Below are 72,089 nucleotides of genomic sequence, written 5' to 3'. Positions count from 1 at the left end.
CACACTTAAGGTTCGGTGACGCTAGGGTTATAGAGATATTAGTATGCGGTAACCCGAAAGTTGTTTGGAGTCCCGGATGAGATCCCGGACGTCAGGAGGAGTTCCGGAATGGTCCGGAGGTAAAGAATTATATATAGGAAGTGCTATTTCGGCCATCGGGACAAGTTTCGGGGTCACCGGTATTGTACCGGGACCACCGGAAGGGTCCCGGGGGTCCACCGGGTGGGGCCACCTGCCCCGGAGGGCCACATGGGCTGTAGGGGGTGCGCCTTGGCCTACATGGGCCAAGGGCACCAGCCCCTAGAGGCCCATGCGCCAAAGGGACAAGAGGAGGGGAGAGTCCTAAAGGGGGAAGGCACCTCCGAGGTGCCTTGGGGAGGATGGACTCCTCCCCCCTTGGCCGCACCCTTCCTTGGAGGAAAGGGCAAGGCTGCGCCCTCCCCCTCTCCCTTGGCCCTATATATAGTGGGGGGAAGGGAGGGCAACCATACCTAAGCCCTGGCGCCTCCCTCTCCCTCCCATGACACATCTCCCTCCTCCCGCAACGCTTGGCGAAGCCCTGTTGGAATCCCGCTACTTCCACCACCACGCCGTCGTGCTGCTGGATCTCCATCAACCTCTCCTTCCCCCTTGCTGGATCAAGAAGGAGGAGACGTCGCTGCTCCGTACGTGTGTTGAACGCGGAGGTGCCGTCCGTTCGGCGCTAGGATCATCGGTGATTTGGATCACGACGAGTAAGACTCCATCAACCCCGTTCTCTTGAACGCTTCCGCGCGCGATCTACAAGGGTATGTAGATCCACTCCTCCCTCGTTGCTAGATGACTCCATAGATAGATCTTGGTGACACGTAGGAAAATTATGAATTTATGCTACGTTCCCCAACAGTGGCATCATGAGCTAGGTCTATTGCGTAGATTATATGCACGAGTAGAACACAAAGTAGTTGTGGGCATTGATTTTGTTCAATATGCTTACCGTTATTAGTCCAATCTTGTTTCGACGGTATTGTGGGATGAAGCGGCCCGGACCGACCTTACACGTACTCTTACGTGAGACCGGTTCCACCGACTGGCATGCACTAGTTGCATAAGGTGGCTGGCGGGTGTCTGTCTCTCCCACTTTAGTCGGATCGGATTCGATGAAAAGGGTCCTTATGAAGGGTAAATAGCAATTGGCATATCACGTTGTGGTCTTTGCGTAGGTAAGAAACGTTCTTGCTAGAAACCCATAGCAGCCACGTAAAACATGCAAACAACAATTAGAGGACATCTAACTTGTTTTTGCAGGGTATGCTATGTGATGTGATATGGCCAAAGGATGTGATGAATGATATATGTGATGTATGAGATTGATCATGTTCTTGTAATAGGAATCACGACTTGCATGTCGATGAGTATGACAACCGGCAGGAGCCATAGGAGTTGTCTTAATTTATTTATGACCTGGGTGTCAATATAAACATCATGTAATTACTTTACTTTATTGCTAACCGTTAGCCATAGTAGTAGAAGTAATAGTTGGCGAGACAACTTCATGAAGACACGATGATGGAGATCATGATGATGGAGATCATGGTGTCATGCCGGTGACAAGATGATCATGGAGCCCCAAGATGGAGATCAAAGGAGCTATATGATATTGGCCATATCATGTCACTATTATTTGATTGCATGTGATGTTTATCATGTTTATGCATCTTATTTGCTTAGAACGACGGTAGTAAATAAGATGATCCCTCATAATAATTTCAAGAAAGTGTTCCCCCTAACTGTGCACCGTTGCAACAGTTCGTTCGTTTCTAAGCACCACGTGATGATCGGGTGTGATAGATTTCAACGTCCACATACAACGGGTGTAAGACAGATTTACACATGCAAACACTTAGGTTGACTTGACGAGCCTAGCATGTACAGACATGGCCTCGGAACACAGAAGACTGAAAGGTCGAGCATGAGTCGTATAGAAGATACGATCAACATGAAGATGTTCACCGATGTTGACTAGTCCGTCTCACGTGATGATCGGATACGGCCTAGTTGACTCGGATCATGTAATCACTTAGATGACTAGAGGGATGTCTATCTGAGTGGGAGTTCATAAGATGAACTTAATTATCCTAAACATAGTCAAAAGGTCTTCGCAAATTATGTCGTAGCTCGCGCTTTAGTTCTACTGTTTAGATATGTTCCTAGAGAAAATTTAGTTGAAAGTTGATAGTAGTAATTATGCGGACTAGGTCCGTAAACTGAGATTTGTCCTCATTGCTTCATAGAAGGCTTATGTCCTTAATGCACCACTCAGTGTGCTGAACCTCGAACGTTGTCTATGGATGTTGCGAACATCTGACATACACATTTTGATAACTACGTGATAGTTCAGTTAAACGGCTTAGAGTTGAGGCACCAAAGACGTTTTGAAACGTCGCGAAACATATGAGATGTTTTGAGGGCTGAAATTGGGATTTCAGGATCGTGCCCACGTCAAGAGGTATAAGACCTCCGACGATTTTCTTAGCCTACAAACTAAGGGAGAAAAGCTCAATTGTTGAGCTTGTGCTCAGATTGTCTGAGTACAACAATCATTTAAATCGAGTGGGAGTTGATCTTCCAGATGAGACAGTGATGTTTCTCCGAAGTCATTACCACCAAGCTGCTAGAGCTTCGTGATGAACTATAATATATCGGGGACATATATGATGATCCTTGAGATATTCGCGATGTTTGACACCACAAAAGTAGAAATCAAGAAGGAGCATCAATTGTTGATGGTTGGTGAAACCACTAGTTTCAAGAAGGGCAAGGGCAAGAAGGGGTACTTCATGAAACGGCAATTCAGCTGCTGCTCCAGTGAAGAAACCCAAGGTTGAACCCAAACCCGAGACTAGGTGCTTCTGTAATAAGGGGAATAGCCACTCGAGCAGAATTACCCTAGATACTTGGTAGATGAGGAGGCTGGCAAGGTAGATAGAAGTATATTGGTTATACATTGTGTTAATGTGTACTTTACTAAGTACTCCTAGTAGCACCAGGGTATTAGATACCGATTCGGTTGCTAAGTGTTAGTAACTCGAAATAAAAGCTACGGAATAAACGGAGACTAGCTAAAGGTGAGCTGACGATATGTGTTGGAAGTGTTTCCAAGCTTGATGTGATCAAGCATCGCATACTCCCTCTACCATCGAGATTGGTGTTTGCATTGAGCATAGACAAGATTGGATTATGTCTATCTCAATACGGTTATTCATTTAAGGAGAATAATGGTTACTCTGTTTATTTGAATAATACCTTCAATGGTCTTGCACCTAAAATGAATGGTTTATTGAATCTCGATCGTAGTGATACACATGTTCATGCCAAAAGATATAAGATAGTAATGATAGTACCACCTACTTGTGGCACTGCCACGTAAGTCATATCGGTATAAAACGCATGAAGAAGCTCTATGTTGATGGATCTTTGGGCTCACTCGTTTTTGAAAAGTTTGAGACATGCGAACCATGTCTATTGGTGTATATGCATGAAGAAACTCCATGCAGATGGATCGTTTGGACTCACTTGATTTTGAATCACTTGAGATATGCAAATCTTACCACATGGGCAAGATGACTGAAGAGCCTCATTTTAGTAAGACGGAACAAGATAGCAACTCGTTGGAAGTAACACATTTTGATGTGTGCAGTCCAATGAGTGCTGAGGCGTGTAGTGGATATCGTTATGTTCTTACTTCACAGATGATTTGAGTAGATGTTGAGTACATTTACTTGATGAATCACGAGTCTGAATTATTGGAAGGTTCAAGTAATTTCAGGGTGAAGTTGAAAGATCGTCGTGACAAGAGGATAAAATATCTATGATATGATCATAGAGATGAATATCTGAATTACGAGTTTGGCACGAAATTAAGACATTGTGGAAATTGTTTCACAAATAATACAGCCTGGAACACCATAGTGTGATGGTGTGTCCGAACATCATAACTGCACCCTATTGGATATGATGCATACCATGATGTCTCTTATCAAATTACCACAATAGTTTATGGGTTAGGCATTAGAGACAACCACATTCACTTTAAGTAGGGCACCACGTAATTCCTATGAGATGACACCGTATGAACTATGGTTTAGAGAAACCTAAGCTGTCATTTCTTAAAAGTTTGGGGCTGCGACGCTTATGTGAAAAAGTTTCAGGCTGATAAGCTCGAACCCAAAGCAGATAAATGCATCTTCATAGGACACCCAAAACAGTTGGGTATACCTCCTATCTCAGATTCGAAAGCAATAAGGGATTGTTTCTAGAATCGGGTCCTTTCTCGAGGAAAGGTTTCTCTCGAAAGAATTGAGTGGGAGGATGGTGGAGACTTGATGAGGTTATTGAACCTTCACTTCAACTAGTGTGTAGCAGGGCACAGGAAGTTGTTCCTGTGGCACCTACACCAATTGAAGTGGAAACTTATGATATTGATCATGAGACTTCGGATCAAGTCACTCCCAAACCTCGTAGGATGACAAGGATGCGTACTACTTCAGAGTGGTACGTAATCTTGTCTTGGAAGTCATGTTGCTAGACAACAATGAGCCTACGAGCTATGGAGAAGCGATGGTGGGCCCGGATTCTGATAAATGGCTCGAGGCCATAAAATCCGAGAGAGGATCCATGTATGAAAACAAAGTGTAGAATTTGGTAGAACGGCTCGATGGTCGTAAGGCTATTGAGTACAGATGGATTTTAAAAGGAAGACAGACAATGATGGTAAGTATCACCATTAAGAAAGCTCGACTTGTCGTTAAGATGTTTTTCGACAAGTTCAAGGAGTTGACTACGATGAGACTTTCTCACTCGTAGCGATGCTAAGAGTCTGTTGGAATTATATTAGCGATTACTGCATTATTTATGAAATCTTGCAAATAGGATGCCAAAAATCATTGTTTCCTCGACGATTTTTGAGGAAAGGTTGTATGTGATACAACCGGACGGTTTTGTCAATCCTGAAAGATGCTAACAAGTATGCCAAGCTCCAGCAATCCTTCTAAGGACTGGAGTAAGCATCTCGGAGTTGGAATGTATGCTTTGATAAGATGATCAAAGTTTTGGGTGTATACAAAGTTTATGAGAAACATGTATTTCCAAAGAAGTGAGTGGGAGCACTATAGAATTTCTGATGAATATATGTTGTTGACATATTGTTGATCAGAAATGACGTAGAATTTCTGGAAAGCATATAGGGTTATTTGGAAAGTGTTTTTCAATGGAAAGCCTGGATTAAGCTACTTGAACATTGAGCATCAAGATCTATAAGGATAGATCAAAACGCTTAATGGTACTTTCAAATGAGCACATACCTTGACATGATCTTGAAGGTGTTCAAGATGGATCAGTCAAAGAAGGAGTTCTTGCCTGAGTTGTAAGGTATGAAGTTAAGACTTAAAGCTCGACCATGGCAGAATAGAGAGAAAGGACGAAGGTCGTCCCCTATGCTTTTGTCATAGGCTCTCTACAGTATGCTATGATGTGTACCGCACCTGATGTGTGCCTTGCCACATGTCTGGCTAGAGGGTACAAAGGTGATCTAGGAGTAGATCACCAGATAGCGGTCAAAATTATCCTTCGAGGAATAAGGATATGTTTCTCGGTTATGGAGGTGATAAAGAGTTCGACGTAAAGAGTTACGTCGATGCAAGCTTAACACCTATCCGGATAAGCTCTGAGTAGAGATACCGGATACGTATAATGGAGCAACAATTTGGAATAGCTCCAAGTAGAACAATTATTTGGAATAGCTCCAAATAGAACGTGGTAGCTGCATCTAGGAGATGACATAGAGATTTGTAAAGCACACACGGATCTGAAAGGTTCAGACCCCTTGACTATAACCTCTCTCACAAGCATAACATGATCAAACCCAGAACTCTTTGGGTGTTAGTCACATGGCGATGTGACCTGTGAGTGTTAATCGCATGACGATGTGAACTAGATTATTGACTCTAGTGCAAGTGGGAGACTGTTGGAAATATGCCCTAGAGGCAATAATAAATTGATTATTATTATATTTCCTTATTCATGATAATCATTTATTATCCATGCTAGAATTGTATTGATAGGAAACTCAGATACATGTGTGGATACATAGACAACACCATGTCCCTAGTAAGCCTCTAGTTGACTAGCTCGTTGATCAATAGATGGTTACGGTTTCCTGACCATGGACATTGGATGTCATTGATAATGGGGTCACATCATTAGGAGAATGATGTGATGGACAAGACCCAATCCTAAGCATAGCACTAGATCGTGTAGTTCGTATGCTAAAGCTTTTCTAATGTCAAGTATCATTTCCTTAGACCATGAGATTGTGCAACTCCCGGATACCGTAGGAGTGCTTTGGGTGTGCCAAATGTCACAACGTAACTGGGTGGCTATAAAGGTACACTACGGGTATCTCCGAAAGTGTCTGTTGGGTTGGCACGAATCAAGACTGGGATTTGTCACTCCGTGTGACGGAGAGGTATCTCTGGGCCCACTCGGTAGGACATCATCATAATGTGCACAATGTGATCAGGGAGTTGATCACGGGATGATGTGTTACGGAACGAGTAAAGAGACTTGCCGGTAACGAGATTGAATAAGGTATCGGGATACCGACGATCGAATCTCGGGCAAGTATCATACCACTAGACAAAGGAAATTGTATACGGGATTGATTAAGTCCTTGACATCGTGGTTCATCCGATGAGATCATCATGGAACATGTGGGAGCCAACATGGGTATCCAGATCCCGCTGTTGGTTATTGACCGGAGAGTCATTTCGGTCATGTCTGCATGTCTCCCGAACCCATAGGGTCTACACACTTAAGGTTCGGCGACGCTAGGGTTATAGAGATATTAGTATGCGGTAACCCGAAAGTTGTTCGGAGTCCCGGATGAGATCCCGGACGTCACGAGGAGTTCCGGAATGGTCCGGAGGTAAAGAATTATATATAGGAAGTGCTATTTCGGTCATCGGGACAAGTTTCGGAGTCACCGGTATTGTACCGGGACCACCGGAAGGGTCCCGGGGGTCCACCGGGTGGGGCCACCTTCCCCGGAGGGCCACATGGGCTGTAGGGGGTGCTCCTTGGACTACATGGGCCAGGGGCACCAGCCCCTAGAGGCCCATGCGCCAAAGGGACAAGAGGAGGGGACAGTCCTAAAGGGGGAAGGCACCTCCGAGGTGCCTTGGGGAGGATGGACTCCTCCCCCCCTTGGCCGCACCCTTCCTTGGAGGAAGGGGCAAGGCTGCGCCCTCCCCCTCTCCCTTGGCCCTATATATAGTGGGGGGAAGGGAGGGCAACCATACCTAAGCCCTGGCGCCTCCCTCTCCCTCCCATGACACATCTCCCTCCTCCCGCAGCGCTTGGCGAAGCCCTGTTGGAATCCCGCTACTTCCACCACCACGCCGTCGTGCTGCTGGATCTCCATCAACCTCTCCTTCCCCCTTGCTGGATCAAGAAGGAGGAGACGTCGCTGCTCCGTACGTGTGTTGAACGCGGAGGTGCCGTCCGTTCGGCGCTAGGATCATCGGTGATTTGGATCATGACGAGTACGACTCCATCAACCCCGTTCTCTTGAACGCTTCCGCACGCGATCTACAAGGGTATGTAGATCCACTCCTCCCTCGTTGCTAGATGACTCCATAGATAGATCTTGGTGACACGTAGGAAAATTATGAATTTATGCTACGTTCCCCAACAATTCTCTCTTTGCATATTTTTGAAAAATAATGCTCCCGGGTTTCAGAAAATGTTCATGAAATTTGGAAAGAAAAAAAATGAAAAAATAAAATAAAAAATTGAAAATTGAAAGATAAAGGAAAAAATAAAAATAAAAGAGGGAAAGCCCTGATTGAAAAAAAATAACAAGAAAAAGGAAAAAAAACCTGGTTTGGGAATGTTTTTGTACCTTTCCAAAACTGAATGAGCAAGTTGGGCCGGCCCACATGTACGGAGCGGGGGAGCCCAGGGGTACATGCACATTATAGCTGGCGAGGTCTGCTGGAGGGAAAATCCTATTGGACGCTCGCTGCGTCGACTTGTCGAGGCTTCGCACAGAGAGCTAGCGATAGCGATCAAGATGGGCCGGCCCAGTTAGGAGATAGCGCTGGCGCTGCAGCTTCCGGTTTTGGGAACCTTCTGGAGGGTTCCTGAACGATTTTGGGAACCTTCTAGAAGGTTCTTGAACCGGGTTTTCACTGGTTTTTTCTGTTTGCTTTTTCTTTGTTGTTTTTCCTGTTTTTTTTCTTTCTTCGTTTTTCTGTTTCTTTATTTCATTTTTCAATTCCTTTTTCTTCTCTTTTTGTTTTCTCTTTGTTCACATTTTCAAATTATGTTTGGGAGTTTCAAAAAATCTTCCCATTTCAAATTCGCACTACCAAATTTGTTCTCCATTTCAAAATTTGTTTTCAACATTCAAAATTTGTTCGTGCTTTAAAAAATTGTCCGCGCTTCTAAATTTGTTCTCCATTTCAAAATTTGTTCTCAACATTCAAAAAATTTTCATGCTTTAAAAAATTGTTCGCACTTCTAAATTTGTTCTCCATTTCAAAATTTGTTCTCAACATTCAAAAATTGTTCGTGCTTTAAAAAATTATCCGCGCTTCTAAATTTGTTCTCCATTTCAAAATTTGTTCTCAACATTCAAAAATTGTTCGTGCTTTAAAAAATTGTCCGCGCTTCTAAATTTGTTCTCCATTTCAAAATTTGTTCTCAACATTCAAAAATTGTTCGCGCTTCTAAATTTGTTCTCCATTTCAAAATTTGTTCTCAACATTCAAAAATTGTTCGTGCTTTCAAAAATTGTTCGAGCTTCCAAATTTGTTCTCCATTTCAAAATTTGTTCTCAACATTCAAAAATTGTTCGTGCTTTCAAAAATTGTTCGAGCTTCCAAATTTATTCTCCATTTCAAAATTTGTTCTCAACATTCAAAAATTGTTCGTGCTTTAAAAAATTGTTCGCATCGTTTCAGAAACTGTTCACCTTTTAATGTTTTATTCACAAAACAAAAAACATTTTGTTTCAAAAAAAGTTCCCATTTCCAAAATTTGTTCACAAATACAGAAACTGTTCACATGTTTAAATTTTGTTTGCAAATGCAAAAATGTATGGGAATTTCAAAAAAAATGTTCCAAATGTTGTTCACAAATTCAAAGCTGTTCAGGAATTTCAAAAATTCTTCATGTTATTCAAATTCATATTTAATTTTTTGTTCCATTTTTTAACTTTTTTGAGTGTCCCAAATAATGTTTTCGTTTCAAAAAGTATTTCCTTTAAAAAATAAACTTGTTCCCATACAATAAATGTAAAATGAAATTTCATGTTTTTTTATAATTAAAAACTAGTTGAATCAATAGGAACAGCACCTGGTTTCATAAAAATGGAACCTACAACCATTGTTTAGTAAATTCAAGGTTTTTGTCTTTCATGTTTCTTTGGGAAACAGTTGAAACTGTACCATTGTTTAGTTTATACAAGGAAAACAGAAGAAACAGTAGAAACAGAAGAAACAGTGGAAAACAGCAGGGACAACAATCAGTGGAACAGCTTCACGAAGCAGAATCAACGAAGCGGTAGAAATAGTTCAAAACCAGGGAAACGCGCGCCTCGCGGCCCACTAAGCCCGCCAGTCAGCTACTCCTGTGCGAAGCCGCACCTAGTTGACGCAGAATGCGTCACATAGGAGTTCCCCTGCTGGAGGGCATACAGAACCCTCCCGTCAGGGAAGCTAAGGATGGACCGTTGCGTCGCCTCGTCAGGCCGTAGCGAGCGTGGCACGCGATCCCTGCAACCGCCCTGAGGTCTTCCCCGCCGTCGCCCCGACCAGCCCGCCGTCGTTGCGTCGCCCCTTCGGGCCATAACGCTGCGGCCCGCGGTCCACCGCCGTCCACGCACGTTGACTTCCTGGTGATATGCGCCGCGCCGCCTCCCTTGGCGCGGGAACGTCACCGTCCGTGCCGGTCTTCGTCATGCTGTTGGGTTCATTATCGCCTACTTCAAGAACCGCCACCGTGCTCCTTCTCTAGCCGCCGCCGCCGCCGCTGCTCTTCTTCCGTGGCTCCGCGGTGACTACCTCGACACCGACGACCCCCGACTCGACACCGACCACGGCGTTCTTTGCACGGCTACCTCGACTACGGCTACACCACCTACGCTCTTGACTACCTCGACAAACGGCACAAAGGGCTACCGTCTTACTTGAGCAACCTCGTGGGTTCCCACTCCAGCCACGACTCCACGATGCGTCAACCATTACGACTGTGGGGGGTGTCTGTCGGCTTGCCTTCAGATTCTTCTCCAGTCTCACCGTCTGCGTCGCTACCGTTGTGACTGCGGGGGGATGTTGAGTATATTTATTATTAGGAAAGACGAGATAGACTAGGATTTGTTCTGGTTTGTCTTGTACTCCAAGTAGATCATTGTACTCCTATATATATGCCCACGAGGCTCAAGCAATACAACAACTATTCCACCAACACTAGTAGAAAACGGGCCTATTATCCCAGTTCGTAAGGGCCTTTTGTCCCGGTTCCAGAACCGGGACTAAAGGGTCGTTACTAATGCCCTGACCCTTTAGTCCCGGTTCTAACCAGAACCGGGATAGATGGGCCTCCACGTGGCCTGCGTGCTGAGCCCAGGCAGGAGGGCCTTTGGTCCCGGTTGGTGGCACCAACCGGGACCAATAGGCCTCCATGCGTCAGCATTTCTGTGGCTGGGGTTTTTTTTGAGAAGGGCTTGTTTAGGGGTTTTGGGGTTAATTTAGTTTGTTATTAGCTAGCTAATAAAGAGAAGTGTCCTCTCTTATATCTCGGTGCTTGGTTTATACCAACGCTATGCTATGCCTAAACATGGCTTAGATTGAAGTGAAGGTAACATATGTGGTGCATGTCGAAAGTAATACTAATTAATCCTAACTTGATCAAGTTTGGATTAGTACTACTTTCGACATGCACCACATGCATGTTGCCTTCACTTCAATCTAATACATGTTCATTTCACCCACTGATATATATATATATATAATAACTCTTCATGCTCACATCATGCATCATCATAATAATAAGTCCTACTAATCATCATGATAGAACTTCTACTCGTTATTATAATAACAAGTCATACGATCATCATCCTCATAGTCATCGAACCCAACCCTACTTAATTGTTCTTAACACATGATCATCAGTATTAGGTAGGACCTAAATACCCTCTTTAAGGTAAAATAGCATAAAACAGTATAGACCCTGACTCTCCATTATGTAGAATGGAGATCATCCTGTCTCCAATTCTTGCGCCCCGCTTCCTTTTGCGTCCAAGAACCTCTTTACGAGTGTCCATACATTTTTTCCATTCTCTGATTTGCATGTCTCCACTTCTTTTAGAAATCCGGTATGGACAGTTCAGATTCGTAGGATGACCTGGATATATGTTCAAAACATCATGGCGACCATGCTCATACATCAGATGAGGCACACAATCCTCTGGGATTATCTGTTGAAAAACATAGTAATAAATTCATAGTTAGCAATGAAGTACTAGTTTTATATAGAAGTATGCAAAAGATGCACGTATGTCGTAATAGTAAAAAATCTTACCAGGGTATCTCCATAGTAGTTACCGTAGTTCAACACGTGCACTAGTGGCACGTATTGACCATAATGTTGAGGAGTTCGATTGTAGATATTGTAATTCTCAAGATCATTACAAAATCCAACCAGATGAGTTTTCTCCTTGTAAGTTAACTCAGAGCCATCGGTGTAGTAAGTTCTATCTACCATCTTCTGCACATTCTTTGATACTTCAAAATAAGCTGTCAATGGAAATAAGCTGTCAACTATTTTGAAATGAACAATATAAATTAGTTAGTAATTAACTATGTTTGAGAAACTCTCATAGCGGTAGAACTGGAGGTGTATCAACAAGGACCCAAATGTCCATATTGTCTTGCTCGATTTCAGGATCACCAAGATCCATGGTGATAAGCATACCCTCATCAAAACCATACAATTTGCAAAATGCTTCCCAATTTTTGCAACCAAAATGGGTTACGCTCTCAACATTATACAACTTTACTTCAAAATCCACATCATGATGGGTCGTTAGGTGAATTTTCTTCGTTTCAAAATTTTCATGGTCTTCAAAATCCATCCTCTCCAAGACATAGCGTCTTGCATGGCATGATATAAACTATACTCGAATTGTAAAAGATAAAAATTACACGTTGAAATAGTTGAAGTCATGCTTAATTATGAAAAAAACACTTGTCGTCATTGCGTACCGTTTCAACTTCGAAGGTCTCCTCGAGCTTAATGCTGAAGCGCCGATCATCGTCCAGGTGAGGCCTGTCGCACTGACCTCGATCGTCGTGGCACCAGTCGCACTCCCCCGGGAGACTTCCGTCGTCCGATGATGGCATTTCCTATACGTTCATAATTCAGAGATTAAACATGTACAATTAAATATATATATATATATATATGTACTACAAAAACTAAATTAGATCATTATTATTCAACTAATCATATGCATATGCCTTGCATAGTGCTCTCCAATTTGAGCATTCAATAAGAAAAATCAAATCGCAAAATAAAGTAGTATTCAAATTAGGATGCATTCAATTATAAGAAAAACTACATCATCTCCATGTGTCCGTACATCGAATATTATCACCAATACACGTCGAATACTATCATACATATCGCCAGTACAGCTAGAACCGTAGCGCCCGACGGGTATCGGCGCGGGCGGTGGACACCCAAAGGGAAGGAACCATCACAGGATCATAGCTCCAGTGAGATCCCTGAAGAACCTGCCAGGTATTCTCGAACCTGCCCTCCAACGCAACCATGTAGCGACGGACGTGCTGGTCCTCCTCGCTGACACGGTGACATACCACCTCCGCGGTGTCCGGAAGCCTCGGCACCGTCACTGGCCCACGCGACCGCCACAAACAAGGATCGGGTCAACGACGGGCTGGCTCCTCACCAAGCTACGCCCCCCGGAAGGGTAGCGCCTCCCAGTACCACCCCGGCGGAGCCCAGTCCCGGACATGGCCCATCTGGTCAAGCAGGTGTCGTCCTTCGCCGACTCGACGACGAGGATGCGGGATAGGCATCGTCCACGTCGATGCGGGAATAATTACTTTAACTAAAAAAATAAACTAGTTCTATTAATTTTCTTGCTAAAAATAAACTACTTCTATAGTAAAATAAACCAGTTTTACTAATAAGCACTTACTATAAATAGAATAATGTAGTACTTACTAAAAATAAACAAGTTTACCTAGTTCTAACTAATTTCATTAAACACTTTCTAAGTAGTACTAATTACTAAAAGTTATCGGGGAGGGGGGTATATCGACAACGACATACCCGATAAAAAAATAAGAAGAGGAAGAAGAAGAAAAAAAGAGGAGAAGAAGAAAGGAATAGAGGAGAAGATCGAAGAAAAAAAAAGAAAAAAAGAGGAGAAGAAGAAGGAATAATAGAGGAGGAGAAGAAAAAGAAGGAGAGAAAATTCCTCCCCTCTTTTTTTTTCTTCTTTTTCATCTTCTTATTTATTTCTCCTGTTATTCCTCTCCTCTTCTTCTTATTCTTCTTCTTCTCCTCCTTCTTCCTCTTCTTATTTTCCTTTTTTCTCTCCTTCTTTTTCTTCTAAATATGAACATATACATAAATGACTTTGATCATACATAATTTTCAGATTCCTACACAATATGAACATATATGTAAATTGACAAAGAAAATTCTATGAACAAAAAAAATCATAAATATTCTATGAACAAAATTATAACAGAAAAAAATCATAAAAATTCTATGAACAAAATTACAACAGAAAAAAATCATAAAAATTCTATGAACAAAATTACAACAAAAAAATTCATAAAAATTCTATGAAAAAATTGACATATTCTTTGCATATATATGAACACACAAACTTTTGCATATGCAACAATAATATCACCAAAAAAATGTATGAAACAGAAAAAATTCTAACTTTTGCATCTAAACTATACATCTAAATTAACTACAACAACTCAATTAACTATACATCTAAACTACGCATCTAAATTAACTACAACAACTCAATTAACTATACATCCTAAATTACGCATCTAAATTAACTACACATCTAAATTAGGAAATTACGCAACGGGCCGGGGCGGCGATCGACGAGGAGGCCGGCAGGACACGGGGGCGACGGAGAGGGGCGCGGCGACGGCGACGGTGAGAGGCGCGGAGACGGCGACGGTGAGGGGGCGCGGCGCGACGGGCGATGAGGAGGCAGGGGGCGGCGACGCCGACGGTGAGGGGCACGGCATCGGCAGCGAGTAGGCAGGGGGGCACGGGGCGGCGACGGCGTCTGGGCCGCGCGGGACGGTGTCAGAGGCAGGGGCGACGGCGAGGCGCAGATCGAGGGGCAGCCTGGCAGCGTCGTTGGGCGAGGAAGACGAACTGAATGAAAAATTTCACAAGTGCTACTTATATAGACGAACGTTGGTTCCGGTTCCTGACAGAAACCGGGACGAATGCGACCTTTAGTCCCGGTTGGTGCCACCAACCGAGACCAAAGGCCACTTTTCGGCAGCCCAAATGGCGGGAAGCGGCGGCCTTTGGTCCCGGTTGGTGCCACCAGCCGGGACTAAAGGGGGGCATTGATCCCGGTTGGTGCCACGAACCGGGACCAATTCCCCCTTTAGTCCCGGTTGGTGCCACCAACCGGGACCAATGGCCTTGCGCTAGCGCGATGGTGGGAGTTTAGTCCCACCTCGCTAGTTGAGAGTGGCCAGCACCTGTTTATAAGCTCCGCTGACTCTTCCCTCTCGAACTCCTCTGAAATGCAGGCTTATGGGCCTAATTGGACACTGCAATGCCTGTGGGTCTACTGGGCCTGCTACGGGCCTGAATCCTGGCCCATGGTTGGGTTTCTAGTCATATTTAGGCCGTACTGGCCCAGCAGGTGGCATTTTTTTTTCTTTTTTTCTATTTATTTTTTCGTTTCTACATAGAACTAAATACTTATAGTTTTTTAGTGATTTCTTTTTTCTTTTAGGTCACAAAAATTATAAACTTTCTGTTAGTGCCATTAGCTTTAAAATTTGAATAGTTTAAATTTGAATTTTTTAAAATTTGTGTGAATCACTAGTTTACTAAATTTGTGTGGAAACACATTGTGTATTATATTTACTATGTACAATCTTTCTGCACAGAGATACCAAAAATTATAAACTTTCTGTTAGTGCCATTAGTTTTCAAATTAGAATAGTTAAAATTTGAATTCTTTGAAATTTGTGTGAATCTCAAGTTTGTGATTAACTTTACTAGTGCCATTAGTTTTCAAATTAGAATAGTTAAAATTTGAATTCTTTGAAATTTGTGTGAATCTCAAGTTTGTGATTAACTTTACTAGTGCCATTAGTTTTCAAATTAGAATAGTTAAAATTTGAATTATTTGAAATTTGTGTGAATCTCAAGTTTGTGATTAAAATTATTAAAAAAATGAACATAGATGCGCCTATAGAGAAAATTCAACCTAAATTCATAATCAATTTCCATGAATTTCAGAGAAATTCATTATGAATTTAGGTCAAATTTCCTGTATAGGGGCATCTATTTTCATTTTGAGAGGAGCTCAACAATGTATAGAGGGACGGGCTTATAAACCAATGTGGGCGCCCTTCGGTTGGCGAGGTGGGACTAAACTGTGAATCGCAACGAGGACCGACCATTTAGTCCCGGTTCATGGCATGAACCAGGACTAAAGGGGGGCCTTTGGTCCCGGTTCAGGCCACCAACCGGGGCCAATGGTGGTGGGCCAGGAGCCAGGCCCATTGGTCCCGGTTCGTCCCGCCAACCGGGACCAAAAGGTCCAGACGAACCGGGACCAATGGCCTACGTGGCCCGGCCGGCCCCCTGGGCTCACGAACCGGGTCCAATGCCCCCATTGGTCCCGGTTCTAGACTGAACCAGGACTAATGGGCTGACCCGGCCTGGACCATTGCCCCCTTTTCTACTAGTGCAATCTCCCTCTCTCTACATCTAACTCCACCGACACAGCGACCCACGAAATATTCTAGCCGTCCACGAGCATCTACACCGAGCAGTATGTCTGCACTGCGTCGACATGCCATCTACTCCTACATCAAGCCGAACGACCACGCCACCGATCAGCAACTACACCGACACCTTGTGACGCCCCGAGACCGTTGTGCCAGGTGTCGTCCAGTTATTCGCTATTGTTGCCTTGTCATTTTCTTGCGTGTTGCATCTTGTCATGTCATCATATGCATTGCATCATCATGTTTTCAAAACTTGCATCCGTCCCGGTCTCCTCGTTCCGTCCGTTGTCCGTTCTGAGCCCAGACACACTTGCACGCGCCCGCGACATGTCCGAAATATTATTTTATAAGTGGCCGTAAAATGTTCTCGGAATGGGTTGAAAGTTGGCATGCGGTGTTGTTTTGTTGTCAGTAGACCGCCTGCCAAGTTTCATCGCATTCGGAGTCCGTTTGATGCCCCAACGGATAACTATAGCGGCAGTATAGCCGGTCTAACGTCGGACGTTTTCGGTCTCCGAAAACTGTTGTCGGGCTTTCCCTCTCTTCTCTTCTCTCAGCTCGAGACCGTCTACACAACTCACTACCTACCGCCAGGTCCAACCTAACCCCTCTCGTCAGCCCGCAGCCCCCCTCGCGCGCGTCCGAAAGTTGTCCCGAACCGACCCGGGGAGTCATCACCGTTGTGTCCGGATCATCCCCAAACATCTACAAAACGTCACCGTTTTCTCATTTGGTCTCCCTAAGCTTTTATTTCGCGACCGTCCGTTTAAGATCGGAGGGACCAAATGCCCCTATCCGAAAATCCTTTTGCTATATATATCAGACCAGACCCTAAAACCTAGGGGAGCTGTCCCATCCATCAATCCCCATGCCGCCGCCACCTTCCTCGTTTTCCCCATCGATCCAATCCATCGATCCACTACCGATTCCCCATCCAACCACGTGCCCGAGCTTCCTCGCCTGAGTTCAGGGAGCATGAGCCCTCGTCAGCGCGCCGCCCGGCGAGCCTACCAGCCGGCGACTTCGACCTCGTCAGCCCCGTCGCCGCCGGCGACCTCATCCACCAGGGCATCGCCCTCATCCACCAGGCCAGCCCACCCGCTCTTTCTTCCTGTCCTCCTCTTCTTCTCGTCTCTCCCTTCTCTAACCTCTCCCTCCCTCTCTTGTGCCATAGGAGCAGCGCCATGGAGGACACGCGCCCGAGCTCCTTGAGCCTCGCTCGGAGCGGCCAAGCCACCGGAGCTCCGTTCCCTCTGCATCTGCTCCGTTCCCTGCCTCGACGACCTTCACCGCTATCGGATCCGGCGAGCTCCGCGTCTGAAGTTGCTTCTTGCGTCGAGCACCATGGATTTCCTCCGCCGCTCATCGCTGCCATGGGACACCAGCTCCCCTGACCGATCCCCGCCGCTGACCAAATCGAGCTGCCCCAGGGCCCTCCGTCTTCAGCTACGTTCGATCCGGAGGATCCCAGCCGGTGCTGCCCACGTTGAACCGTCCCTGCCCAGCACGCCTGCAGCCATTGCCGCGTCGTGCTCTGCATCGAGCTCCAGCGGGCGCCGCGACCCTGCCTCGCTCCCGTTGACCTTTCGTCTGGGTCGTTTCCATCCAGCCGGCCTGCGAGGCCTCTCCACCAGCTGGGCCGCGCCACGGTGAAGGCCAACCCCAGCGCTGCCTGGCCTCTTCACTAACTTGGGCCGAGGCCCATGGTGAGCTCCCAGTGCCCACCAGTTTCAGCCTGCGCCTTTTTTTTCGTTTTGGCAATTTTATCATTTATTCCTGAGACAACAGTTTTGTAGAAAAGTCCCTCTAGATCATGCATTTAATATCTCCACAGCCGTGCATCAGTTTAAAACAAACTTAATATGAAAGTTGCTTAGAATTTTGTCTAGTTTAATAATATGCAACTTTCATCCATGTTTGAAATGTCTAAAATGCAGTTTGATTAAATTTGCCCCTATGCCATGTTAAAATGATTTAATTCATAACTAAATAACCGTAACTCGGTTTGTAATAATCTTTATATGTAAATGGGGTAGAATTTTGCCTAGTTTATCATGGTGACCTTTATTTGCATGTTAAACAACTCTAAAATTGTGTTTAGGGCAGAACAGTACCAAATCTAAAATATGCTATGGGGATTTACCGGAATTGTTGTTCGTTGCTTCCGGCCTCATTTAAACTTGACTAGATAGGTAGTTTTACTTTGCTTCACCCTCTTGCCATGCTAACAACATTTAATCTTGTTGGGTACCTAAACGAGAGAGAACTAAATAAGTCATGTGGTGTTTTCCTCAATATGCAACTCGTTGCATATTGAGCTCCACTTAATTTGTAGGATTGCTTGTGCACTTTACCATGCCATGCTTCATTAAACCGGACATGCATCATACTTGGTTGTGCATCATGCCATGTTATGCTTGGTTGTTTACTATGTTGTGTGCTTCTTTCCGGTGTTGCTTCTTCGGGTTGGTTCCGATAACGTCGCGTTTGTGAGGATCCGTTCGACTACGTCCGTTTGTCTTCTTCATAGACTCGTTCTTCTTCCTTGCGGGATTTCAGGCAAGATGATCATACCCTCGAAATCACCACTATCTTTGCTATGCTAGTTTCGCTCGCTCTTTTGCTATGCCTATGCTGCGATACCTACCACTTGCTTATCATGCCTCCTACTTTGTTCAACCAAGCCTCTAACCCACCTTGTCCTAGCAAACAGTTGTTTGGCTATGTTACCGCTTTGCTCAGCCCCTCTTATAGCGTTGTTAGTTGCAGGTGAAGATTGAAGTTTGTTCCTTGTTGGAACATGTTTACTTGTTGGGATATCACTATATATCTTATTTAATTAATGCATCTATATACTTGGTAAAGGGTGGAAGGCTCGGCCTTATGCCTGGTGATTTGTTCCACTCTTGCCGCCCTAGTTTCCGTCATATCGGTGTTATGTTCCCGGATTTTGCGTTCCTTACGCGGTTGGGCTATAATGGGAACCCCTTGACAGTTTGCCTTAAGTGAAGCTCTTCCAGCAATGCCCAACATTGGTTTTACCATTCGCCACCTAGCCTCTTTTTCCCTTGGGTTTCGCGGACTCAAGGGTCATCATTATTTTACCCCCCCCCCCCGGGCCAGTGCTCCTCTGAGTGTTGGTCCAACCTGTCAGCTGCCGGTGACCACCAGGGGCAACTCTGGGCTGGCCTACCCGTACCTAGGACAATTTGAGTGTGCCCTGAGAAAGAGATATGTGCAGCTCCTATCGGGATTTGTCGGCACATTCGGGCGGTGTTGCTGGTTTAGTTTTACCCTGTCGAAATGTCTTGTTGTACCGGGATACCGAGTCTGATCGGAATGTCTCGGGAGGAGGTCTATTCCTTCGTTGACCGTGAGAGCTTGTGATGGGCTAAGTTGGGACACCCCTGCAGGGATTTGAACTTTCGAAAGCCGTGCCCGCGGTTATGGGCAGATGGGAATTTGTTAATGTCCGGTTGTAGAAAACCTGAAGTTGACCTTAATTAAAATGCATCAACCGCGTGTGTAACCGTGATGGTCTCTTTCCGGCGGAGTCCGGGAAGTGAACACGGTGTTGGAGTTATGCTTGACGTAGGTTGTTTAGGATCACTTCTTGATCATACTTTATCGACCGTGCTTTGCCTTCTCTTCTCGCTCTCATTTGCGTATGTTAGCCACCATATATGCTAGTCGCTTGCTGCAGCTCCACCTCATACCTTTTACCTTACCCATAAGCTTAAATAGTCTTGATCGCGAGGGTGCGAGATTGCTGAGTCCCCGTGGCTCACAGATACTTCCAAAACCAGCTTGCAGGTGCCGATGAGTCCGTGCAGATGACGCAACCAAGCTCAGGAGGAGCTCGATGAAGATCTTGTCCTTTGTGTTGTTTCGTTCTAGTTGATCAGTAGTGGAGCCCAGTTGGGGTCGATCGGGGACCTTGTCGCATTTGGGGTTCTTCTTTTATTTTGGTTCCGTAGTCGGACCTTGATTGTATCTGGATGATGTAATGCTTTATTCATGTAATTGTGTGAAGTGGCGATTGTAAGCCAACTATGTATCTCTTTCCCTTATATATTACATGGGTTGTGTGAAGATTACCTCACTTGCGACATTGCTTTCAATGCGGTTATGCCTCTAAGTCGTGCTTCGACACGTGGGAGATATAGCCGCATCGAGGGCGTTACAAGTTGGTAATCAGAGCCTTCCCCGACCTTAGGAGCCCCACTGCTTGATCGTTATTAGCGGACGTTGTATTTCTAGAAAAATGTTTTGAGTCATTTAGGAATTATATATCGGAGAGTTTAGGAATTCTTTTTACTCCCCAGTCTCCTCATCGCTCTGGTAAGGCATCCTGACGTAGAGTTTTGACTCTTCTCTTCTCAAATTTCACAAAAAAATTTAGGATCACGCGGGTATCTTGGAATCGTTCCGATGGTTTTGTGACGAGAACATTGTCTTGGTGCCTCCTGTCAGGGGTTTTGTGGAAGTGTCCCGGGGAGTTGAGCTCTGAGGTGTTGTCGTCATAATTTTATCGTTGCAGTTCTGGAATACCTGAGTTTAGTACGCCGACATCGAAAATCTCCTTTATGCAGTTCGTTGGTGAGATAACCTCGACGCCACCCAGTACTGGGGCGGGAGTTCGGGAGTATTGCCATAACTTGTATAACGGATGCTTTTCGAAGGTTGAGGTAGACGATTTCCGAAGGTTTCTTGGTTATGTGTTGAAGGATGGATACAGCTGGATGTAGGATTTGCTAGTTTTGGGTGAGATATTATGCTTCCCCTGTATCCCCAACACCTGATTGCATAACCGGAAAGGTTCGGGAGTTTCATAGGTGGGAATTCAAGTAGCTCTTAGGATATCTTTCCGACAGATGTACGATATGAAATTGGGGTTCGACGTCTAGTGGTCCGCCTATCCACGGTCGGTTTTACAGTGGTCTCGTTGTGTCTTAAAGAGTCCTTGGCTATGCCGACTCGGGGATGCTTCGTATGTCATGTGCACTGCCTTGTACATGATGGTGCTGTACGATCGAGCCCATGTAGGCCCCACCACGAAAACTTCGGACGAAATCTCTATCATATGTTTGTTCCGGCTTATTCTGCAAGCCAACCCTTTGTTTTTGTTTTGAGTTGTGGTATTCGAGTTGCTTCGAAGTCAAATGTTGATTCCATCCCTTTCCTAAGTGGTGTTCTCATACTCCTATGCGAATACTAATCCTCCTTGATAATCGAGATTGTTATGCCAATCTTGTTCAACCGGTGTGCTTCTCTTCAAGTGGATCCGATCACTTCAACATTCGCAAGATTCAATCTCAGCTTTCTCAACGGTGTTTGTTTCATCCGTCTCCAAGTTGCCTTTGTTTTTCCCGCCCACCCACCCTTTTTCGTCAAGGACTCAGATTTCTTATTCAAGTATCCATCTTATTGATGTGAAGTCTCTCCATTCTTTTCTATCAATATTCTTATCCGGTGATTCTCATGAAGATTCTAACGGAGCTTCAAGTTCGTCATTCCTCATTCCTTTTCTTCTCCGGTGGTTTCAAGTCAAGCTTTGTTGATCATATCTTTTCCTCGTTTCAATGCTTACTTATGCCAGTGCACCTCTTAATCTTCCCCGCTTGCCATTCTATTGTTCTGGAGTGCTCAAGATATCTCGAAGATTCGTGTTTCCACTCTACATTCGTTCAAGTTCTTTCGAGGATGTTATCTCATTCAAGTCTTTTAATTCAACCGGTGAAATCTCTCTTTTTAATCATTCTAACGGTGTTTTCTCTTGAGTGGGCCCTAACCCACAGGTCTTTTTCCAGGATCTTACCTGACTCTTCTTATTTTCCCGGAGCTATCCTCAAATTTCTTTTCCAAGTTTGACGTAAGAATGAGTTATCATCAGTCAAATGCCTTTCTCCTTGATCTTTCAAATTCTTTTCATTGTTGGCTCAACCTCTTCATTTTGATTCTTCCGGAGTGTCTAAATAATTCTTGGTGGTGTTTCTCGTCGTCATTCTCAACATTTGAAGACCGAAGAAGAGTTTTCCTCCATATCTTATCTGTTCTCTCAGAGACTCGTGGTGCTAGCTTGTTACCATCCTCTCATAATTGTTTTGATCGTGAGTATTCTTTTCACCTATCCGGAGCAATTCAAGAGTCTTCTCAGTTTGTTATCCGAAGCCCGTCATCTAAGATTTATTCAGTCCAGCTTTCAGCTCTCATACCCTAAATCATACCGGTGTCTAAATCTAATCAGCTCGTAATCTCTTCGTTCTCATGTATCTAGATTCTCTCAAGCTTCTTCGTTCATTTTATAATTCTTCCCGGTGTTTCTTTACCTTTTCTTCAATCGTTTTTCAATTCTTACCGGTGGCTCGTTCAAGATTTCTCTTCCTTTGTTATTGTATCGATTCATTTGTTATTTCTATCCTACCGGTGGTTAGTTCAAGACCGTCTCAAGTTTGCGCATTATCTATCTTAATCCTTTCTACGAGAATAAGTAGTATGCCAAATCCATTGATTGTCATCAATTTAATTGGTGAAGGATAAGCATAATGTAATTCTTATTCTTGTTTCATCCAAGTGATTAATTTCTTATTCCGGAGGGGCACCATATCACATTCTGGGTTCGAGATGCTTTATCTTTTCTTTTCCCGGAGTTCCTAGCTCTCGCAATTACATCACCACGGAGATTCATTTAAATCATTGCAAGTCTTCACCTTGTGTTTCCATCTTCTCTTGCCTTCCGTTTGAGCATTCTTTTGTTTAACGGAGTTCTTCGGGAAGGTTCTACATGTTGGTTCATAAAGGATTTAATTTCTTCTTGAAGTGTTCATCAAGATTCTTTTCTAAGAAACTCAAGCTTTCTTCATATTGTAATCTGAGTGCATTCTTTCTATCATATTATTGGAGGTGGTATTATGCCATTCTTGATAATTTGAGTTCATGTTTCATGATTGACATGTTGTCAAAGATGAGATATTTTAAATCCATCATTTTCTTCATTGGAATTATCTTGGGTTATATTTCACCTAAAGCTTTCCTTTAAGAATTGTCGCTCTCATGGTGTTTATCAATGATCCAATTTCTTCATTTATCCTTTCCGGTGCGATATACTTTCTCGTCTCCTTGTTCATATCAATACAATTCTTTTTCCGTTAGTGGCAGAATTTCACCTCATAATTTGAGATGTATTCCATAAGACCATATCAAGCTTATTCTTTTCGTTGTTGGGTTTCCAACAACTCCGTTCGACCACTCTCCTAAGGATGCTTTCCAAGTTCATTTGTGGTAGGAGTTGTCATTTTCTTCCCCGTTCTTTTGTTCCGATGATCTAGCTTTGATTCTTTCATCCGGAGGCATTGTGATATTGCTCTTTTCAACCCATCATCTCGTTTCGTCAAAGATCATGTTCTTTTCATGCTTATCCATTTAACCGGAGTGTCGTGCCCCTTTTAAAGTTCTTTATACTTATCTAGTCTTGCATCTCTTTTCAATCGGAGTGCTGCCCAAAGTTGTTCTTCTTTGTTTCCTCTTTGCTAATGGAGTGCTTTCAACTTCATTTATCTCTGTTGTATTCTTTTCTCGATATGGCTCAACATTTTCAAGGTTCTTTGGTTTCACTCGTTTGTCAAAGAAGCAACTTAGTTTTACCTCTTCTCTTTCTCTTCCGTTTGTCCCTCCGGTGCCATTCTAGATCTCGGGACGAGATCCTCTCGTAGTGGTGGAGTGTTGTGACGCCCCGAGACCGTTGTGCCAGGTGTCGTCCAGTTATTCGCTATTGTTGCCTTGTCATTTGCTTGCGTGTTGCATCTTGTCATGTCATCATATGCATTGCATCATCATGTTTTCAAAACTTGCATCCGTCCCGGTCTCCTCGTTCCGTCCGTTGTCCGTTCTGAGCCCAGACACACTTGCACGCGCCCGCGACATGTCCGAAATATTATTTTATAAGTGGCCGAAAATGTTCTCGGAATGGGTTGAAAGTTGGCATGCGGTGTTGTTTTGTTGTCAGTAGACCGCCTGCCAAGTTTCATCGCATTCGGAGTCCGTTTGATGCCCCAACGGATAACTATAGCGGCAGTATAGCCGGTCTAACGTCGGACGTTTTCGGTCTCCGAAAACTGTTGTCGGGCTTTCCCTCTCTTCTCTTCTCTCAGCTCGAGACCGTCTACACAACTCACTACCTACCGCCAGGTCCAACCTAACCCCTCTCGTCAGCCCGCAGCCCCCCTCGCGCGCGTCCGAAAGTTGTCCCGAACCGACCCGGGGAGTCATCACCGTTGTGTCCGGATCATCCCCAAACATCTACAAAACGTCACCGTTTTCTCATTTGGTCTCCCTAAGCTTTTATTTCGCGACCGTCTGTTTAAGATCGGAGGGACCAAATGCCCCTATCCGAAAATCCTTTTGCTATATATATCAGACCAGACCCTAAAACCTAGGGGAGCTGTCCCATCCATCAATCCCCATGCCGCCGCCACCTTACTCGTTTTCCCCATCGATCCAATCCATCGATCCACTACCGATTCCCCATCCAACCACGTGCCCGAGCTTCCTCGCCTGAGTTCAGGGAGCACGAGCCCTCGTCAGCGTGCCGCCCGGCGAGCCTACCGGCCGGCGACTTCGAGCTCGTCAACCCCGTCGCCGCCGACGACCTCATCCACCAGGGCATCGCCCTCATCCACCAGGCCAGCCCACCCGCTCTTTCTTCCTGTCCTCCTCTTCTTCTCGTCTCTCCCTTCTCTAACCTCTCCCTCCCTCTCTTGTGCCATAGGAGCAGCGCCATGGAGGACACGCGCCCGAGCTCCTTGAGCCTCGCTCGGAGCGGCCAAGCCATCGGAGCTCCGTTCCCTCTGCATCTGCTCCGTTCCCTGCCTCGACGACCTTCACCGCTATCGGATCCGGCGAGCTCCGCGTCTGAAGTTGCTTCTTGCGTCGAGCACCATGGATTTCCTCCGCCGCTCATCGCTGCCATGGGACACCAGCTCCCCTGACCGATCCACGCCGCTGACCAAATCGAGCTGCCCCAGGGCCCTCCGTCTTCAGCTACGTTCGATCCGGAGGATCCCGGCCAGTGGTGCCCGCGTTGAACCGTCCCTGCCCAGCACGCCTGTAGCCACTGCCGCATCATGCTCTGCATCGAGCTCCAGCGGGCGCCGCGACCCTGCCTCGCTCCCATTGACCTTTCGTCTGGGTCGTTTCCATCCAGCCGGCCTGCGAGGCCTCTCCACCAGCTGGGCCGCGCCACGGTGAGGCCAACCCCAGCGCTGCCTGGCCTCTTCACTAACTTGGGCCGAGGCCCATGGTGAGCTCCCAGTGCCCACCAGTTTCAGCCTGCGCCTTTTTTTCGTTTTGGCAGTTTTATCATTTATTCCTGAGACAACAGTTTTGCAGAAAAGTCCCTCTAGATCATGCATTTAATATCTCCACAGCCGTGCATCAGTTTAAAACAAACTTAATATGAAAGTTGCTTAGAATTTTGTCTAGTTTAATAATATGCAACTTTCATCCATGTTTGAAATGTCTAAAATGCAGTTTGATTAAATTTGCCCCTATGCCATGTTAAAATGATTTAATTCATAACTAAATAACCGTAACTCGGTTTGTAATAAACTTTATATGTAAATGGGGTAGAATTTTGCCTAGTTTATCATGGTGACCTTTATTTGCATGTTAAACAACTCTAAAATTGTGTTTAGGGCAGAACTGTACCAAATCTAAAATATGCTATGGGGATTTACCAGAATTGTTGTTCGTTGCTTCCGGCCTCATTTAAACTTGACTAGATAGGTAGTTTTACTTTGCTTCACCCTCTTGCCATGCTAACAACATTTAATCTTGTTGGGTACCTAAACGAGAGAGAACTAAATAAGTCATGTGGTGTTTTCCTCAATATGCAACTCGTTGCATATTGAGCTCCACTTAATTTGTAGGATTGCTTGTGCACTTTACCATGCCATGCTTCATTAAACCGGACATGCATCATACTTGGTTGTGCATCATGCCATGTTATGCTTGGTTGTTTACTATGTTGTGTGCTTCTTTCCGGTGTTGCTTCTTCGGGTTGGTTCCGATAACGTCGCGTTTGTGAGGATCCGTTCGACTACGTCCGTTTGTCTTCTTCATGGACTCGTTCTTCTTCCTTGCGGGATTTCAGGCAAGATGATCATACCCTCGAAATCACTTCTATCTTTGCTTGCTAGTTTGCTCGCTCTTTTGCTATGCCTATGTTGCGATACCTACCACTTGCTTATCATGCCTCCTATTTGTTCAACCAAGCCTCTAACCCACCTTGTCCTAGCAAACCGTTGTTTGGCTATGTTACCGCTTTGCTCAGCCCCTCTTATAGCGTTGTTAGTTGCAGGTGAAGATTGAAGTTTGTTCCTTGTTGGAACATGGTGATTGTTCCTTGTTGGAACATGTTTACTTGTTGGGATATCACTATATATCTTATTTAATTAATGCATCTATATACTTGGTAAAGGGTGGAAGGCTCGGCCTTATGCCTGGTGATTTCTTCCACTCTTGCCGCCCTAGTTTCCGTCATATCGGTGTTATGTTCCCGGATTTTGCGTTCCTTACGCGGTTGGGCTATAATGGGAACCCCTTGACAGTTCGCCTTAAGTGAAGCTCTTCCAGCAATGCCCAATATTGGTTTTACCATTCGCCACCTAGCCTCTTTTTCCCTTGGGTTTCGCGGACTCAAGGGTCATCATTATTTTACCCCCTCCCCCGGGTCAGTGCTCCTCTGAGTGTTGGTCCAACCTGTCAGCTGCCGGTGACCACCAGGGGCAACTCTGGGCTGGCCTACCCGTACCTAGGACAATCTGAGTGTGCCCTGAGAAAGAGATATGTGCAGCTTCTCTCGGGATTTGTCGGCACATTCGGGCGGTGTTGCCGGTTTAGTTTTACCCTGTCGAAATGTCTTATTGTACCGGGATACCGAGTCTGATCGGAATGTCTCGGGAGGAGGTCTATTCCTTCGTTGACCGTGAGAGCTTGTCATGGGCTAAGTTGGGACACCCCTGCAGGGATTTGAACTTTCGAAAGCCTTGCCCGCGGTTATGGGCAGATGGGAATTTGTTAACGTTCGGTTGTAGAAAATCTGAATTTGACCTTAATTAAAATGAATTAACAGCGTGTGTAACCGTGATGGTCTCTTTCCGGCGGAGTCCGGGAAGTGAACACGGTGTTGGAGTTATGCTTGACGTAGGTTGTTTAGGATCACTTCTTGATCATACTTTCTCGACCGTGCTTTGCTTACTCTTCTCGCTCTCATTTGTGTATGTTAGCCACCATATATGCTAGTCGCTTGCTGCAGCTCCACCTCATACCTTTACCTTACCCATAAGCTTAAATAGTCTTGATCGCGAGGGTGCGAGATTGCTGAGTCCCCGTGGCTCACAGATACTTCCAAAACCAGCTTGCAGGTGCCGATGAGTCCGTGCAGATGACGCAACCAAGCTCAGGAGGAGCTCGATGAAGATCTTGTCCTTTGTGTGGTTTCGTTCTAGTTGATCAGTAGTGGAGCCCAGTTGGGGTCGATCAGGGACCTTTGTCGCATTTGGGGTTCTTCTTTTATTTTGGTTTCGTAGTCGGACCTTGATTGTATCTGGATGATGTAATGTTTTATTCATGTAATTGTGTGAAGTAGCGATTGTAAGCCAACTATGTATCTCTTTCCCTTATTATATTACATGGGTTGTGTGAAGATTACCTCACTTGCGACATTGCTTTCAATGCGGTTATGCCTCTAAGTCGTGCTTCGACACGTGGGAGATATAGCCGCATCGAGGGCGTTACACACCTCTACATCAAGCTGAACATCAACAGCAAGCTGGTACGACTACATCGCCCCAATGGAAAAAATATCTTCGTCGAGCAGATCTACGAGAAGCTACCACTACATGCACCATCCACGCGCCAAGCTGGTGTGGAAAGCAAGCAGTTCTTCATCGTCTTCTTCAGCACGACACGACATTGACACCTGTCGCCACGAGCAAGCGACGCATCATCGTCGACACGTCGCTGCATCGCCAAAACTTCATTGCCAAGATCTTCATCACCATCATTGTTAACACACTTCCGCCGCCTCGTCCACAAGATGGACATCTAGCGTCCTCTGACAGACTATTCTGCAAGATGCCACCTCGACGACGGCAATGACCGCGTCACGACGACGACATCGACTGCGTCACCCACGATGGCACGACTGCATCGACACGGCGTCACTATAGTGACAACCCTACACGGCCACATGGTTCTGGCAAAACCGATGTGTGCTCGATGGGTTTCCTCCGATCTTGGCAAAATCGGTGGACTCATCGCTGACGGCACCCTCTGACATTCGCAAGGTGCATTGTCCACGTCTGCAGCTCCGTCGTAGCGCATATTTTTTGCGCCTTCAGCTTTGTGAGGCTTCATCATTCACGACGATTACACCATCGACCACGACTACATCGACCACGGCTACATCATCATGATCGGCTACCTTGACATCGACGTTAATGGCTTGTTCTACAGTAACACATCAGCAACAACTCCAGTCAACAGCGTCCGCGTCGTCACCAACGTCCACGCCACTCCCGCTGTGACTGCGGGAGGGAATAGAGGATAAGGCAGGAAGGCAACAGAAGGGGACGCAGTCACCATCCTAGGTGCCGACCCTCAGAGACGCACTTGATGATGGCGCAACGGAGAAGACGACGGAAGCACAAGAGTTCAAATTCAGTCGTCATCGTCCGCTTCACTCCCGCTACGACTGAGGAGGAATGTTAGAAGTATAATTATGTTTAAGTTAGAGATTAGGAGTTGGAGATAGGATTGGTTTAAACCATGTACGACTTGTCCCCTACTCCAAGTCTCTTTCCCTCATATTGTACTCTATATATACCCCATACCTGTGTCAGATCAATACAACATACAACAACAATATTAGTCATCCTACAATTTCCACACTGCCTACACGGTGAGAGTGATCGATGATCCGACAACTCTGAACAAGATCATGTACATGTGGCCTCCAGAGAACATGGTGTCGCACAACGAGCTCATCGCAATGTGGGAGAGGAAAACAGGCAGGGCTCTCCAGATGAAGTTGATCAAGTGTAGGGTACATCATCAATCATCCTACACCCAGACAGACATACGATCGAGTGTCTGTAGACCGTTGTTACAGTCGGATCTCTGACCACTCTTTCTTGACATGTGCCTGCAGAGGCAGCATACCCTCTGAAAATGTTGTTGTCCCTCTCACTCTCCATCTTCGTTAGGGGCGACCATGCCATCTTGGGCAAAATCCATCCCCAATCAGCTCGTGCTACAATCCCCAAATCAGCTCAAATTCTCGCTACAATCCTCCTCCTACTCGTGCTAATCCTGCATAACCGAAAGAAGAAATGGATCCCCCTACCCTTGATGTGGACCTCGGCAAGCATGGCCTCGGCAACGCGTCTTCAGCGGCATCAGCTCTTCACCACGCGCCTCCGCCGGTCGTCGCCGCCGGCAAGCAGGTGGACGCGTCTTCGTCTGCCTCTGCTCTTCACCATGCTTCTTCGTCTGCCTCCATCTGACCCAGCGGTCAACTGCACCCAGCTGAATGACGAGCTCAAGAGCCTGAAGAAGAAGACGAAGGTGGATTCCTCTTCCTTCTGCGCCCTATTTCCTTTTCAACCCTCCTCTCTAATCCTGAAATGCAGGTGGCAGAAGTTGGGGACTATGTCCTGGGGGCGCTCACCATCATCGCGGGGGTTGTCGTGGTGTGGCTGACAATGCGGTCCGCCGCTGCTCCACCGCCGCCGCCGCCGCCGCAGCAGCAGCAGCAGCAGCAGGAGCAGGAGGCCATCCTGCCTCCGCCGGCGCCGCAGCAGCAGTTCGTCAACAACAACCAGTTCACCATTCAGATCGGCAACAAGTAAGGAGTTCCTGTGCCGCTCCTTGCCTACTACCTCCACCGCTACTTATTAAGTGTGTCGTCCGTCGTGCATTGCTTCTGGTCAATGCATGTCAATGCGTGGCCAGCACAATTCCTCCGTCCGCCGCTCCTTGACCAGCAGAGTTCCTGTTCCAGCAGAAGAGTAGACACTGGAGCTGATTAAGTGTGTTTGAGTTTGACCAGCAGAGTTCCAGTGCTTTGTGTGTTTGAGGTCGTATAAAGGACCCGTGTGCTTTGTGTGTTTGAGTTTGTATAAAGGACCCGTGTGCTTTGTGTGTTTGAGTTTGTATAAAGGACCCGTGTGCTTTATGTGTTTGAGTTTATATAAAGGACCCGTGTGCTTTGTGTATTTGAGGTTGTATAAAGGACCCGTGTGCTTTGTGTGTTTGAGTTTGTATAAAGGACCCGTGTGCTTTGTGTGTTTGAGTTTGTATAAAGGACCCGTGTGCTTTGTGTGTTTGAGTTTGTATAAAGGACCCGTGTGCTTTGTGTGTTTGAGTTTGTATAAAGGACCCATGTGCTTTGTGTGTTTGAGTTTGTATAAAGGACCCGTGTGCTTTGTGTGTTTGAGTTTGTATAAAGGACCCGTGTGCTTTGTGTGTTTGAGGTTGTATAAAGGACCCGTGTGCTTTGTGTGTTTGAGTTTGTATAAAGGACCCGTGTGCTTTGTGTGTTTGAGTTTGTATAAAGGACCCGTGTGCTTTGTGTGTTTGAGTTTGTATAAAGGACCCATGTGCTTTGTGTGTTTGAGTTTGTATAAAGGACCCATGTGCTTTGTGTGTTTGAGTTTGTATAAAGGACCCGTGTGCTTTGTGTGTTTGAGTTTGTATAAAGGACCCGTGTGCTTTGTGTGTTTGAGGTTGTATAAAGGACCCGTGTGCTTTGTGTGTTTGAGTTTGTATTTTAATTTGATTCTTTTTGCATTAGATTAGAAATTTTATGAAGTTTCTGTAGATATCAAGTTTGACTAGATTTGAAACTTTGAATTTGAATTTTCATGAATTTTCTCAAATCACTAAATTGCCTATAATTTGAGCTAGGAGTATTCCTTTTAGATGATTCTTTTTGATATTGGTTCTTTGTGACTTTGTTTATCAGTAGTAATTAATTGGTGAATTTTATGATTATTTAAAATTAGGTTTTTACGACATTCTCTCCTTCCATTTTCTCCCACCATTTTATTTCCCGCCATTCTCTCCCTCCATTTTCTTTCCCGCCATTCTCTCCCGCCATCTTCTTTCCCGCCATCTTCTTTCTCGCCATCTTCACTTCTCAACTTATAAAACGAGCCTCATGGTGTCCACGATCGTAGATAACATCGTCTGACACGGTCTGTGTCTCCTGCGTCGGTGCTGCTGGTGGAGTGTGAAGCACTGTCTGAGAGAAGTCATAAGTGTTGGCAGCTTCGTCATCATCATCGGAGAGTGTTTCACACTAATCACTTCTCTCACACAGTGTTTCACACTCCACATGAAGGCATCATCGTCATCCTTCGTCAATGCAGCACTCCTTAGTGTGGCGGGAAAGAATGGCGGGAAAGAAAATGGTGGCAAAAAAATGCAGGGAAAAAGATTATGGGAAAGTATTTTTTTTCATGTATAAAACGGCAATGGTCGTACAGGATTTACAAGGCACTTTTAAATATAAACTCCTATGAAGCTCAAAACAAGTTTTCTAGTAGGATAAAAGAAATAAAATACAAAAAATACTACAAATAAAATAGCTACTAATAACTAAACAGAAACAAAAAGAATATGTCAAAAAAACTAAAGAAATTTTTTAAAGCAATTAAAATTAATAGAAATCGCATAAAACCTATAAAACACTAAAATAGAACTGTTTTCATAAAAACCTAATTTTAAATAATCCTAAAATTCACCAATTAATTACTACTGATAAACAAAGTCACAAAGAACCAGTAGCAAAAAGAATCATCTAAAAAGAATACTCCTAGCTCAAATTATAGGCAATTTAGTGATTTGAGAAAATTCATAAAAATTCAAATTCAAAGTTTCAAATCTAATCAAACCTGATATCTACAGAAACTTCATAAAATTTCTAATCTAATGCAAAAAGAATCAAATTAAAATACTAAAAATCCTATTTGATATGAATTTTTTAAAAAGTAGAGGGCTGAAAAGGGACTCTTTGGCCAACTGTTGGCCGAAAAGTACTTTTTGGCCAACGGTAGGCCGAAAAGTCCCTTTTCGGCCAACGGGAGGCCGACGGGGTGATACTTTTGATTTTTCTCCATTAGGATGTATAGTTTTCGAATTTGCTATAAAAATCATCATAGTTTGAAAAAAATCGTTTGTATAAAGGACCCGTGTGCTTTGTGTGTTTGAGTTTGTATAAAGGACCCGTGTGCTTTGTGTGTTTGAGTTTGTATAAAGGACCCGTGTGCTTTGTGTGTTTGAGTTTGTATAAAGGACCCGTGTGCTTTGTGTGTTTGAGTTTGTATAAAGGACCCGTATGCTTTCTGTGTTTGAGTTTGTATAAAGGACCCGTGTGCTAATGCTATCGTATTAAGGACATTCATTAGCCGATTCTCCTACGTGCATGACATGTTGCATTTGTTTTCCTTAGCTAATTCAAAGATTGAGTTGAAAAACTGAAGGTCTTGTCTCTGTATTGGCATTCTGACGCACAAGCCTCCCGTCAGGTCTGCTGGAGGGACATCTTGTTTTTTCACGTTTTTTTTTGTTTTTTTTTATTTCTTTACACATTTGAAATGTTAAATATGTATAGCAAAAATATTAACTTGTATTAGAAAAATGTTTAATGTGTATAAAAGAAAGGTTCAGCACATACTAAAAAAATGTTAAAACTTGTATTTAAAAAATGTAAATAAAGCATCTGACAAATAAAAGATTCAATATGGATGGAAAAATGGTGACCACTTATTTAAAAAATCTTATTTGGTATTTGAAAAATATTAATCAAGCATTTAAAAAATGTTAAACATGTGATATAAAAATGTATTAGATATATACAAAAAAATGTGTATAGAAAAACAATGAAAACCAAGAGAGAGAGAGAGAGAGAGAGAGAGAGAGAAACCGATGAAAAACAAGAAAGAAACAAACTAAAGCAAAAAACAAAGAATAAGAAAAGAAACGGAAAAGCCTAGTGAAAACCGAGAAAGAAATAAAGAAAACTAAAAAACAACAGGATAAAAAAGAATAAACCTAGTGAAAATGGCAAAGAAAACGGAGAAAAACTCGTGAATAACAAAAGAAAAAACAGGGGAAAATACCTTGAAAAACCATTGAAAAAATCAGCTCGTTTCGCCTCAAGTAGGTGGCGCAATGGCTAGCGGCGTTGGCTATTTTTGAGGAGATAAGGGATTGATCCCTGCGTGCTCTTTTATTTTTGAGGAGATAAGGGATTGATCCCTGCGTGCTCTTTTATTTTTGAGGAGATAAGGGATTGATCCCTGCCAGCCTGGTTACTGTATAGGAAAACCTTAGCCTTCAGTGAGTCCGGAAAATCCTATTGGACGCTCGCTGCGTCGACTTGTCGAGGCTTCACACAGAGAGCTAGCAACAACGATCAAGATGGGCCGGCCCAGTTAGGAGATAGCGCTGGCGCTGCAGCTTCCGGTTTTTGGAACCTTCTAGAAGATTCCTGAACGGTTTTGGGAACCTTCTAGAAGGTTCTTGAACCGGGTTTTCACTGTATTTTTGTTTGCTTTTTCTTTGTTGTTTTTCCTGTTTTTTTCTTTTCTTTCTTCGTTTTTCTGTTTCTTTATTTCATCTTTCAATTCCTTTTTCTTCTCTTTTTGTTTTCTTTTTGTTCACATTTCAAATTATGTTTGGGAGTTTCAACAAATCTTCCCATTTTAAATTTGTTCTCAACATTCAAAAATTCTTCGTGCTTTCAAAAATTGTTCGTGCTTTCAAATTTGTTCTCCATTTCAAAATTTGTTCTCAACATTCAAAAATTGTTCGTGCTTTAAAAAAATTGTCCGTGCTTCTAAATTTGTTCTCCATTTCAAAATTTGTTCTCAACATTCAAAAATTCTTCGTGCTTTCAAAAATTGTTCGCGCTTCCAAATTTGTTCTCCATTTCAAAATTTGTTCTCAACATTCAAAAATTGTTCGTGCTTTCAAAAATTGTTCGAGCTTCCAAATTTGTTCTCCATTTTAAAATTTGTTCTCAACATTCAAAAATTGTTCGTGCTTTCAAAAATTGTTCGAGCTTCCAAATTTGTTCTCCATTTCAAAATTTGTTCTCAACATTCAAAAATTGTTCGTGCTTTCAAAAATTGTCCGCATCGTTTCAGAAACTGTTCACCTTTTAATGTTTTATTCACAAAACCAAAAACATTTTGTTTGAAACAAAGTTCCCATTTCCAAAATTTGTTCACAAATACAAAAACTGTTCACATGTTTAAATTTTGTTTTTGCAAATGCAAAAATGTATGGGAATTTCAAAAAAATGTTCCAAATGTTGTTCACAAATTCAAAGCAACATTTTTGAAAGCGCGTCCATAGCCACTGTATAAAAAAATTGTTCTCTAACAAAATGTTCGTACTTTTAAAAAATGTTTATGTTCAAATTTTCTTCTCAATTTCAAAATTTTGTTCTCTAAATTCAAAAAATGTTCGGGATTTTAAATGTTTGTTCAAAATTTAGAAATATTCAGTAAATTTTCAAAAATTGGTCGTTTTTGTTCGTAATTTCTTAATTTGGTCCGTAATTGAAAAAAGTGTTCGAAAGGAATTCTGTTCGTAATTTCTTAGTTCAGTTTTCGCCACTCCTTTTAGTTCTTTAAAACCGGCACTACAAGTTTGTCAACAACTATCTTTGCTCGCACTGGCAAAACTTGTTGCCTGCATAGCAGGAGATCAGCGGATCGACTCCCAGTTCTCTCATCTGCTTAGTTTTTATGCGCATTTTTCTGCCCGAACGCTCGCTTCAGTTCAGCCGCAATGGGCCGGTCCAGTTCAGGCGCACCCTGTGCGAAGCGACCGCAATTTGCCGCAGAACGCGGCGAATAGGAGTTCCCAGTGAGTCCAGCTGTCGACTCGCAGAAGTGGCGAGCAAGATGGCCGGCCCATGTGCGCGGCGGGCCACAACCTCTTTCTTTTTATTTTTTTTCCATTTTCCATTTTATGTTTTTCTTTTTTCTTTATTTTGTACATTTTTATACTTTGAAAAATTCTAAATGTACATATTACAAAAAAGTCCACAAATAACATCTAAAGATTGTTCAACAAGAATTTGAAAAAAGTAGAACAAGTATTTGACATATGTTAATCAAGCATTCGGAAAAATGTTGAATGTGTTTATAGAAATGATGTTATTTTTTTATCATGTATATAAAAAAATAATCAAGAATTTTAAAAAAATGTTGAACAAGTATTTGAAAAATGCTAATCAAACATTTGGGCAATTTTGAATGTATATAGGAAAAAATGCTGACCATGTACTAAAAATTGATGAAAAAAATTGATCATGTATATAAAAAATGTTAAGCAAGCATTTGAAAACATGTGAACAAGTGTTTGAAAAATGTTAATCCATCTGGAAAATGTTAAATGTGTATATAAAAAAATTGACTATGTATTAAAAAATTACAAAAAGTTTGGTCATGCGTTCAGAAATGCTAATCAATCATTTAACAAAATATTGAACTGGTGTTTGAAAAATGTTAATCAAGCATTTAAAAAATGTCAAATGTGTGTATAAAAAATGTTGACTATCTATTCCGAAAACCTTAATCTTTTTATTTGAAAACTATAAATTAAGAATTACAAAAATGTATACACAAAATGTTGACAATTATTCTAAAATCTGGTATTGTAGTTCATAATTGTTATTCAAGCATGTGAAAAATTTGTCTAAATAAATGTTGACCATGCATTAAAAAATGTGAAACTTGTATTTCAAAAATGTAAAACGTGTAATTGAAAGATATTCTTGACTTATACAAAAAATGTAGAATGGAAACCAAAAGAGAGAAAAAAATGAAGAAACAATGAAAATTTGAAAAGAATTAAAGACAAAGAATACGAAAAATGGAACCGAAGAAACAATGCAAAAAAGAAGCAAAACTATGAAAATCAATTAAGAAGCAAAAGATAAACAAAAAATATTGAAAACCAAGAAAGAAAACAAAAGAATGAAGAAAAAGCAGAAAATGAGAGAAAACAAAAATGGATAAAAAAATGAAAGAAACAAGGAGAAACCAAAAGAAAACCAAAACAGAAAATAAGGAAACCGATGTATAATGATGAAAATATGAAACTCAGAGAATAAATAAGAAAATTGGATAAAAACACTGAACAGAAAAGGAAAAAGGAAGAAAAAGGAGAGAACAATAAAAACACGGGTTATTTCCCTTCAAGTTGGTCACGCCTCGTGTATTAACACTAGCTTGCCCTTGGCGTGATGTCCATCGAAGCCTCTAGGGATTGATCAAAATCACTAATGAACGAGTACTTTTTTCAAAGGTCAATCCCAACTTTCCAGGTTGCGACAAGTGACGCACTGCATGCGAGCCACTTGTCGCAAATTGACAGTTTCCTTTTCTATGTAGATTTGTTTTTTCAAAACATTTTATCTCTTAAACCGTGTGTTCAAATCTCCAACCATTTTCACTGTTGGGTTCCTCACGTCGAGATCTTCAAAATTAAATCATATGTCGATAGGTTTTGACGAAATTTTTATCCAAATAAGGACAAGAAAACCACACCGGAAGCACATTTTTCCTTTTGAGAAATCTGTTTCCAAGAGGCGCGGCCATGCCTGTCATGAAAGCAAACCCATGCCTCTCGCAGAAGGAAAAAAATGCGTTGAAGGAAAACAAGTGAGTTTTTTCCTGTTTTCAAGAGGCACGACCTTGCTTCTCCCGGAAACAATTCCATGCCTCTCATGGAAGCAAAACCGTACCTCTTACGGACGAAAAAACATTTTTTTCGTTTCTGAAAGGCACAACCATGTCCCATGGGGAAGCAAAACCGTGCCTCTTGCTGAAGCAAAATCATGCCTCTGACGGAAGGAAAAAAAAAAAGAAAACACATTTTTTTTCGTTTCCGAGAGGCACGGCCGTACCTCTCACGGAAAGAAAAAAAGCTCGTTGTTTTCCCGTCTCCATGAGGCATGGCCGTGCCTCTCGCGAAAGCAAAGAAAAATGCACGTTTTTTGGCGCAATGTTTTAAATTTTTTTAATGTGTTTTGTCGAAAAGCTAAGAAAACCCGGTGGAAAACCGAAAAGCTGGAAAAAACATCTAAAAACCGGAAAACACATGTAGAAAAATAAAGAAAATAATATCCGAAAGAAATACCCAGAGCGCGACACGTGGCGGCGGCTGAGAGCGCGGCAAGTGGCATGCTCTCAGCCCACCCCAAGTGACCTTTGGAGAGGCTCCCGACGGAGCGCTCCTCGATTAGTTGCTATCGAGATTGATTCCCTGAAGCTCTCGTTTCATCCCTATATTTTTCTAGTTTTACAGATCTATGAAGCTCCGGCGGAGGCGCCGATGATCTGCAGTCTCCCGATCCCCAATACCTTCGGTCATTCCGATGTTACGGCGGCACTCTTCCCTAGCTGCACATTATGCAGCCGCTGCCGCCTTCAACATCCTCCTCCGCCGCAGCTGCCGCATCGATACTAATCGAACGCACTCGTCAGCGAGTGGTGGAAGAACAGATCCGAGGACTTAATCAGCTAATCGGCACAAGCGGCAATACTATGTACGTACATGGTAAGCAGCGATTTCTTGCACACCTTCTGCCTAGTAAACCATAAGCTGTTTTGAAATCTAAATATCTAATGTCATATGCTGATATGCATACGAGATACCCTGCTAATCAGTAGCGTGACATCATCGCAGAACCTAAGATAATCCAACCAAGCTTCCACACGCGCTAGGCAGGCATGGCTGACCTTTCTATGGGCAGGTAGCAATTTCTAAACGAACCATTTTTTGCGGTTCAAACTAAGGATGAGTGACTTCATCTTATACCAATTATTACTACATTGAAAAATATCACGCGATGTCTGCTGCCAGACAGGTCAGGTCATCGTCAGACTGCTAACTTTGTTGAAAGTCAAATTTCATAACAGCAGACATTATTAGTTTACTATACCGTAGCATGCCAAGTCTCAAACAATTTCAAATCATGGTAATTAATATCCTTTTGGGATTTACTTTTTCTCCAGGTTTGTTGCGTACAAAGATGAAACACCACATGGTGTAGGATTCATTACTTGACTTGGCAAACTTCTAGGTAACATGTTCATTTTGCCATGGATGGGAATTAGTTTTTGGTTCTGCTGAAATGCCCAGATTTTTCGCCATTTCTTTCTCACCTTGCGAGTCCTTTTATAACCCCATTTTGGTCTCTATACAGATAGGATATTGTGCCAAAGCTATAAACATTTAACTCATGTAGGATATTGTGTCCAAGTCCTGACAATGTTGTTGTGGTGCAATATTGTCCATTTTAAGACTTCTTCAAATATATCATTAACATTCATGAAAAAAATAAATTTAGGAATGAAGTAAAAATAGAAAGACAATAAGGGGAAAAAGAACCATATACATACAAAATTACAGATATAGCGGGGCCAAAGCATGCCGGTCTTTGTAAAAACACTGAAATTTCCATGAAAAATTGAAGAGCTACTACTATATTACACTTGATTATAGAAGCCATGCTATAAGATTATACATGGAGTCCTCGTCGCTTCCTCCCTGACACGGGGGTACCTTCAGGCGTATCCTGAACCCAGTCCGGAACAAAGTAAGAGGATGAATTATAAGGAGGAATCATTGATTCCCAGGTCACTAAATTGAACTCCCCTTTTGGCCTAACACTAGGATCTTGCAGGAGCTCCCCGAGTGTGACCTTTGGTAGTTCCTTCTTCCTTGGAACTGTTGTTGAATAAGGTATCGCGCGCAGTGGATTCGAAGCATAATCTGTTAAGTGAAGCGGATAACCTTGTTCCATATGTATTTTCAGGTCCACACCATATATGGAGAGGTTCCTTTCAATCATTCTTCTGCTCTTGTTAAATAGGCAAAGCCAAAAGCGGACATTCAGGTTGTTCCTCAATACATTTGCAAATGTATTTACGATGAGAAGTGACTCTTCCATGTGCAACACCTTGGCATATTCTTGTGCTATTGGTACTAGAAGTGGATGTTCTTTTGGGTTTGCACTTCCGAATGCCAGTGTCTTGAAGAGGTAAGAGAATTCCTCGTAAGACAGATTATTGAGAAAAATTGGCTTCACTGATCCAAATCTGGCTGATCTTTGAAGTTTACTTATGATGATCACCTTACTACCAGTAGCCAACCTTTTGACAAATGAGTGAAATGTTCTCCAGTCATTGTCATCTACATTGGTAGCAAACTCAACAACTACCAACATTTCCCCTAAGATGGTACTTTCATGCTCAAGAATCTTCAAAAGGTTTTCTCCACTCAAGTGCAAAACCGAAGAGAAGCGCGATCGCACCCTCTCATCTCTACACACGTGAGCAACCAATGTTTTCTTGCCTACTGTGCGACCACCTATGATCGGAAGAACAGCTGGTTCATCACCAGGTTGGTTCTGTTGCAACAAGAAGTTCAACAGCGTTTGCCTTTCGACATGGCGTCCAAACATGATGTTTTCATAGTAAAGATATGAATCATAAGGTCTACGCACCATGCGGTCACATCCACCCAAAAGCACAACAAACTCCATCATGTTATCCACAACACTTTGCATGCTTTCCAAGGCACCATCTAACTCAAGGTTCGCTACTTTGTCCTTTCTTGTACATGCAATTGTGCGAGTACGCTTAAGAGGAATGGCGGAAGGCAGAACAGATGAGTTGCAAACCTCGCTGATGCCTTTGTCCTGAAGACTTTGGTAGCTGAAGGTGTCAACAACATGGTAGCCTTGGTACATGGCCTCTGAAAGTAACTGGAGCTGCATCATCATCCTGGAGTTCATGATGTATCTCCCATCTGCCTCTTCAACGACCATGTGTACTCTCATTAGGAGATTCTTCAACCTCTCCACCTTCTCCTCCAATCGGACATGGCTTGAGTAAGAGTACTTGTTTACCAGGAAGGAGATGAAGCGGCTAACAAATTCGCTTGCAACTGCAGATATGGCGACATCCATGTCAAGTTCACCGCAGTGTTGTAGGAGATTTATGATGGACGAAGTATATGAGGTTTGTGATGGAATTTGAGAGGGAAGCTGATCTCTCATGATATATTAGTGGTGAGCTGAAAGGACAAGAGATTAATTTAATTAGAATGACAAATTGGCCAACGCCAAGTGTAAGATGAGAAGTCAATCAATTCTATGAATTCAAGGATAGCTCCAATATGCTTGAACGTTCAATGCTTCTAGTGTTTGACTGTAGTTTTTTGAGGAGTGTTTGACGATAATGCATGAGAAGGACATGCCAACTACCATGATGTGCCCTCTATGCCCGTTTCATGGAGTAGCTATATATGTTCTTGTATCTTTTAAAGAGCAAGCTTATCTTGTGTTTCAGACAAAGGAATCACAATCATGTGAACACAAAAAATTGACTGGTATTCGGTTCCATGTTAGTATTTCTTTTCCTTATCACTATTGGTTTTGATATACCTAAAACTGACGTGATCACGGAGCCACTAAAATCATTTGTCACAGAGATAGATCTTGTCTTTTGATTTGCATTGTAGTCTATAGGCAATATAAATTATCTATTTAAAACAAATATTACTAGGTTAAATACTGAATAAAGTTATAATTTATAACTTATTCTCAACCTTTGGCTATTTAATACAGTAAATTAGTTGGGCACATAGGGAGAAAATTATCTGGTGCACCAGGGCTTGTGCTTCGCCTTCAATATTGGCGTGCACAAACTGCTGTTGTAAAACATGCTATGCTTGCGCTAATAGCATGCTGCTACACTTCCCTACCTGCATGTTTGCTGCTACACAGCCGCTACTGCTACCTTTGCCGTCTCTAGTAGCTCGTTCGGTGTCCTCCGCCACCACTGCCGCATCGATACCAATGCACTCCTCAGTGAGGTGTCCAAGAACAGGCTACTGAAGAGTCACAGGAGCGGCAGTAGTACATGAGTACATGTACATGTAAGCCAGCAACTTCTTGTAAACCTTCCGAATAATGTTATTAGAGTGCAAACTGTTGTGAAATCTGAATATCTTTCTATGGGCATGCAGCAGTCTCTGAAACGTATCAATTTCTATGAGCACCAGTTTCTAAAGCACACAGATTTGTACAGTCCTTGTCCTTGCACCAGTTTCTTGTACACCTTCCGACTTGATGTTTCCTTATGTCCATGTGTCATTCCATAACCTCATTTTGGTTCTCAGTATATACATGGATCCTAGGTCCTTCTCCCAGCCGACCATGTCCAAGAACATCATGACAGCTATAAACATCGAGCCTCCGATAGGATATTTTCTCAAGGTCCTGACAGTAGTTCTTTTGCATTGTTGCCATTGTAACAGTACCAAAGTAGAGCTCTTTATCTATCTCATTAACAGTCGGATGAAAAGAATTTATTGTTTGAGAAAAGGTTGCTACGTGTTCATAAGAAAATACGGTTACAACACCACACGTACACCCAAGCAAGGAGAACATTTGTCTAGGTACAATTGAAGAAAGGACTCCAAAACAAAAATATAGTGCAAACAAGTCCTTGAAGGTCCCTCCACATAGAAAAGCAACAATCCACCACCGTCACCCACCATCCACGAAATAACGCCAGAGGGGAAGGAGATGAAGATCCAATACACCCAAAGCCGAAGGAGCACCATTGCGACCAGAGTCTCTTTCTGAGCCGAAGAACGCATCCACAGCGAATGGCAGAACAATTTCCAATGTGGCATGTCGGCTAGGAGACACTCCCGTGCTACCCTCCGGATTTCAGCGCCGTTGTCTTCATCCGATATGAAGTCGAAGAAGAGCATCAAGGCTACCTGCCACCGTCCGCCAACCGAGCACCGGCACAACCCATCCTCTTGCTTAGTTCGCCATTGCCCCTGATTGGAACAACAACTATCAACCCATACGATTCTCATTTTTTTATAGATTCTCAAAAAAAAAAACTATCGACCCATACATGGAAAAACTAGCCTCGCCGATCTGACTGACCAGCGAGGGACACGAGCCATGGACCTGTCGGCGCCGCCTAGGAGAGGAGCACCGAGATGGGGGAAGTCGAGGAAAATTTATTCGACGGAGCAACGCTACCGCCGCAATCGAAGCCGCGCCACCACGAAAACTATTCCTAACCTATCTACAACCAACGCTGAAGCACCAGGGATCTCCACACCTCTCTGCCGCCAGCGCAGCAGACAGGAGGAGGGCGATCCCACGGGTTCGTCGGCGGCGATTGAGGTTGGGAAGCTGTTCTCCGCCCTATTTGTGGCTCACGGGAGAGAAAACTGGGTCCTGGGGAAGAAACTGGGTAAAATATGCTTACTTTGGGCAGGTTGAATACGTAGGAATGGAAATAACAGATACAGAGATCGAGACAAAAACTATATACATACAAGGTGACGAAACTGGAAATGTCATGGAAGAATAAAAGAACGGCTACAGTTACACAGAAGCCATGTTATAAGACAAAAGAGACAGTGGATAGTGGTTTGTTGGAGCTCGGGCTCCATGCCATGTCTTATCCTTATCCTTCAACATAGCTTTGAGATCCATGCTAGTCAACTAACTTACTACATGAAAGTTTCTCTTTTTTGTTTCTCCCAAATGAAACAACATATGGACTTTAAACTTTGCGGGTCAAATGAACATTAGAACTTCAATGTGAAAAAACTTTCGGATTTTTTGGGCCGACAAAAATATATGAAATGAGATATTTTTTGAGTAAAAAAGTTATTCGAAGTATTCATGATCCACGAAAAAATCCAATAGTTTGTTCCCACATTATAGTTGGAATGTTTTGTTGTCCTGCAAAGTTTTAAGTTCATATGTTGTTTTATTTGGGATAAACAAAAAAAGACAAAAGTTCATGCACGGATCACGATGGGGAAAATGGGTGGCTATATTAAAGGGACCATGGAGCCTGAGCTCCACTAGAACTTCTAGAAGAGACATGCCACGCCACTTCTTCCGACAAGTGAGTACCTTTCGACATATGCAGAACAATAAAGTGAAAAAAAATCAAATGTAGGGAGGAATCTTTGATTTCCATGACAGTAAATTGAATTCTCCTTTTGTCCTAACACTTGGATCTACCTGGAGGTCCCTAAGTGTCCCGCATGGTAGTTCCTTCATAACTGGAACTTTAGTTGTACAAGGTACCATGCGTAGTGGATGCAACTGGCATTGTTCCATAAATACATTCATGTGAATACCATATATGAGATGTTCTTTTCGATCATTCTTCTACTCTTGTGTAATAGGCAAACCTCATGTTGTTTCTCAGTACATATGCAAACGATTTTTTGAAGCCAAGTGACCCTCCAGTGCGCAACTCCTTGGCAAATTCTCCCGCTATTGGTATTAGTTTGTAGTGTTCTGTCGGATTAATGTCAGTATCATGAAGAGGAACCATAAGGCTTAACTAATCCAAATTTGGCTGATTTTTGAATATTACTTACGACAATCACCTTGCTACATCTAGCCAATCTTTTGACGGAAAATTTTCTAACATTAGTTACTAATATAAAAGGTAAATTTGTGCATCATATAACTCAACATGGCTTTTCCCCATAATACTATCAGCTATAATTCCATAAAAGCATATGAATATAGAAATGATGTTCTAAGATGCACAAGGAAGACCATGTCAAAATTTTGAATAACTATGTAGTATGCAAATTTCGCAAAACAGTTAGAGAACTTCACAAGATAATATAAGAATCATTTTTTCATATAGATGGCACGACAAGTCCACTTGATTAGCACCGAGCTCCATTAATTAGACCGAACTTGCACGTTTGTGGCTTTCATAGTTTCCTCTAGGCAGATTTTGGACATCACTGCTTCTCTTTTGCGTGCCTTGCGACAAACGCTGAAAAACTTCACCTAGGTTGGCATGTTATGCCAAAAAAAAGGTGGCCATATATATAATATATGATGACTTAATATGCTCCTTTTCAGAAAATACTACCCTCATTTCCGTGCAGTACATTTGCGAACATACTCTGGATAGTTGCATAACAAAGGGAGTACAATACATGTTCATAAGAGTTGCATGGCAAGCCTAGTACAATTGTTGTATTTCCGGCGTAATTAAGGCTGCTCGTAGTGGGAAGTATCATATACTAGTATATGCTACTAGTGTATGATAATACCTCCATAGTGTATAGTATCACAAGTTAGTATTTTAGATGACAAATTTTGTTCTGGTTGACACATAGTAGTACATCATGGTATGATACCGAAATCTCTCTTTCTTTATTTAATTGTATGGCATGTCAGCCAAGTTGTCTAGTAGTTGGCATGCATGATACTTGATATGATAGCCCCTACAAGAGGTTTAACTTGCTGGAAATTTGGTTAGTTAAATACAATATTTAAGCACACCAGGGATGTGTACACCATATAAATAATCAACCCAGTTTATGGACTTGGGATCAAAGTCAAAGTAATATGCTCCATTGTTAATTTGATCATCCTTATTCATTGCTGTCCTTAGCTTCACCAAGTTCGTGTCTTCAAAGCTTCACAGGATTGATAAAATCAAGTCAAATAACAGGATTTTAATGTTGATGTGCATCTTGATATGTAACTGGACACACTGATGTACTGTGTAATTGCCAAAGTAAACCAAAATAACATTTTGACACATTTTGAAGTTGCTTACCACCCTTTGAACAAGGTGTATGGTGCGTAGAGCTCGATCATCTGCATTATGAAACTATATTTTCTGTTGAGCTCGTTGTAGCATTCTGAGAAAATGCCGCAGAGTGCGATGCTCACTAGGCGAAGCATCTATCAGGCCAATCGTATGAAAGGCACATAACATTAATTACATTCATGTGGCATATGCAAACAACTCTTGCACGTTGAGATGGTGAACTGACCTTGAGGGGAAGCTTGTACTTGATGGCCATGTACAATCTCAACTACGTGAGAGTGCTAAAGAATCGCATCTTCTTCAGTTGAACACGCTCACCGTTCCCCTTGCATGGCGGGTTCTCAAAGAAGTAACGGTGCATTGCATCTATGACTAGGGCTGAGGGTGCTGGGTTGCTTAGTGACGAAGTTACAATGTAGATGATCTGACCTTTTTGATCATCTGAGTGTGCTGCCATGGCAACCATCATAGCATTCACCACCATGTCCACCGGAATCTGTCCAAACCACCCACCAATACCAACAACACATCACATATAGCTCGTCAAATGGTTCCTTGGGCATATGTTTCCTTCCAAACTTTGGTTTATGATTTGTGAACAAACTCACCATGTCGAGTATTAAATCAAGGTTGCCTAGAAAGAATGGTAAGGTCTTCTTGGCATAACCCATGATCACTGCGTCGACGGTCCTGCAAAATATACAAATGCTCAGTAATCATTCACTGTCCTTGTGAAGGATCAAGAATTCGATTTTGAGTTTCAACACCTAATTCCTTCCATCCATCCGGGCAATGGCTCCTTGAGTGTACTGGTTATGATGCTGGGCGGATGATGACCACCGGAAAGTCCCCTCGCAAGAGCCCCATCATCATCTCCCCCATTCCCTTAGTGAAGACATAGGTGTTTGGCCACCCAAAGTTTCGCGCCCTTCATTCATTGGTGCATAAGCATGAGACAAATGCATCAACGTCAGAAAAGAGTATGAATGCTTAAGTATGTTGTTGTTTTCCTTTCTGTAAAGTTTTCTATGTCTGACCTCTTGAGGCCAAGTTTCTTCATGACTTTCCTCTCGTCTTTCTCCGTGGAACAGGCATCCTGGTCTCTTTGATCAGATTTAGCTCGGATTCGATATCCAAATGTGTGCCCACCCTTAGTGTCTCACCCATGAAGAATGGCTTCTCTGCTATTAGGCCTTCTTGTTCACCAACTACATAGGCTGTTCAAGTCATATAGATATCACTTAATGAGTTTCAATTCATAACTGCATGATACACAAACCAAAAATCTATAGATTATATACAGTTCTATTGGTTTTGATTCACACCCGTTGAAACATGAAGCAACACCTTGAGCTTAATACACTTCTTTGCAAATGCGCAAACATGCTTCACTCCCAAGACGTTCACATCGAAAGCCACATCATATCTGAAAAAATAACATCACATTTTGAGCAATTATATGGTATGTATGTAATTGTTGTAACATTATGCCAGCAATACGCGACCAGGAAACACTTCAAACCTTTCAGAGAATTTCGTAGTGGCAGCTACGTTGACAATAATGTCTATGTCCTTCGACACTTCTCTCAGCTTGGTAGTGTCTAGTCCAAAGTCCTCATGCATGATGTCTCCCATCAAAGGGCAGATCTTTTCTTCGACGAAATTATGGAACCCCACACCATGTTCTTCTTTGAGCACTTGAAAGATCTCCCTCCCTATGACCTGAATATTCCAGGATATCGTCTGTATACTATTAACTACTCACTCTGTAAACTAATATAAGATCTTTTACATCACTAAGGTAGTGATCTATACCCCCCCCCCCCCCAACACACACACACACACAAATATGTTTGTCAAGAGGTTCCTTCGGATCACACAAAGATGGATAGATTGCAAAATATATATCTGTATTCCGCAATGCACTTACACCTGCTCCCTCTATATTTCTTGGTGGGAGAAGGTCAGTATTCACTTGAAAACAGATTGTCAAGAACATACTGACATCAATGTCAAGAAAGTGTACTGTTAGCAGAAATGACAGCTTGAAACAAATAATTCACCTCATTTTGAATCCGAAGCTTTGCGGATTCAACATCGGAGGCCTGAATCAAGAGGAGCAGCTTCTTGACATCAGGCTGAACCCTCAATATCTTCTCAACAAGCACTATCCACAAATCATGCAAGAAAGAATAATATACAAGACTCTCAGATATGATCAGCAGTTCAACACACATGATTAATGAACACATATACCTTTTCCTAGGAACCCCGTTGATCCAGTGATGAGGATGCTCTTGCCCCTGAAGTATTCTACAACGCTATCCACATCCATTTCACCAATCATTGCCGTGGACTTTTGCTTGTCTCGAGAGAATGTTGGGTGTTGTCAAAAGAATCACAATGGGTTTATATTTATACGGAGGGGAGGAGGATTGGTTTCAGAAGACAATTGGAACAAAGCAGCAACGTGGGTCATGTGTTGATGGGAATCTCAGCGCCAACTGCTTGCTAACGAACTACACCACGATTTTCTTCTAAAGATATATAATGAAGACATGGGCCATTATATTTATTTTATTTCTAGTCGTTATCATGCAAGAGGGCTAAGTATCCTTTCGGTAAATTACATTGGATGACATATCACATATCTAAAATGTTCTCAAACTTTTTCATATCTCAAGTGTTACTGAACAGTTCATACTGCCAGGGTTGACTGAAACCCCTCGACTAGTCGAGACTAGTCGCGGCTAGTCAATTGGCCAGGCTCGACTTGTCATGAGTCTACGTCAGAATGACTCATCGACTCAAAAATCGTGACTGAACCTAACCTGGCTTCCCCTAGGCCCTAGCTTTGGCAGAGAGTCTAGTTTTTGCTGGTTGTCTCAGTGGCTCCATGTCTGGATCGCCCTGCATGCTCTTGGCTAGCTAGAACCATTTGGGTGTACTGGGTTGTAGCCTAGTAGTAAGGTGGTGGTATGCCTTTGCCGTATCTCATGTCCATTTTTACCTTAATCAAATTTCACGGGGTTCCTCCTCCGTTGATTCATTTTATTCATAATTTATTAATTTAAAACTGGCAATGAAATGTTCGTTGTAGTCTTGGAGACTGCAGACGGATGTGTGACGTGTTTTTCCCATGTCTTCCCACTATGCTAGTATTCCGGTTAGTACTAGTAATACATGAGGATGCACACATAAACTCCCAATTAGCCGTACCACTGCTTAGCAAAAACTAAATAAATTTGGGTTCCCACTGATTTGGGGGGTTGTGCATGTGCACATGCTTATGGTATGGCTTGGCTTTCAACAAATAGCAGTACAAAATTACCATTATGAGGCACAACAAATTAAGCTCGGACCTAAGATTTTCATTCCTGAGTTCAAGACCGAGTACCCGAGAAAGTGCCACCAAAATGAAATGCCAATTTCTTGCTGACTAAATACTTGGCAATTCCATTTTTTAAATTTCTAGTAGTTATCATGCAAGAGGACTATATGATAGACAAATCTGGAGAACCATCATGCATGCATGAGAAGTTGAGCACACTGTTTAGTTCTAGCACAAAAGTAACAAGACATCCACCCATATGTATGACCTTCACACGGCTTGTCTTGTCTCATGCATCCCGCTTAAGGGAATGCACAACAATCCACCGTCAGCTATCTATAATGAACGTCACGTAAAATAGTTGGAGGAAAAAGAATAGCGATAGAGGAGTAGCCCGTCTACAAAAATGGAGTACTCCCTCCATAACGAAATATAAAAGTAGTGATCGAGACGCTCTTATATTTTTTTACAGAGAAAGTATCATCTAATCATGTCAAATCCCTACATAGCACGAACTAAGCGTATAGTTCTCATATAGTTAGGTTCCATGTCCAAGTCCTAGACTCGGCAGCAGTGTTCGCCTTTTTCTCTCGCTTTATTTCAGACTTTTTCTCAATATTTATTCAGTGAAAGGAGACGTTCCAGTCAATTATGAAGCATATGTGAGGCTGTACATACGTGCGTTTATAGAGATGAGTGTATATGCATGTATCCAAGCACGGTTATGACGGATGTCTGCAACTTACCATTTTTATCGTCAGTTTCATCCATAACTGCACGCAAGCGAACAAGCAACACTTATATGGACGTGGTTGTTCTGCTCGCGAGCACAGGTGCGCACGGTATCTGGCCCGCAGGACATGTCATCGCGATGTGTAGCGTCGAATTTTTGACGCAGCTAGTCGGTTGTTTTTAAATCGGGGGAACAGGAAATACGGTAGAGTGCTATGGCCTACGCCGGGCCGGTGACGGAGCGCGCAGATGCCGCCGTGATGGGAGATTAGCAGAGCCGTGGCTCGGGACCGTGTTCTTCTCCTGATCCGTAGCTCAACAAGTTGGATTTCCGGCAGGCTGTAGTAAATGACGAGTGAGACCAAGGAGGAGCTGTCTCCCACCTCTCGCCACGCTTGTTTTGGATCTCCGTTGACGCCTGCGGGACCCCGAGCACCGGAGTTCGGCGGTTGGAGGAATACACGGCGGCGCTTGTCCGTATGTAGTTCCTGATGCAACGCAGTAGGAGGTACAATCCCACCCGCCCCCTTCCCCCGGATTCTTACCGTGTATTTTCTGCTTGTGTCCTGATCCTAGATTTGGCCGATGCAGAGCTGCCGTGATGTAAGAGGTCAAGACAACGAGCTTCCAATGGAGCCGCTGCACTACCCCGCGGTGGCGATAGGAAGTGCAGAGCTACACCCCCATGGCAACAGCCAGCGTCGACGGGCAGGTGTGTGCGGCGGAGGGGGGACTCAGAACCGAGGGGGATGCTGAACCCCAAGCATCTGAGCAATTGATTGGCTAGATTGATCCAAAAACTACAGGATGGACTCGCAGGTAATCTATTGGCTAATGGTCTTTGGATTGACGCCTTTTTATCTGATTTTAGGCGTCCTTGGAGTCGCACATGAACTGACTTGCAGACGGACTGGCCAATTTTGCGAGATGTTTTAGTTACAAAATTAGGAATAGGTAGATCCTGGAGAAATTAGAATAGATACAGAATTTTCTGAAAGCCGTATGGCTTTACTCCTAGGCAACTCTTAAGATACTATCACCCGCTCATGATTAATAAAAAAGCATAGCAGTGTTAGTATGATTTATGGACACTGGATTCTGGTATGAGGGAATGTATAGCAAAATTCAGCAGAAAACTTTTATTTCCATACCTGAATCCTAAAACAAAAAGGCATCGCAGTGTTAGTCTGTTTTTTGAGTGTACAATGTTTCTGGGTGAAACTACAATTGTAAAAACTGAGTTTCAAATAGGGTGATCAGTTCTGCAAAGAGATTTCGTTTACAGATTTTGGAGAAAGGATAGTCCTAGAGAAATTAAAATTGTTGTATACATATATTATGTGGATAACAAGTGCTAGAGCTGCTGGTAGTCACCAGATGAATAAAAAAAAGAGCATAACTTTGTTGGTTAGTTTTGTGGATACTTAATTCTGATATGAGCGAATAAATATCAGAATTCAGTTGGAAAGGTTTGAAAATCCAAGCTTAAGATGAACAGAATCATTAGGTTCATAACTGTTATAAAAAAATGGAAGTAGGTGACATTCAAAATGGCGAACCCTCTGAATGTTTCATCCAGTTTGTTAAGTAGAAAAACATGCTGTGACAGATTAATTTATCATATCACAGGGTTAGAATTGGAACAGCTGCTCCAGGAAGGGCGCCTTGCCCTGGGCGACACAGCGCCCTAGAGAAAGCAATACGGGGGTTTGCTGACAAACCGGGCGACATTGTAGTCGTGCCTGCACTGGGTACAAGCTTCGGTACCCTCGGGGGAGGCCTATGATTTTTACAATCTCTACTTGTGGGAGAAGGGATTTGGAATAAGATACTGGAAGAGTAGGCTGAATGTGGAGAGGACAAAATAAGCAGGAAATTGTTTGCGGTTGTGTAGTAGGCATTTGTACACATGTATCTAATTCCATCTTCTCTCTAGCACACATGTGTTGCTCATACTCATCCATATGCTTTATAGGAATTTCCTTGTTCACGAAATGCCTAGATTCATAAGGATCAGAGGTGTTGCTTTGAAGGAACAGCTTGCCGGGAACATGCTTATGGATCATGAATTGATGTCACAAATCTCGTGCCACTACTCACAGCTTGACATGGAACCAATCAAACCAGGAATCGCCCTATCTCACATGGAGGCACCGAATTAAACCTAAATTTCGATGAGGAATATCTTGCATGATGCTTAAACTGCTACTGCCATTCCATACACAAGAGCCTCCTGATAATGTTTCATCATTTTGTGTGCAGACTCTTGTCTTATCCCATGGTGTTCTCCCTGGTCGGCAGCACCGATTCTAACTCTGAAGTCAGCGTGCACACGTGGATGTCGGTATAGTGACAATTTATCCACAAACAAAATATAGGTTTTCCCCCTTCATCCAATGACTGCCTACTTAATTTTATCCATTGTAGTCATGTGTTTGATGACTTTGTAAGTTCAGTACTGCCTACAATTCCCGCAGAAATTTTCAACTCTAATCCACATATAAAAGAACACAAGCCTGCAGCACTCTTATAAAAAAATGCATTGCTTCTTCACTCTGACGAACAACTCTTAGCTGTCACATTCGTTAGTAAAGAGCTCATTTTCTTCGGCACCCAATGTTTACCAGCGCCTACCAAAACTGTAAATTACTGAACCAACACTTTATGTGTCCCCGAACACTTTCAGTGTCCAACTAAATCTCTAATTGTTCACACTATTCTGATATCCCACATAAAAATGAGCATATTCAGTTGGTAGAACTTTTCTTGTTTCATGCATACTTGAATGTACTGGCATGATGTTAGGTGTGGCGATAGCAATATGGCTTGTTTCAAAATAAAAAAGAAACCCCTCTGCATGCATATTTGAACTGATTTCAAGTTAGTATGCATTATGTATGTCTGCCCGCGGAATGGTGTCTTGTTTTCTGAAGTTTTTGACAATATGGTCATGCATTCTGAATTTTTCGACAGTACGCACGTCCAGTCTGAATTTTCCGGCTGTATGGTAGTGAATTCTGAATTTTTGACATAATCAACATGCCTATAGACTGGTGTACATATTTTTGACAGAACCACCAGCTCTAAGAATGGAACGTACGAGGGACTCAACAAACGGACAAGGTTCTGGAGCATATGTCGGCAGCAGGGGCACAAGAGGACTACGTGCCTGGACCGGGTGATGCCCCGAAGACTGTTCGCAAACCAGCGAGGTGCAAACATTGTGGAATCGAAAGACACAGGCGAAACAACTGCCACAAAGTGGGTGATCTGCGGATGATTGGACTGTGAGCAGTTGCAAAAATCTGTTTGTTTAGACTATAAATCTGTAAAACTTCATGTGTGCGTTGGTAGTTTGATTAGTAGAACTTCTCTATTTTCATGCTTGCTGGGTGTATTCAGCTGCTGTTATGCATAGCAAAACCAACTATGTATAATCTGAAGATGATGTATGCTTGAACTGGTCTGAAACTGTGCGTATGAGGGTGCGTCCGTAGTTCCGTCAGTAGAACTTCTCTACTGTCATGATTTCCTGAGTGTAGTCAGCTGATGTTATGCATGGCAAAACCAAATTATGTATTGTCTGAAAATAATGTATGGTTGATGTGGTCTGAAACTCGATGTATGAGGGTTCGCATAATGAATGTCTCAATTTTGTGAACTGTTGTACACCATGGTGATGCATTCTGAATTTGTGAGCACTATGGTGGTGTCTATATTTCTGAATTTTGTTCCAACGTGATGATGCATTATGGAAATTTGATGACTGTGAAACGTGTCTTGGTTTCTGAATTATTGTAGAACATTGCGTGCACTCTGGATTTTTCTACAGCACAGCCATCAAAGTCTGAATTTTCCCAAAGATCTGGGAGTGTATTCTGAATTCCTGAATATTATCACAATGCATCCAAGCTGGTGCATGTATTTTATACCTGGTGTGGACTAATATATTATCAGAACTACATTACCCATCGGGAGCATGGTGTGCGTTGATTAGAAAATCAATTTTGAGATAAATTTTGGTATGCTTGCCCATTGGGTTATTCCACGCAGGTGAGTGTAAGACCCGAGCTATGGGGGGGCTCTAGCTACTCGCAATTTCAGAGAACATCAAGAACAGGGGGATGAAATTGGGTGGAATTAACTTAGGGTTTCTTACAGCAAGAGGAACAGATTTGCCAGCCGGAACACGGCGGCTAGGGGGAAACCCTAATACAATTACTCGATGCCTCTCCCAGCCTCTCGATCCTGGCTTTATAGCCATTACATGAGTAAAAGTAAATAGAGGAAATAACAGAGTAAGTGGAGTTGCCGGAAAGGTAACAGTGACAGCTGAAGTAGCGGCCACCGTCCGATCAACAATCCACGCTCCAGATCATCCCGCCAGTGCACGAAGCGGTACGAGGGTTGGGGTGCACTGGATGGCGATCGGTTGGTCCAGTTTGAATCATCCTCACGAAGCTTTACGCAGAGTTAACTGTCCCCCGGAGTGAGACCAGACTTGCCCTCAAGGATGGAAAGCTGGAAACACCTTTTGGATGAAACCCGAGTCCTCCCAGGTAGCTTGTTCTTCTGGTAAATTCCTCCATTTGATGAGCCAGCGGACAACGGGGATAGAGATATCACCTTGCTTGCGGGGAACGAGCTTTCTGTCCAACAATGTCTCTGGTTCCAGCAGAACTGTCCCATCTGGATTAAGTAGTGGGAGTTGAGGGTTCGGAACAGCATTAGGCCCCAAGTGCTTCTTCAATTGACTAACATGAAAGGTGTCATGTAACTTGCAGTCATCAGGTAATAGCACTTTATAAGCAGCACTTCCCACTTTGGCCATTACTCTGAAAGGGCCATAGTATTTGGAATGAAGTTTTAAGTTCCTGTGGATACTCAAAGAAGTATGTCTATATGGTTGGATCTTAAGGTAAACCATATCACCAACTTCAAAGGTTCTCTCTGATCGTTTCCTATCAGCAAAGAATTTCATCCTTTCTTGGGCTTTCAGTAAGTTTTCTTTGATGATAGCAGCAGTATCTTCCGGTGACAGGGAGAATTGAGTATCTTCAGGAAGAATAGCAGGGTATAAAGCAGATTCAGCAATCATTGTTGGTTTCCTGCCATACACTGCTTGAAAGGGGGTCATTTGCAGAGCTGTGTGGAAAGAAGTGTTGTACCACCATTCAGCCAGGGAAATCCAGTAGCACCACTTCTTGGGCTGATTGAAAACCATGCATCTCAGCTAGTTTTCCAGGCACTGATTAACTCTCTCTGTCTGCCCATCAGTCTGAGGGTGGTAGGAAGTGCTCAAGTGCAACTTGATCCCCAACCTTTTGAAGAGGTCCTGCCACAGATGACTGGTGAAGATTTTGTCTCTGTCAGTGACAATTACACAAGGAAGACCATGTAGCTTGAAAACATTGTCAATGAAAGCCGTAGCTACTGATCTGACAGAGATTGGATGTTTCATAGGGATGAAGTGACCGTATTTAGTAAATCTGTCTACTACAACTAGGATGAGATCTTTGTTGTTGGAAGTTGGTAAACCCTCTACAAAATCCATGGAAATGTGTGTCCAAGCAAACACTGGTGTTGGAAGAGGTTGAAGCATTCCAGGATATTTGCAATGTTCAGGTTTGTTGATTTGGCAGACAGGACACTGCTGAATAAAGTGTTGAACACTCTTTTTCATACCAGGCCAATAAAACAATAATTTCAGCCTGTTGTAGGTAGCTCTCTGTCCTGAGTTGCCACCCAATTCACTGCTGTGGAAGGCTGTTAGTATACTAGTTCTGAGCTTATCATCTTGGCCAACCACTACTCTGTTTTTGTATCTTAGAAGCCCTTGATGTAACTTGTAGTTAGGTGTACTGTCAGGGGCTACAGCTAGCTTAGTTAACAACTCTTTGCATGTGTCATCTTGAGTGTAACTGGCAATAACCTCAGTGACCCAGGCAGGGTGAACAACAGTGCCAGTGAGTGCCTGAATTTGTAATTTGACTCTGGAAAGAGCATCTGCCACTTTGTTTGTTTTGCCCTTTTTGTATTCCACCTTGTAATTGTAGCCAAGAAGTCTGACCAGTAGTTTATGTTGTATTCCTTCTGTTAACTTCTGATCTTGAATGTACTTTAAACTTTCCTGATCAGTTCTGATTATTAGAGAGGAAGCTGCAAAGTAATGCTTCCACTTCTTCAGTGCTTCCATGATTGCAATAGCTTCCTTGTCATAAGTGGACAAGGTTTGAGCTCTAGGGCCAAGTGTTTTACTGAAGTAAGCTAATGGCTGTCCTTTCTGCATTAGCACTGCTCCAATTCCATAATTGCAAGCGTCAGTTTCCAGTATAAATGGCTGAGAGAAATCAGGAAGCGCAAGGACATGGGTTTCAGTCATCCTGTGCTTTAGTATGTTAAAAGCATTCTGCTGTTCTTCTCCCCAAATGAAGCCCTCTTTTTTCAAAGCTTGAAATAAGGGTTTACAGATGTAGCCATAGTTTTTGACAAATCTTTTGTAGTAACCTGTGAGGCCAAGGAAACTCCTGAGTTCGGTGACAGAAGTAGGAGTGGGCCAGTTAACCACAGAGGAGATCTTAGCAGGATCTGTAGCTACACCATTTTTGCTAATAATGTGGCCCAAGTATTCCACTTGTGGCTGTCCAAAAATACACTTCTTCTCATTTGCTACCAGCTTGTGTTTTTTCAGTGTTTCAAACACTATCTTCAGATGCTCACAGTGTTCCTCCTCCGTTTTGCTAAAAATGAGGATGTCATCGAAGAAAACCAGAACAAAAACTCTCATATAAGGAGCTAGAATTGTGTTCATCAAGAGTTGAAAAGTTGCAGGTGCATTGGTCAATCCAAAGGGCATCACTAGATATTCATAATGGCCCATGTGAGTAGCAAATGCAGTTTTGTGGATATCTTCTTCTAACATTCTGATCTGGTGATACCCACTGGTGAGATCTATCTTGGAGAAGATTGTAGCACCAGAAAGTTCATCAATGAGGTCCTCAATTATTGGCAAGGGGTACTTATTTTTAACAGTTTGGGAGTTCACTTTCCTGAAATCATTGCATAGTCTCCAGCTTGCATCTTTCTTCTTTACTAGCAGTGCAGGGGAGGAGTAGGGGCTGGTACTGTCTCTGATAATGTTGTCATCAACCATTCTATTGATGAGCCCTTCCATAATATCTTTCTAGTGATGTGGTAACCTATAAGGTCTGATATTGACAATTTTTGCATCAGGTTCCAAGGGAATTTTGTGATCACAGTCTCTTTTGGGGGGCAGTCCCACACGTGCACTGAAAACATCTTTATGTTCAGTGATGACTTGCTGCACCTTAGGGGGTGGAGCTGTAGTTGCTACCTCTTCTTTTTCCACCACTGGTCTGATCAATAAGAATGCTCCTCCTACAGCATCTTCCATCAGGTTATGTACAGAGGAGGTATCTTGAATTTCCAGATCAGAAGATATAGTTTCATCCACTATGTGAGCTCTAGTTCCATCATGCAGTTTAATTTCCATGAACATTTCTTCATAATCCATCCAGATGGGACTGACTTGGCAAAGCCAATCAGCTCCTAAAATCATGTCATAACCCAACAACTTCAGCACTCTACAGTCAGACTTGAGTTCATGACCTTGAATAGTATAAGAACAGTCTTTGACTATTTGGTCAGTAGACAAGTATCCCCCATTAGCTACTGTCACCTTGAGTTTCTTAGTTGGTAACAGTGTACATTGTGCTTTTTCGGCAATCTTGGGAGATATAAAAGTGGCTGTACTACCACTATCAATAAGAGCAAGGGCAGTGCAGTTATTGATGTTGACTTTGACAGTAAATGTGTACTTTTTCAGGCTCAATCCCATCAGGGCATGCATAGAAATTTGTAAGTTCTGGTCAGGCAGTTCAGCAGCAATCTCTTCCAGTTCTTCTTCAAAATCAGTGAAATATATTATTTCAGCATCTTCAGGAACTTGGCCTTGTAGAGCTTGAACTTGGGCCTGTTGGGACATTTTGCATACTTTCCTATGTCCAGGGAACCACTTTTCATTGCATTTATAGCAGACTCCCTTTAATCTAGCTTTCTCAATAACAGCAGATGGGGTAATATTCTGAGGTCTGTTAGGAATGAACTGCACTTGTCTCCTGACAGGAAGGGGTTGGTTTGGTGCTTCTTGTCTTCGGGGAGGTTGAGTTTGCTCCAATCTTCTAGCTAACCAAATAGCCTTTTGTAATGTTTGAGGTTCATGGCATTGGATGAGATGTTGTATGCTATCATGCAAACCAGAAATGAAACTGTTCATGTAGTAAGAGTCAGGTAGGGCAGGATTATCTCTTCTCATCAAGTTCATCAGTTGCTCAAACTGGAGTACATATTCCTTAACAGATCCTGTCTGTGTGAGAGCATGAAAACTCCTGACATTATCACAAACAGAAGATTCAGAAAACCTGTCCCCTAGGTGTCTACAGAACCTGTACCAGGGCATAGTTGCTGCAATATAACCAGTTCCTCTCCACCATTCAATGGCGGGTCCTTTCAAGTAAGTGACTGCTATCTCAGTTTTGGTTTCAGGTGGGGTTCTAGCAGCATCAAAGTAAAGGTCCATGGTTTGAATCCAGGAGTCTGTGTTATCTCCTTCAAATTCAGGCATGTTCATTTTAGCAGGCTTGACTAGAGTTGGGTTTCTTCTGTCAGTTAACAGTGGATCTCTACCAGGTCTTCTCTGGCCTTCCACCTGAACTTCCACTTGCTCAAGTTGCTGTTGTTGGTCAGGAAGGGTCACTTGTGGTTGCCCTTGTTTTTCCACAGGAGGTTGAGCCGGCTGCTTAATCTGTCCAAAATGGGGATGTCTGTAAGGCTGTTTAACAGTACCATCCAGGTGAAGTTCCTTGCCTATTTCGACATCATGTAGCACTCCAGAACCAGCTGTAGGAGGGGTATTGAATGCCTCTGGTGCATTCCTTACTTGTGCTTGAGGTGTAACTTGGTGGACACTGCCCTGTGCTCCCAAAGGAGTTGTTGGACCTGGATCTCGTGGGTGTAAAGCAGTGATCAAGTGAGTCAGAGAAGACTGCATTTCTAGCAAGGTTTTCTGAACATCATTGAAGTTCTTATTGACTGTGACTTGCAACTCTTGGAAATCTTGCCGATCTTGTTCTCTATTCTGCTGCAGCAGCTTGACGTCCAACTTGAGGGACTGCATCTCCAAGTCTGTCGTGGTCGATGATTCTGGTGGTGCTCCCATCGGATCCGTCCGGTTTTACTCAAAGCAGAGCACTTTGAGACCCGACAGATCAGAAAACGAACAACGGGGCCAAGCGAGGAATTTTACCACAGCAGAAGCTGCAACCCGAGCTTGACGTCGTCGTTCCCGCCGCCGATGGTGTTCAAGAGGGAAGGGTGGGTGGGATTTTAGACCGAAGAAGTGTTCTTCAGCAACCACTACCCCGCAGCCTCTAACACCCGAGCTGTCTACCGCCGCCTGCGCCACCAGAACTTCTCCGCCACCGCCGATCTGGGTTGACAAAGGAAGGAGGATGGCCCCAACCCTTTACCAGATCTCTCACTCCGCCAAGAACCGTCGGCTCTGAATACCAAATTGTAAGACCCGAGCTATGGGGGGGCTCTAGCTACTCGCAATTTCAGAGAACATCAAGAACAGGGGGATGAAATTGGGTGGAATTAACTTAGGGTTTCTTACAGCAAGAGGAACAGATTTGCCAGCCGGAACACGGCGGCTAGGGGGAAACCCTAATACAATTACTCGATGCCTCTCCCAGCCTCTCGATCCTGGCTTTATAGCCATTACATGAGTAAAAGTAAACAGAGGAAATAACAGAGTAAGTGGAGTTGCCGGAAAGGTAACAGTGACAGCTGAAGTAGCGGCCACCGTCCGATCAACAATCCACGCTCCAGATCATCCCGCCAGTGCACGAAGTGGTACGAGGGTTGGGGTGCACTGGATGGCGATCGGTTGGTCCAGTTTGAATCATCCTCACGAAGCGTTACGCAGAGTTAACTGAAGAAGCTGCCGCTGTTGTTATCTTCAGGCAGGGTCCTGACAGTGAGTGACACGTAGCAGTGTGCATTGTAGACAGGTGTGTGCCTCTGGGAGGCCGCGCGCCCGGTGTTGTGGTGATCCCTTTCGAATTTCAAACTCCAAGAGCGGGAAGACGAGGAGCAGCATCCCTAGCCCGATCAGTGATGCGACTAGGTTCTGCCCCGCCAGAATAACAACTAGCCGCTGCATCTCCGAGCAGCAGCGAGAGTGATTGCCACAGATCGCCGGTGTCGGGTGATTATTTTGCATCTGCAACAGGGCGCTGTTAGCCTCGCCGAGCCCAGCTGTGACCTTGTCGGCTGCGTGCTGAGACCGAACCCTGTTGCGGATCTGTACTGCCTGTCGACGAAGAAATAGAGCTGGGTAATGGTGAACTCCGAAGTAGCGATTCAGATCGGGACGGTAGGTCCGGTTCGATCTGATGAAGCTACAAAGACCAGCCTGCACCAAGAAATACAGATCTGGGGCTACTGAGTACGAGATCGCTAAAATATGAATCTAGATCAGACTTGAGAAATAACTTACATCTTTCCTGGCGCACTTGTAAAAGCGGTCGCCGGCGTTGTTGCCGCCCTGAGCAATCCAGGTGATCACCTGGCACCACATTCAGGGCATGGAATGAGCGGCAGCATCTCGTCGTCAAATCCATTGGACGTGGAGGTGGACATGGAGCAAAGGTTGCGCTGGATTAATTGCAGAGTAGATTGAGCGAGAGGGAAGGGGATGAATGAATCGTGAGGGGGAAGGTAGGGAAGCCGCGCAGCAGTAAAAGAGCAGCAGCCGCCGTTGGCCCAGAATCGGCGCGAAAACGGCCACCCGTTTGTGTACGTCTGAGCCAGAGCCCAGGCGTCTCACGGCGTTGAAAGGCCGTGCGGACAGACGTGGGCCATGTTAACTGTTCAAAAAAGCTATACGTGAATAATACCTGGGCCTCACTGGCGGAGCTACGTGTGACGAAAATGGGCCATGGCCCGCCCATCCTACAGCAAATGCAGTGTCAGATTGAAGTAAACTGGGCCATGAGAACAAAAACTAGTGATCTTCCTTCATGCCGGCCCGCCCAGCTTTGGCTGTATAGCTCCGCCACTGCTGGGCCTATACACGCGTGTTTGTGGATCACGAGGCATGCAAGCGGGGGCGATACCGCGACCACCTGTGCTCGTGCTCAGAAGATCACTTTCGCACTTATAGCAGTTTCATTTCATCTAATTCTGGCCTAACTGTCAGTTTCTGCAAACAGATAAACATACGTTTCTATTTTAGGAGGTGTCTACAGTAGAGCGCGTCTACATATCACATGGACAACTACTATAAACAGATGTATGCACACGCCTCATGCATGCACTCCCGCTGTAGACGGTTACTGGTTGGCCACTTTGGGCCAATTGCTAATATTCTGCACATGCTGGCATGTGGACGTGCACGTCTATTGCGATCGGTTGGAAACAACCAGCTGATTAAAGACCCCCAACTGTTTATGAAAAACGATTGGAGGAGACTTCTTTTTAAATTTATTTTTGCAGGTTTATTGTTCGCTTCCTCAGCCATGGTCGTGAGAACATCATCAATTGTAATCATTCTCAATTGAAATGGGTTCCAGGTCGCATGCTAACATGGTTTTTACATTAAGAACACAAACATTTATGGTAAAACTTATTTTTTTTGGAAATTAAGAGCATTTCAGAAAATTCTGAAGAATTTTTAAAATCCAAACATTTAAACAGAAACAAGAGCACTTTTTTTAATTGATGAAATATTTGAAAGAAGAACATGTTTACAAAATTGTGTAAATTACTTACAATATACGCGTACTTTTTCTAAAAGCTGAGCTTTTTTGATATTTGCAAACAATTTTTTTACACGCGAACAACATTTCAAATTTTCTTGAAAAAACAGAAACCTTTTTTGAGCTTGAGATGACAATTTCTAATATTTTGTTAAAAATACGAGCAGTTTTTCAAATTCAAAAAAATTTAAGATTTTTCTGAGTTTTTTATTAAAAAATTTTGAATTTATGTAAAAAGAAAAACGATTTTTAGAAAAAGTAAAGAAAGGGAAATAAAAAGGAAAGGAAAACCAATGACGAAAAAACGGAATCGGAAAAGGCCGCGAATCAAACAAACAAAAAAACGGTTCCCAGCGACTTGGCCCGGGTTGTTCTAAGAAAAAAAAGCTACTCGGCCGGGCTGTCTGCAGTTTCCTCCCCTGTTAGACTGTGATGCAGCGGCATTTTGCCACAGTGGGCGTCATATTGGATTTACCATCTTTTTTGAGAAGCATATAGGGTTTACTTGTGCAAACACTGGTACTAGTAGCGTGCAATAAAATGTATGTAACATTATAAAATAAATAACCATGTATTTCACAAATATTAACATTGTATAAAAATGTTCTTGAATTATATAAAAGATGTACAAATGCATGTGAAAAGGTAGACATCAAAAACAATTGTTAAGAAAATGTTAAATATGAGTAAAACAATGTTCCTTATGTATAAAAAAATTGTATAATTTGTATGAAAAAATTAGATAGTAAAATTATTATTTTTAAATGTTAATCTTCTATTTTAAAAATCTTAAATATGTACATAAAATATTCCTGGTGTATACAAAAGATGTATAATGTTTATGAAAAAATGTAGTCTGGGTTGGAAAAGGAGAAAAAATAAAAAAATAAAGAACAAACAAAACCAGAAAAATTGAGTGAAAGCCGAAAAAAGAAAAAGAAAAAGACAAAGAAATGGAAAAGAAATAGAAATAGAAAAAAGCAAAATTGTAGAAAACTAAAATAAAATGTTTTTTATCATTCATGCACTAGTGGAGTGTCACTACTCTGTTTTGCCATTAAAAATTACAACTGCTCAAAAATACCTCAAAAATGGATTGCGGAGCTCTTAGTAAGGAATTAACCTTCATTAAGAGCTTGGCACATTGTGGGAGGGAGAGCTGGCTCCTAACGCATGTTTTTTTAATTACTTTTACTTATCTTTTTTAAACGAAAAATATTTTACTTAAATCTTAAAAAACATTAATTTCTGATTTAAAAATGTTCACACAGTGTAAATGCTCACAAAATAATAATATTGGTAGCATTTAAAAAATGATCGTAATTTATTATGAGCCATCCCAAGGGTCCAAGCCATCATGGCGAAACCAAGCCATAACAAGCATTGCTTTTTTTGCTCTCAGGTTTTTGGACCCCATGCCTTAGGCGCCTCCTAAACGGCTGGGCCCATTGTGGGAGGGAGAGCTGGCTCCTAACGCATGTTTTTTTAATTACTTTTACTTATCTTTTTTAAATCAAAAAATATTTTAATTAAATCTTAAAACATTAATTTCTGATTTAAAAATGTTCACACAGTGTAAATACTCGCACAAAAATGTTCAAACATTAATTTCTTTGATAAAACGAAGATGAACCATTTTTTACACAATAAGGTAGTTGGGTCGACCCAGTGCTGGGGGCTGCAGGTGCCCGTTTGCAAAATGCATACTAACGGGCGCCTGCAGCGTCAAGTAGGAAATGCCGACTATATCTCACTTTTTTTTGATAAATCTCGCCTTCTTTACTGTTCAATAATTAAAGGTACAATGTTTTGGTCATGAGGAGACCCCAACCAAACATGACGACCTACACCTAAATTACAACCAAACTTGGCGAGATTATGCGCTTTGAAATTAAAAACTCTATGTTCATGAGTGAAAGTACATGAAATCATATCATTTTTCCTAGCAATTATTTCCTAGATGATGGCACCATGATATCCTCCCGACCCTTGCTTAATGTCCTTCACCACTTCCTCACAATCTGAAGCAACGTGCATCATCTGAATTCCCAGGTCCTCTGCAAATGCAAGAGCTTCTCTACACGCAAATGCTTCGAGAAGAGTCGGGTCAATAATACGTGCATACACAACAAGAGAAGAGCCCAGGTAAAGCCCGGTGCTATCCCTGCATACTGCTGCTGCCACTCCACAATGGCCATGCCGACCTACAGCTCCGTCGACATTGATCTTTGCTTTGTCCCCCATCGGAGGCAGCCACCTCTGGACTTCTGCCACCCTCGGACCCGAGCTCGCACCAGGAACCCTGCTTGTTGCTGGTTTATGCAGTCCTCGCAAATCCATCAAATATGAGTTAATGAATGAATTTGTTTGACTTGGGCTCTGAAAAATAGCTTCATAGACTGCTTTCCGTCTTGTGTACTAGATAGACCATAGGGTAACAACCATAGTTGTAAACTGGTCATGACTCAACGACTCCTGCATGTCGAAGAGAAATTTCTTGGCGCCCGGCTCCTGATTATCTCCCATACGCTGCACCACCTCTGAATCTGACAAGGCCCAAATACAACGCGCCATGGTGCAACTGATTAGTGCGTGTCTCCAAGAGTCTTCCCTCCCACACAAAGGGCATGCATCAACCGTAGACATGTTCCGTTTCTTTAGCACATCTATTGTCGGCAGTGAGTGGCGTGCCAGTCTCCACAGGAATATTTTCACTTTAGATGGAACCGAGAACCTCCAAAGCGTAGTCCAATCTTCCTCCTGTCTTGAGTTATTCGATGCACCACTTCTCCCTTCAAGTCAGTCTTCCCGCTACATTTTGGTTTTGATAATGAATTTGTATGCAAAGCTAACAGAGAAAACACCCTTCCTATATGGGTGCCATGCCCAAAAATCCTCCATATTCCGTATGCACACCGGAATTTTCAAAATAGTATCCGCATCGATAGGCAGAAATACACTACGGATGTAGTTCACATTCCATTGTGTTGTAGCTGGAATTAACAACTCTGAAACTTTAGATGGAGGATCAACCACACGACATAAAATTGGTCTTAGTGATGATTCTTTTGGTAGCCAATTATCTGTCCAAATATCCGTTGATTGCCCATTGCCAATCCTCTTGATGATGCCTTGTTTCAAGATTTCTCTGCCGTCAAGAATTGCCCGCCAAATTTGAGAGGGGAGGGAACCAAGTTCTGCCGATAGAATAGACCCTTCTGGATAGTAGCTCGCCTTGAGAATCCTAGCACTCGATGATGTAGGCTCCTACAACAACCTCCACGCCTGTCGTGATAATAATGCAAGGTTAAAAAGTTCCAAATCTCGAAAACCTAGCCCTCCCAAATACTTGGGTCTCGTCATCACTCCCCAAGAAACCCATGCAGGTTTTCTTTTTCCTTGCTTACATCCCCACCAAAATTTCCTGATAATGCTGTTAATATGTTTGCATAGTCCCCGACAACCTAAAGCATGACATAGAATATACCGGGATCGCCTGTGCAACTGATTTACTCAAAACATCTTTGCCACCTGCCGATAATATCTTACCCATCCATCCTTTGACTTTATCCCAGATGCGATCACTTATATATTTGAAAGTATCCTTTTTTGAATGACCTACATCAGTGGGCATACCCAAATATTTGTCAGTTAAAGATTCATTTGGTACTTGCAAATGCCCCTTCACCGCATCACGAACAATCTGTGGACAGCCTTTACTGAAAAATATAGAAGATTTTTCTCTATTCACCCTCTGTCCTGATGTCAAACAATATGATTCCAGTAGGTTTGATACCTCCTCCGCTCCATTAACACTTGCCCTGAAAAACAGCAGGCTGTCATCCGCGAATAAAAGATGGTTCACCGACGGAGCCGATGGGGCCACCTTGATTCCACTGAGCTGTGATGACTGATTTTGAGATTTCAATAGGCACGAAAGGCCCTCCGCTACTAACAAGAAAAGGTATGGAGAGATTTGAGTCTCCACAATACAAAGCACTTTAGGGGCAAACTTAGTCGCGATCTCACGTAGCTCTTGAACTGTCGGGGCGTTGCCTATCCCTCGACAGTTCCAGCAAACTAGACTCATTGCGCCCAGCGGTCCTCCGCCGAGGAGGCCGCCGATCTTGCGTCATTTGGTTTGCCGGAAACTGAAAACTTCTTAGCATTTGACTTGTCTGATGGAATAGCCGAGCCTTGAGCTGACTTACTCCTCTTCAGGTCCTGTTTTGGAGGCGGGCTAGGAGGAACATCAGCGCCCCCTTTGCCTCCAGTTACCTGTATTATCTCCATGCCCATGCTTGTCCCATTAGCAGGAGGCTCAACAAACTGTTCCAAAGGGCGTTTCCGGTTCAGATCTGCCTCGTCCATCTCGTCATCCGCTTGGGACTTCTTTTCCTTCTCGATTTCATCTTCTTCATCATGCCGAAGATCTTGCCCTGGGGTCTATGACTGCTGGATGTTCCGGCGTCTCCTTCCCCAGCGAGTAGTGGCTGGAGCTCTCAGATTTTTGAACACTAACGCCGAGGGGGGATGCATCCCGTCGCCGTGCTCCTTAAATTGTTGCCCCATCATGCCACATACCTGACACCAATCTAGCAGCCTTTCATACTTTACTGCAAATATTTCTTGTTGCCCACCTCTAACCAGCGAAGTTGCTTTCTTCAATGGTTTACGGACATCAAACCTGAGCCTAACTCTGTAAAAATTACCCTCAAAATCAAATGAGGATGGCTCTGCATCTACAAATTCTGCAATCTTGGACGCTAAAGGCTTCACCATACCATGATAACCTACTGGGAGGTCAATGATCCTTGCCCAAATATCAATTGTGTTGAGCTCAATGGATGTCGGCTTAGAGAATCCATCATAGGGAGCTATAACCAGTGGATTCCCCCTGAAGTGCCATGGCCCTCCCTATGTGACCGTCTCCCAATCGCCTAGGTAGTTGAACTGCATGATGAATAAGTTATCCTCAAGGGTTTTGATCTTTACTGGCCTAGCCAAATCCCACGCAGAGTGCATATTGCAGAAGAACCAATAATTGCTGAACTCTTTATCCATATACACCCGAACAAGGATCATCCACCTGAGATCTTCCGCCGCCGGGGCGTCCTCTTCATCGAACACCACATCATCGAGGTCCTCCTCGTTCAAGGCCAACTCTTTCATCAAGTCCTCAATCTTCCCCTTACTTCCCGACGTAGACCCTTCGCCTTGATTCGCCATGTCCAGAGCTCCCGATCCGATCTTCCTCACCCCACGAGCTAGGTCGCAACCCTCAGCCAAGGCTGGGAAGCAGTCTCAAAGACCACCCCGTAGTGAGCCCGAGTCTGCTGGTCCCGATCAGCGATGGCAGAGGACAAGTTTTCTCAACGCCGCCGGAAGCGACGAGAGGACGTATAAACCCTAACTAAAGGGAAATCAATACTCGCCACTATATCTCACATTAAGCGAGACGGAAGGATCGCTGGCGTCTAACACTACAGTAATGGGCCAGCCCAATAGCGGACACTTCAAAGAAATAGTTAGAGAAAAAGGCACGCGTGGGGGGGATTCGAACCCGAGACCTCCTATGTGAGGCTCTCTGCGTCAAATTGCTACCGTTGCGCACAGGCGGGGCATCGACTGAGCCGGCCCATGAAGACAGCAAGCTATACATGACGTGTAGTGAGGCTAAAAAAATATCAAGTGGAAGCAGGGATTCGAACACAAGATGCACCGCTATTCATGATGAGTCCCTACCAACTGAGCTGGCACCTGTAGCTGATTAAATAGTAGCATCAGACCTAAAGAACAAGACATGCTGCGCAGCTCCAAATCAGTTTAGGAATTTCGGAAGCAATATTTTTTTCAAAAAATGGAATGTTCTGTGAAACCCAAACACTTTCAAAATTTGTGAACAAAATTGTAAAAACTATAAAAAATTTGAAAACAAGAACATTTTTTGAAAATCTTGAACATTTATTTTGAAACAAGAACATTTTTTCAAATTTCAAAAAGTATTTGGAAATGTGAACATGTTTTGAAATTCCTGAACAAAATTTGCAAACACGACTTTATAACAATTGTGAACAATTTTTTCAACTGGAACATTTTTTGAAACTCCTGAAAAATGAAAACAAGAACACTTTTTGGAATTTGTGGACAATTTTTAAAAATGGGTTATTTTTTCAAAAATTGCAGAAAATTTGAAAGAAAAAACATTCCAACAATTTTTGTACAACAAGAACATTTTCCAAAATGCCCGCACAATTTTTGAAAAATGTGAATTGTTTTAATTTCTGAACAATTTGTTAAAACACGAACATTGCTGGAATTTTGAATGTTTTGACACCAACAAATTGTGAACTTTCGGAACAACTTTCAAAAGAAACAAAAAAACAGACCGAAAACAGAAAAAGGGAAAGAAAGAAAAGTAGGAACGAAAACACAAGTAGAAAAGGGAGTTACAAAATAAATATAAAACAGAAAAAAGAAAGAGAAATACGAAAAAAGAAAAACAATGTAACGGAAAAAAGACAAAGGAAGATCAGAAAAAGAGAAAAACAGATTAATAAAAACTGTAAATAAAAAGAGAAAAAAAACCAGTTCAGGAACGTTCTAGAAGAACCGATCAGGAAACTTCTAGGAGGTTCCCAAAATCAGAAACTGTAGCGCGTTTTATCTCATAACTGGGCCGGCCCACCTTGTTTGCTCGTGGCTAGCTCTCTGTGCGAAGCCTCAGCAGTTTGACGCAACGCGCGTCCTATAAGGTTTTCGTTCGAACCCTACCCACTAGGCTAGAAACGCCTTCGTTACGAACTAGTTGTTCGGGCCTACTTATCTCGACGAGTCAGGCTTCCACTGTTTCTCTCCATTTTTTCAGAGTTTATTGGTTTTGTTTTTCACCGGGTTTTCTGAATTTTCATCTGTTTCTTTCTTTTCTTTCTCTTTTATTGTTTTTCTTTGGTTTTCTTTATTACATTTTCGGTTTTCACTGGGTTTTTTCCTTTTATAATGTTTTTCGGGTTTTTCTCTTTCTTTCTCGTTTTTCATTTTCTTGTTTTCTTTTTTTATTCTTTGTTTTTTGTTTCATTTTCTTATCATTTCCTTTTTTGTTTTTATTTTTATTTTTCTTTGCTTCTTTTGGTTTCATTCTATATTTTTTGCATATGTCAACAAATGTTTTCTAATGTTTCTCCAATACAAATTTAACATTTTTGAACACATGGTCAATATTTTTTTTCTAAACACCTTTAATATTTTTAAAATATTTGATTAACATTTTTCAAATACTTGTTCAACATTTTTTCAAATGCTTGATTAAAAAATGTATATGCATACTCAAATTTTTCCATCACGTTTTGAACACATGGTCAAATTTTTTTAGAAAGATAATTTTCAATATTTTTTTCAAATGCTTGATTAACATTTTATACACGTTATCAAAATTTCCATCATTTTTTAATACATGGTCAACATATTTCTATACAGATTTAGCATTGTTCAAATACTTGATTAACATTTTTCAAATAATTGTTCAACTTTTCTCACACACATTGTAAATATTTGGTGGTAGTTGGCCCGCGAGACATAAGGGCGCCCGGCGCCGCGTGGGAATCGAACTTCTTTTTTTATGGTAGTTGGATCAAATTGTTGGCGGCCCATTTCGCAGAAGCAGAGAAGAAAAAAAGATCCGGCAACGAGACGAGGAGTAATTCATTGAGGCTGAATTCTGGCTAGTCGGATGCACTTTGTGCTCTTTCAGACTTGTGTAAATCGCATGTCATGCTCTGGCAATACACTAGCGACAATAGCAAATTAGCTAATTAAGTTGGACAGATTATCTCTGGTTCCTTGCATTGATTAGATCACAGTGTACAACTTATACACGCGCGAGAGAGAGGCGTGCCCGAGAGAGTCGGCACGCAGGCCTTGGGCTATCGTTACAGATCCTATAATCTAGGGAGTGTACAAGAGTTACAAATACAGTCTAACAAATTACTCCCTCCGTTCCTCGGTGACGGCGTGGTTGATGTCGGCGAGGGCATCGGTGAGGAGCTTCATGCGGCGGGCGTAGTCAGACACGGAAAGATCGCCCTACTTGAGGTTGCGATACTGGCGATTGAGGATCATGAACCGAGCATCACGATTTGCAAGGAAGAAGGCCTGGATCTTGTGCCAGAGGGCGTATGTGGTGGTGGCGCCGCCGACGTGGTCGCACATGACGTCGGAGAGAGTGGCATAGATCCACAGGGCGATGGGGGCATCCAACTCGAGATATTGGGAGGTGGCATTGGGTGGTGGTGGATGCTCAATGAGGTGGGTGATGCCATAGCGGACGAGAACCATGACGAAGAAAGTCTTCCACTTGTGGTAGTTGTGATCGGCGGGGTTGAGGAGAAATTTGATATGGTTTGTAATGTGGTCGCGATAGATGGGATCGGTAGGGGAGGGAGCAGGAGGGGTGGGGGGAAGAGGTGCGCCGGAGGAGAAGATGGGGGCGAATTGGGAACCTGAGGAGGAAGAAGAGCCGCTGAAGAGGGAGGGGTTGGTGCCGAAGAAAAACGGCGGAGAGGTCGTCGCCGTGGTGGCCGGGGCGGTGGGCGTGTTCGGCGCCGAGGAAGAGAGAGAGAGCCCGGTGAAGTGGCGGCGAAGGAGGAGGACTCGGTGGCCATGGGGCAGCTGGTGTCTGATACCAAGTTGGACAGATTATCTCTGGTTCCTTGCATTGATTAGATCACAGTATACAACTTATACAAGAGAGAGAGAGAGAGAGAGAGAGAGAGAGAGAGAGAGAGAGAGAGAGAGAGAGAGAGAGAGAGAGAGAGAGAGAGAGAGAGAGAGAGAGAGAGAGAGAGAGAGAGAGAGAGAGAGAGAGAGAGAGAGAGAGAGAGAGAGAGAGAGAGAGGCGTGCCCGAGAGAGTCGGCACGCAGGCCTTGGCCTATCGTTACATATCCTATAATCTAGGGAGTGTACAAGAGTTACAAATACAGTCTAACAAATTACTCCCTCCGTTCCTAAATATAAGTCCTTTTAAAGGTTCCAATATGGACTACAATACATACGGAGCAAAATGAGTGAATCTAGACTCTAAAATATGTCTATATACATTTGTATGTAGTCCATATTGAAATGCCTAAAAGGGCAATCTCTAAAAAGACTTGTTTTTAGAAACGGAGGGAGTATACTTGAGTGCGATGCTGTGATATTGTTTACTGAAGCTCCATCTTTTATGGGTGCAAAATTGCATGGGTTTGTTGTGTTCTTGGCAGGAAGATGGCATGATGATCGTGCCGGGGTTTCACAAACAGAGAGGGTAAAGTTTTGCAGAAGGAACAATCATCATTCCTGGAACACATGTAAGTGCAGAACTGTCATCAATTTACAAGAAAAAGTTACTAAAGAGATGGCCATTCTTCTTGTACTCTGCATTACAAACGCAAATCTCTGTTTTTGTTTGAGTGTACTTACAGATCCACTACTTTTTAAGCTACACTCGCACAACCTGTAGCAATTAAGATATGGCCCCCGCCGGTTGGACTAGCCCTTGTGGGCCAAGTTGACTTCTCTTTTCTCCTGCAACGCAAGGTTGATTTCCTAACATTCACTCCTTGCATAGTCTCACGTGACATACAGACAGAGTGCTGTGCTGTGTGTTGTTTTAGTTCAGAGAAGTTCAGGGAGGAAAAGGCAGATACTCGTCATGGGTTATGAGGTAGAGGGAAAGGGCGCCGTCGCTGTTGCTGTTGCCGCTCGCCGTCGTCGGCCCCTCGTGGTGGTTACCTTTCGGTGAGGAGTAAGCCGAGCAACGCGACAAGGGTCAGCAGCAGCGGGAGCAGGGTGTGGATGAGGTAGGTTTCGCTTTGGTCCCTTTCGAGTGTGAAGGTGAGCTTCATAATAAGAGTAGCTAGATCTATCTGCCTTACGTTTTCTGAATTTTGCTGGCAGCTAGACAACTAGTCAACTGCCAAAACGTCTTATACTGTATTTAGGAAGGGAGGGTGTAGTTAACAGGAGGAAGTTGGCATCTCCGTTTACCAAAACATGTATAGAACGTGTGATGCCAGACACTGGTGGGCTCGAATGCACGGATACTTCAGCCGACCAGCAAATCCGTATCGGATACCGTATCCGATACTGATACTCCTCCGATACGCCCCCGATACGTATCGCTGGAGTATCCGAGAATAAATGATTTAAAACAATTACGATACTCTAAGGATACTTCGCCAGTACGTTTTGCATACTGTTTTGCATACTTTTCCAGCCTACGTGAGAGCCCTCAGCCCAGTTAAGAAGCAACCAGCAACCCTAGTGCCCCGATGCCCCCATCCTTTTGCTCACAGCGTCTTTTCTCCCTCCCATGCTCACACCAAGCGGCAGCTGTGTCGCCACCAGCTGCTCACCCAGGTCCCAAGGCCAGCAGCAGTGGCGGCTAGCCGGCGACGAGCTCCTCCTCCTACTCACAAACGTCCCCTCTCACGCAACAACCATGTATGGACACTTCTCTTCTCCATTTCTCCTGCCCAGCCAAGCTCATCTCCTCTTCTTTCTTCTCTGATCTCTGAAGATCTATCATTCTCATTTCCTCCAGATGGCTTTGAGTACCTACAACGTATCCGTATTGGCATTTTTTGAAAATGTTGAATTTACGTATCCGTATTGGCCCGATACTGATACCCGTATCCGCATCGGTGCATTCGAGCTGGTGGGAGTAGCCTTTGTTGGTGAGGACACGGTGGTCCGGTGAAGTGCGGGCCTTGTGACGAAAAAGGGTTTCCCCCGCTTTATATATAAAGCAACCGCCCCAAGCATTCACAAGATCAAGGTTCCAGGAACAAGCGAAATGAAAAGAAAGAAAGAAAATAAGTGGATCCACAGGACAAACAAAGTCTTGCTGGGGGAACAGCACAACAAGCCCCTGAAAGAGGCTTATTTCTGTTGTGTATGTGGGGTGATAGGTAATGGTGCTCGTGATTGTAAAATTAAATTGAAAAGGGGTGAAAACCCACAATTTGGCAAGGGTCTAAAAGCATTGATGGATTTTACATTTTACTAACCATCAATGCTTATACATTTTACTGTTATTATCCTGGTTAGTAAAATGTATATGCTGCCTTCCTACTATCCATCAATGCTTATACATTTTACTAACCAGGATATACATAAAAGATGGCAGCATATACATTTTACTAACCAGGATATACATTTTACTATCTATCAATGTTCTGGAGTTCTGATTATTCATGTGATATCTTCTGTGTTGCCCACTAAAGCACACAACAGTAAGGTACTATAAGCCTCTTAATGCACACAAGGGGATAGCTTTATTAACCAAATCAAGTACTGTTGCAATCTAAAGCATAAACTCCAGAACATGCTCTGAGAGCTGCC

At 43.2% G+C, this 72,089-nt stretch overlaps 1 protein-coding gene, 1 long non-coding RNA gene and 1 pseudogene across 4 annotated transcripts in view; 1 reads left to right on the top strand and 2 right to left on the bottom strand.

Annotated features, from left to right (window-relative positions):
- Positions 1-44,509: 44,509 nt before the first annotated feature.
- LOC123057501 (probable fatty acyl-CoA reductase 5) lies at positions 44,510-47,153 on the bottom strand (annotated as a pseudogene).
- A 1,941-nt stretch (positions 47,154-49,094) lies between these two features.
- LOC123057500 (uncharacterized) lies at positions 49,095-52,472 on the top strand. 3 transcript variants are annotated; one of them, XR_006426875.1, is made up of 4 exons: positions 49,095-49,377; positions 49,461-49,688; positions 50,499-51,247; positions 51,942-52,472. It is a non-coding gene; the product is annotated as an uncharacterized lncRNA (long non-coding RNA). The 3 variants fall into 3 exon arrangements; XR_006426876.1 differs by having other exon boundaries at positions 50,845-52,472; XR_006426874.1 differs by having other exon boundaries at positions 50,499-52,472.
- A 19,531-nt stretch (positions 52,473-72,003) lies between these two features.
- LOC123057499 (fatty acyl-CoA reductase 1) overlaps positions 72,004-72,089 on the bottom strand; it is a 3,582-nt gene continuing 3,496 nt past the window's right edge. The window contains exon 10 of the mRNA XM_044480457.1: positions 72,004-72,089. This exon is cut by the window's right edge and continues 362 nt beyond it. The gene's annotated coding sequence lies outside the window, so the exon portion shown is untranslated.

Source organism: Triticum aestivum, chromosome 3A (genome assembly GCF_018294505.1).
Source record: "Triticum aestivum cultivar Chinese Spring chromosome 3A, IWGSC CS RefSeq v2.1, whole genome shotgun sequence".
In the NCBI taxonomy this organism is placed as follows: domain Eukaryota; kingdom Viridiplantae; phylum Streptophyta; class Magnoliopsida; order Poales; family Poaceae; genus Triticum; species Triticum aestivum.
This window is presented reverse-complemented; position numbering and strand designations above follow the sequence as displayed.